A 72,089-nucleotide genomic window follows, 5' to 3' on the forward strand; every position below is an offset into this window, starting at 1 on the left:
CTTCCTTTTAATTTTTTTTCTTGGTCTGTTTGGCTTTTTTGTTTGTTTATATTGTAGACAGGACACTTGTATAGGCCTCATATAGGCAAATTATTTCACTAGAACTTGCATATATATATTTAATATATACATATATGTATATATTTAATGCAGAATGATAAATACAAAGTGACACAGACTTTATTCCCTTCAAAAGCTCATGTTGAAAGCAATGCAATGCATTAAAGAAGAGGGGAAAATACCCACCTTTGTTAATGCAGCACATGGACACATGACTGCAAAGAGGAATAACTTGGTTACACATTACGTAATGGTTTCTGTTGCAAAATATAACTTCTCTGTGATTTACTCTTTCTTGCAAGGCTTCAGGAGCCACTGGTGATACACTAGCAGTTGTTTATTGCTGTTATTCATTGATTTATATTTTGGTGGTTTGGAACCTTTATAATATCTGTGAGTGATGACTTTTATCTCGTGCACATACATCAAGGTCTCTGAAGCTCTTGCTAACTGTTCACCATTTGTGCCTCCAGCTGCATGCTGTGCACATTACATCAGCCTGCTGAGCTGAGCAGAGATGTTCACCATCCCCTGTTTCTTAGCACTCTTGTAGACCAGGGGGTGGAACTTAAGGATGTTTTGGAAGAAGGAAAAGTTACCTGCATGAAGCTCGTCCCAGCAAAAAAATGAAGGGAAATTACCTCCACGAAAGATATTTGTATTAATTCAAATGTACCAAATAAATGTCAATGTTTCACGTGGGAGCAAATGCAACAATCAAATATCCGAGCTAAAAAAAGAATGAGGAAAGCATCTAAAAATATTGATGTTTAAATGCCTATTCATATAAGTTAGGGGATGTGTCCATATAATTTTTACTTAATGCCTGTGGTGGGTTTATTTTAGCTGGCTGCCTTATGCCCATCCAGCTGTTCTATTTTCCCTTACCCCCTTCCTCCAACTCTACTGAGGGGGAAAAGGATGGAAAAGCTTGTGGGTCAAGACAAAGACAGGGAGATTCCCTACCACTTACCATCATGGGGGAAAAGTCTTTACCCAGGGAAAACAATTTTAATTTATTGATATGTAAGATGGAATTAGATAGTGAGAAAGAAAGAAAAATATGAAAAGAACACTTTGCTCAAGCCCTCTCCTTATTCCCAGGACCACTTGGGAAGTATGTGATCATCATCATCATGGCTAGGCTTCGCAAACGAAGATCTGGGAAGGGCTCTACCCATGTTTCTTGCAAGCGGGTTGGTGGCTAAAAAGGCTAATACGAGAAAGGCAAGTCCGGTTGCAAAAGACACAGCAGAAAGACTCCTTAGATGGTATATTCTGCAAGGCACGATACTTTCTGCGTTGTCTTTTCTCCTCAAGGGTGATCCTGCGTGCTTTCTCAAAAGCATCAGCAGCGTTATAGATGGTGTGTCTCCAGGTCTCCCGATTGGAGGCCAGAGTAGACCAGTTATGGTGTTCAATATGCATATTGAACATATTGAAGTATGTGATAGCTTTCTATTAAAAAACTGACAGCAAGGCAAATAATATATTCCGCCTTGCATATGGTGATAAGTAAGGACTGATGACCTTTATTTCACTTGCCTTAAAATCAAATTCCCTAAAACTTCTCATGGAAAAGAGCTATTGATGAGGAGGCAGAAAAGAAACTGAGGTGAGACATACAAAATGCACAAAATCATGGCACTGTTTCATGGGTTCTTTTCCTGCCACAAGCTGACACTCCTGTTGGTTTGCAAAGGATATACCTGCATGACACAGCTGCTGGTGTGCCACATTAGTGTCTGAACTTGGCATTTTACCATGCACTAATCCCATCTGTGGTGCTGCACTTGAATGCAGCACTCCAGCGTGCAATGCTGATTAGCAGGTAAAAGGAATAGCGATGTGCCATGGCACATAACCACTTTCATGTTCTGCTCAAGATGGAAAAGGCTGCTTGGAAGCACTGATTTTAATTGGCTGCTTTAAAGGCAACTGGGGAGATTTGTTATGCTCCCCTGTATCTGCCTGATGTGGGTACATAGATTCAGTCATCTCTAGGATTTTGCATAAAAGTAGATGATCACATAGATAGATTTCTTAGCTGTTCTCCTCAAGCTGTTGCCTGTTATTACATCTCTTTAACTTAGTATTCTAGGTGCAAACCTGAGTCCTTCCTAATCAATTGATAAATACCTTACCTCTTCCACAGAGCTGGAATTGTAACAACCAGTTTCTGTAAGTGTTGATGGATGCAGTCTCACTCTCTCTAAATAAGAGATCAAGAAAAGGAGATTGGGTGGGGGAGAGAGGTGATGATGGGGGCTAGGAAAAAGATTATTAAAAGTTCTTGTTATAGAAGATTGTGAAAGGCTCAGGTTGAGATTTTCAGAAATCAATAATTTCACACTGATTATGCCTGTCTCTTTTCCCATTTGGTCTCTCTCTCCTTCTTATTTGTATCATGACAGTCACGCTAAAAAGTATTTCAGTAAAAACAAAACGAGTTAGTGACAAACAAATGCATGAGGTCTAAAACACCTAGCTAGCATACTGAAGAGTAAAATGATACCTTATAGAGAAATGCCAGTGGTTTTTGTATAGCTACTTTTAAATTATGAGAATGACTTCAATTTTAATTTTCTAAAATGACAGAAATTCAGTGCTGTCTGCCAAATCATTTCAAAATGAAAGTATTAACTAGAGATTTTGATGAACCACTCTTTCTTCACAGGTACTGAAATTACCCTATACCTTATTCTGTCTAGTGATGCAAATATTATCTGCATTACAGTTTCCTCACTGCATCTTGTTTTGGCTAAGCTTTGCATGTAACTCCATAAAGACTCACTGCTCAAAGGAATCTTTTCCCAGGGAGTTTTTGGTGTATAATCATCTACTGCTACTGGTTACTCACTGTTTGTGGCAAAGTTAGTGTTGAACAAAAAATGCTGAAAAATTCTGCTGTTCCTTCAATCTCATAGTTTTATGGTGATGTGTTAAGCCAAAAAGACAAGCTTTGTCAAATGATTTACTTTGAAGCCTAGAGTGTAATTTGCAAATGAGAAAAAATAAGTGCACAGGCAGTCTGAACATTCAAAAATCCATACACAATGGAGGGTGGAGAGTTTTTGTTTTCTTTTAGATGATCAATTTTGTCCCAGCTATAGTCATAGTATACTGTTTCATTCAGATTTGCAATGAGTGCCCTTACACTTTTCTCCTCGTTTGCATTTTTCTTATACTGCTAAAAGCTTTTCTGCCATTTTTTGTTTTGAACAAACTGCTTTCTCTATCTATAATTAGAAAATTTACATTCTAGATGTATACACTTCTGTTAACTGTAAACAAAACCTTTTCTTTAATATGTATATATGCATACATCAAATGTTCAAGTTTCTTTTTAGTGCCTAATCCTTTGAATACAAAGTCATAGATTTTCATGCAATTTGTCATTACTGATAGGTCAATTTAATCTTACCTTTTGTTTCAAAAATGATTGCAGCGTAAAAACTTGTTTTGTTGTCATGAATGGGTTACTGGATCACAGGTTATGAAATAGCAGGTTAGTTACTCTTCTTCAAATAGCATTAGGAGATCTTTGTCATCTTGATATTATGTTATATCACTGTGTGCAGAACCAGATGGGAAGGGAAATGAGAAAACTCCCTTGGTACAAATGCCATCTGATGAGAAGAAATAAAACCACCTGTTATGTGATGTAAAGGAAGAGAGTTAAGGCTTCTTACGATAGATGAAGTTTTTTTATTTCTTTCTGGTTCATGTATACCTATGGTTTCTTTCTTACATTCTGTTGGAATTATTAATTGCATTTCCGAGGCCACAGCCCAAAATGCACAGTCTATCCAGTAGTGAAATCTCACCTTTTTTGAGTAATTAACAGCTCTTGCTCCTCTTTTATGCTCTCCTTCCTTTCCTATATATACTCATTATCATGGTTTGTCAATTATCTTCCAAACTGTATTAAAAAAAGATAACTCTCTAACATTAGCAATTGCTCAGAAGTTGCTAATAGCTCTCCTGAGAGCACTTGTCTCACCCCATATCTCTTACCTTATCAAAAGGTCACACTAATTATAAGACCCTTGCTGGGAATAAATCAATGTGTCAATCAGAGACCCACAATTGTGCTGCAATTGGAGAGTAAAAATTCCAAAACAAGGTTATATTTAGGGCTTTTTTCCTAGTACTATATTTGTGAGAATAAAGAACAAAGAATAATAGGAGCATATTGTAGTTCAAGGTTTGTGTATATTTTTAAATTGACATTTTTATTTGTACCCTTATTATCAATTATTCATATACTTCTTAGAATTATAATACACTTTTCTTACTTGTAAGATATCTAAAATCATTGCTTTTCTGTTAAAAAAGAAACTTAAAAAGGAAACATTGAATTCCGGAGTTGTTCAATTTCTCTGAAAAACTTCTCTCTATTTCTGTCTTTAGTCATTCATCTGAATATTTTAATGCTGGATTGTAAAACAATCACAACTGTTATAAAAATATTTCCTATTTACTCTCTTTAGGTCTAGGTGGGTTCACAGTCTGCAAGATTGTTTAGGGTATTCCTAATATTTGTAGGGCTTTTTAGTTGTTTTGTGAAACAGATAGTTTCTAACTGAAATGGCAGTAAATTAGAAACTGCATGAATAAATAAGAAAGGAAAAATGTTTAGTTTATCCAGTGCCCCACTCATTTTTCCTACTGCTCTGATTTTATTATATTAAGCTGGTTTCCAGTGGTGATAAGCTGCATACAAACTCATTCACACACTGCTGTTAAATCCCAAGATTTAGATCAAATTCTCATATATTGCTATTATCACCTGCCTAATTCTTCAAGATCTTAATTGTGAGCTAACTATTCAAGCAAGTTAACAAAAAATTTAATTTGTGCCCATCAGCTTGAGGCTATAGAAGTGTGTAATAAACTTGATTTATAAACTTCTCATTTTGCTGGCTATTAAATAAAAAATAATTTATGTATGCGTATGTTAATAATGCAGAGGAAACAGTCTAATAACTTTCTAAATACAGTTGGATTGATTGTCATATCTATTTAACATGGTGTCTGAATCATTGTTTTAGATCCAGAAAATTTCAAGTCTAATTCTGGTCATGTTAAGAGAGAAAATTGGAGAGTTTCCAGCTTTAAATTATCCAGGTGGAGAGCTCAGTAAGAGGAAAAATGAGCAAAAGATATAGGAGAAGATCCTTAGGATACCAAGTCAAATGAAGAAAAAAGATTATGTCTGTATTTTTTTTCTGTTTTTTTTTTTAATTTTTTTTTTTTACAGAAACAGAATATTAGTTCCAGTGCAAGTCAGCTATTTCCATCTCTCTCTTATTGCTCAAACAAGAGAAAAATTTATGCTTATGAAGAAAATGAATATGTGAAACATGCTTAGTAATAGAGTACATCTCTAATTTAGGCTTAGAAAAATACATGCTCTTGATATTAGGTTACACTTACATGAATTAATGAGTTGATTAAAAAAGGAGATTCTTTTTTCTACCTGCTAAGGCTTTCATTGCTGCCATTATCTCCTGATGCAGAAAACAGAAGAACATTAATAGACTGCAAAAAGTTAAAACAGGCCATGTGATCTGCTGTGATAAGAGAATCTGTATGGAAATTGAGGACTAATTCATAAGGGCAGGGTGTTTCAGTCTTGGCTCCAAACCCTGTAGAAGATGCCCACATGGTCAGTTTGTTGCTGAAACGTGTGAAGAATACTGCATCACACCATTGGCCCCATGAGTTCAATAGCAGCTAACCTTGTTTTACTTGTCCAGTGTTTTGCTTTATTGAAGCTGTTGTGGCAGTGTCATGAAACAAAGGTGGGGCAGGGAGATGCACCACCACAGGGAGCTGGAAAAAAAAAACAAAAAATTAAAATCTTCCCCTTTTGTTTCCTGTAGAAAAATTGGTATTAACGGAACAGCAGACATAGTGTAGCTAGCCGTTACAGAGTGAAACATCCTTGCTAATCTTTCTGAGGTTGACTGGTTTATGACCTGAGGTAATAATGTATATGTATTTCCAAAAGTGCTTAGAGTGAACAAAAATCCTAAATTCCTCCGTGATATGCTATGTATATATTAAAAAAAATTCTCCCTTTATCTGCCAAGAAGAACTCAAGTTTCAGCATCTCTGTGTAAAAAACTGTTTCTAAATCTCATACCAGCCTCTGAATCAGCTAATTCTGTTTTATTCTTTGTATAAGGATAATAAGTGCTCAAGCACACTTATTAAGAATATATTTTTATGTCAAACCTATTGAGGATGAAGGTGCTAAGATGCTTCAGATTGACTTGTTGCAAATTTGCCTTTGGTTAGAAGCCTTTGGATTTTTTTAACCATTTTAGTTTAAAAGTACAAAATACTACATCTAGATGTGGCAAAATTGCTTATCACATAATAAAGATTAGGTGTTAGAAATAAAATGAAATTTTGCACAAAACCCAGTTTTTATCAAAACCCAAGTGGTTTGGTTATGTGATGTTATTTCTAAAACTTTTTACTCTGGAGGAAGTATCAAATTTTCCCTTGTACTGCTGACTATGGAGGGCATTCTTAATTTAATTTTGGAATTTGTGTGAGGTTCTGTTGTAATCAAAGGTAAATCTCTGGTACAAATTTTGTGTTCCAGAGACTGATTTAATAAAAATGATACCTGTAGACATACAAATAAAATCTAAATCTCAGTTTATGGATTGAGTGACAAACTAGTCCATTGAAAAGATTTGGAACAATGAGCAGAGAGTAGAGAAGAAAAGAATGAATCACTTGCAATACTAGACCTGATTTATATAATTATTTATTATTTGCTTATTTTTAAATATTGGGAGTAATTTGTGTCTGAAAATGTTTTAAAACTAGCATACCTAATAAACCCTCATCCAGTTCTGATCATAGATGAACACTGTTGATAGCTTCTTTTAATTTCCTTCATTTATTAATTTTTTAAAATTATTATTACATTTCTATAAATAGAGTAACTAGAATACAAAACCTGGACACTGAAATTCATAAATGATTGTACCATTAGTCTCATCATCCCTCCCTAAAAGTGTAAGCAAGAAAGCGTGACTGTAGCTGGTACTGCTAATTAGCACTATGCTATCACAATTTCCAAAATATATGTTCTAATACTTATAATTCAGACTAAAGGGCATATCCAGTACTGTAGGAAACAAGGAGTAATTCCCATGAATAATTTCTCATAGAACAAATGATTTCTAATAGCAGAGTTCACACTGAATGCACGTGTGCCTTGATTTCACTTAGGCAAGAGTACTGTGTTTGCTGTGATGTCTAAAGATGAAAGCTCTCATGAGTGTGTCCCTCTGCTGATGGCCACTAGATTAGTCAGGCATGATTTGCCCTTGTTGAATCCATGTTAGGTTTTGATATATTGCACTGAATCTAGAGGTACCTGTATTTAGAGTTTCCCCAAAAGGTCTTTTTTTTTCAGAAGTATTTGATAAAATCATGAGATTTCTGCATAAACTGCATAACTGTACTGTACATGGAAATTGGACGCATCCAGAATGCATTAAGGATATTACTCATAAGCAAAATGGATGTGAAGTGCTGCAAAGCATACCTTTGGAAGGTATAGGATATTTTTATGGCTTATGATTTATCACAGAAAGTGTTTCCCAGATGCACTTGATTGATTCAGCATGCATAGAGGATACATTAATGCATAAGATATTAATTCAGAGTGTCAGGCTTACTATTTCTGTTGGGCAACTCTTAGGTAGAAATATGGCTACTTTGTTCAGATCTGAAGAAAATTTAGTAATTTATTAATTTCTATGTAGTGATCATATGCAATGATGATAAGTCGACTATTAATAGAAAATCTTTTGAATGAACAACATAGTGTTCGTTCTGGGGCCACAAGGTGATTTTTTTTATTAAATCAGCATTTAAGAATTTGATCATGAACAAGAAGGTCAGATGTCCTTTGACATGCTGAAATATTATGCTAGATAAGGCATCAGAACTATTCTGATCTCATTTTCATTCTCTATTTCTTGAATTCCTATCATTGCAGTAAGGCACAAAAGGAAGGGATTGAAGTTAACTATGTTCCAATATGAAGACTGTAGTATTCAGTCTTGCAAAGTACAAAATATTCTGGTTTCTGTTCCCCAAGGGCCTCTAGAACCTCTTTGAATCTGAGTACAGTACACAAAAATCTTCTGCTTCTTAATACATTACTGATTCCAGACACCAAGCAAAAACCACTCTGCAGAGAGACAGACAATAATGCAAAGCTGCCGCTACATTTATTAAGAAAGTATTCACTTGCTAAAGCTCTAAACAAATTTTTCTGGTATGCAAATAGTTACAAATCTACTTGAAATGCTTTAGCAAAATGCTATTAACCCTTATTATAATCACACATCAATTGAAAATTGGGCTATATTGTAAGACTTTTATATTATTGCTCAATTACAAGTTCAACAGAAAGATAGCCACCCCCAACACATTTTTCAAGCAATCTTTTCCTTATCTACTTGTCATTGAGATGATCAAGGAAACATTAGTATACGTCTCAGTGTAATGATCATTCTGTGCTGTTTTAGAATTTTAAGGTACAATGATGGTAAGTCATTCCACACAAAATCTTATAGGTTATTAGAAACTTTTTGGTAATAGTATATTATTATCCTTGCTTTTTTTTCTGCAATTAAGGAACAAAGGACAACCTAAAAAAATCTTCTATTCATAATTTTTCCTTTTGTAGAGCTGATTGATTGACTGGTTTTATTCATTAACTGGAAAACTCATTTACATATGAACAGTACATTCCTTTCTTAGGAAATTATAATCATTATTAAAGAATACTTAATTAGCTATATTGATTTTTTTCTTTTGCAACAATTAATCATGAATCAACTGCAATATAGGAAAATAATACCTTAATATTTTGAAGGATGTATTAATTTTGCCCATCTTCCCTGGCAGGTAATACTCTTTCAAATGCAAATCTTTAAGCATTGCAGGTAGTTAAAAGTAAGATCTCTATGTAGATTGTTTAAAAATATTACAAGTTTTAGAAAAGGCTTCTGATTTGCATTAATGGTTTCCTTTCCTATTTCACTGCGATCTGCCATCTGGCTAAACGAGGCAGAGCCAAAAGGCACAGACCTCCCCACACTTCCTGCTTTTGGAAATTCATAAGATGCCACTTTTTCTCTTTTTCTGACAAAAGGCTGTATAAGGCTCATGGCAGTTTCTGCTGGTCACTGGGAAAAGTGTTCTAAATCTTATTTTTAGACATAGCAGCTTTGGACCTTAAGTTATAATTTTCTGTGTTGTTGATAACAACTTTTCAGTCACAGAATGCAGAAAGGAAATTTTTATCCTTAACAGTTTTTAGAAATTTTAAGTCTGCTTTTCATGCATATTTTTAAAGATAACTTTAAATAAATATATTTAGATCTTTCATCCAAATGAAGAAGCAAACAGAACTTTTCTCAGAATGCTTGCAGAACATATGAGCTCTTAATTTTTATGCCACACTGTTTTCTGAGGCAAAAGACAGGGGCTATTAAAGTAGTTTCATGTTCTGCTAACCTATTTCTAATGCAAGTAAAAAGAAAAAGAGGCTATCACAAAACAGAAGTGCCTATCAAAGCTTCATGAGAATATTTGACAGGCAATTTAACTGTCTAACGGTTGAGTATTTACTGCAGGCAGATAGAACATGTGTCTTTAAGATTTTTGGATTCCTCTTGTGTGGAGCTAGACACTATAATTAATCGTAACTGTGTTAACATATTGTAATATAATTGTATTGAATAAGATATAGGTGCAACTTAAAAACTTCCTCTATATCATATTTAAAAATATTTCAGTGTTCCTGAAATAAACTTAGCTTGATTCAATAGTCTTAACATAGGTATATTAATCGTATTTCATAAGATCAGAACTGAACTAACTTTACACATCTAAAAAGAAAGAATTGGGAGATTTTTTTTTTTAAATTAAGTTTTTTCAAAAAAGCTGGAAAATTATTTTTCATAGCCTTTCAGTATATCTCTGCATCTTTCATGTTCTGGCCAGGAGCCATTATGAAAATCTACTGTTACTATATTCTTGGCCCAACTCTGAAAGAACTAAATTTCTGTGAAAAATTATTTTCTTGCAAATTTGTAATTCTTGACTGTTAGACATCCATGTTTTGCAGGTTGAGAAAGTTTTATTACTAAATTATCAGACCTCTGAGAAGAAACCACTCTGGTAGTATTTTCTTGATGTATCCCATTTTAAAACCTTGATTTTTAAAATAAACAACTAAGACATTCATTTATTAGTGGTTAACCAAAGCAGATATTTTTGCTAACTTAATCTAAGAATACTTACAGATGCTCAGAATATTTTATACACTTCTTAAAATTATATTCATATATCATGACAGAAAAAATGATAGGTTTTATAGTTTAACATGTTATTTCTACTGTGTCTTATTTTTTTTTCCCCTGCAAAACAAAACTTTTAAAGATCTGCATTCCTCTTTGGGTCTAAGGGTAGACGTGGTGACTTACTTAAGGTGGCAATCCTGTCCATTAGGAGATTAGTTCCTTCAAATTTTCTTGAGAATATTTCTGAAATTCCTCCTTTCTTGGATGATGACCCTGATGAACTGATGACTCAGTTTTGGATCAATCGATGAATCCAGAGTTGTGGGTGAAATCAGCACAGAAGTGAGCAGCGATGGGAGGCTGTGTCTTTGCTACATAAGAAAGTAGAGAAATGGAAACTCTTACTGTTGGACACAGAATTAGGATTCTACATATAATGTTGTAGCTACATGAAGGAAAAATGTAACCTGAGTCTAGAAGCTACAAATGCAAATCATAGCTGCCTTCAGGACCTTATGGAAAGCAATATGTGTATTTACTACAGTGTGCATTTATAGAGGCTACCTTTAAAAACAAATGCACCTAGGACACAGCTGTTAGTGTTAAATTACACGTCAGTCTTGCAATGGCTTCCTACGCACACTTTTATATATATATATAAAAATACATAATATGTATATATACACTAATATATATACTAATATATATATTATATATATATTAGTGCAGTGGTATCAGCTTATCTACCTACAACCAAAAGAAATGCAGAAAAATAACTGATATTTTCCCCATTGCATTTTATACTTGCTATGGTGAAAAATATTCCATCTGTAAAGCAGGGGAAATACAGTAGTACTAACAAAGCAAACACTGACAAAAATGTTTTTTTTGTAAAATATATAAACACCATGTACCACAGCTCACAATTGATGGTTGATTACAGTTTATTTTTTATCATTAAATAAATCACAACTTCATACTGTATTTACAAATGTGTTTCGGGTAATATAATTTGTGACTGATGCAAAGTTATAAATTTAATAAACAAAGCAGGAATACACAACTGTGCTACATAAAAGTGACATATATAAAAAATAAAATATTTAAAATAAAGTTCATGTCAGGGTCAAAAGAATGTTTAATTCTCCTCATTCTGGAAATGATTTTTCATCCAAGATGGGTAATTCAAAAATAATTAAATCCCTTTTAGATTGCCTGCAGGCAACTTTATTATTTAACTGTATTGTTTTTGTAACTGCATGGATTCTAAGTCAGCATGATAGATCTGTAATTGTTTTCATTGCTTTATCTGCCATGTTTAGTTTTTTTCCCTCCCCTCTCTCTACAGCAGTCATTGTCTTAATTTTGTTTTTTTGCTCCTAGCATGCTGTTGGTACACAGCAAACACTAATTACAGTCATCAGCCACATTCTATAATTCTTGGGGCTTGATGTAAAACCTGCCAGAGCTGAGAGGTATCCTTCTCATGTAGCATGATATTTAGAGCTTCACAGTCAGAATTAGGATGCTGTGATTCATACCATTGTCCTAGGGTTGACCTACTGCATGAATTTGTGCAGATCTCTTTACCTTTCTGTATTGCAAACAGGCAAAATGTAGAACATGTACAATTTTGCTTATTCAGATGGCAAGCTGTCCAAGGCATGTGCCATCATTCAGACTAAGTTCATCATGCCTCGAGCTCAGCTTCATGCAAGTTGTTTGGTAACCACGTGCCTTAGCGGGATATTATTGTGGCACCATGGAAAAATAGCTTCAAGGAGTAGTGGCTATGCCTTAATCTACTAGTACTGAATCAGAGACACTTTGATGGCAAAGCCTTATGCACTCAGCAATCAGTAACATATACACTCATCCCAGCAGTGTTACATGCTCAGTTCTAAAAGATTCAGAATTGGTCAAAATGGTATTCCTACCTCATGAATTTAGTCAGGCTCCAATATCGTTCTATATAGGTGAACAAGAGAAATATTTTTACCGTATTAACATTTTAATGTTTTTTCTATATGCAGTTGTCACTTGTTTTGGTATTTTAAGGTAGTCATATTTGGGGTTGCATTTCTGTTATTTTAATAATGTTTTTAGCCAGAAATGCAAAATGTCAGGAATGTTTTATTAAACTATGTACCTTCATTTCAGGGAGATTTCTTTCCATACATGCTAGATTGATATCTCTTCCCTTGAAAAATCTCCTCTCTATGTTGTTGGGGTTTTTTGTTGTTGTGGTTTTCTTTGTTTTTTTCCAGCTATCCTTTTACTAAAAATCCGTGCCCAGATTTTATAAAGTCTGACTATGACTATGACTATGAGTACAAATCTGACAGTGTCATTCCTCAGCAAGAGATTAGAAAAGAATATGGAACACTTTCTACCTCCCATTTAAAGCCTATTTTTCCTATTTCTCACTGGTTTAAGAAAAAAAATATTCTCATTATAAAAGTCAAGAAGTTGGTATTATCAGGAAGTGGGTATCAGAAAGCAACCACTGTTATTAAATAACTTCACCCAGTGCAAATTGGTAACTTTGTTCCTCAAAAATGTATAGTTGTTATGATCATGGTGTAACACATCTTTAACTGAGGATGCCATCATGCCAACAGAAAAACTATTGTGTATGTGGAAATACACATTCAGCTTTATTATTGGTCTAGAATGATACTGCAAATTGCCTAGAGCTAACATATGGGAATACAGCTGTCTTTTAATGCTCTTGTTTAGGTAAAATCTTGCTCCAAGTACTATGTTGACTCAACACTTGAAATGGCAGTAAGCGGAAAGCAGCAATATTTTTGCATTTAACAGAGACATCATGTGATTTTTTGAAAAACTAAAGTGTATGTAGCATTTTGTCAGGATGTGTGGTGCTGCTGCAGAAATTCAAGGAAGCCTGTAGTGAGCTTTTTGTAATTTGGAAGCTTTAATTCCATTGTTAGCATCTCTCTCTGAATACCCTGACTGAAAGAGACTTCTCATCTTAGTACAGAAATCATAGGTAAAGAGAGTTTATTGTTTCTGTATTATGTAGGAAACTGGCTCTGGGAATACCAATTCAGAACTTTTTCTCCTCCAGGTCCCGGACAGTTTTTCAGAGAGCTGGAAGCTTCCAGTGGAAGTGGCCCCAGACACCATCTGCGATGCCTGGACCGAGTGCTTCCTGCTGCCAGCTCTGGTGCTGATGTAGTAGCCCTATATTTGAGCAACTGCAGTACTGGGGAACTTGACTTACAGAGTGAAAGGACACCCAGGCTTCTGGCAGAACTGCCAGGTGGCTTCACAGGAGGGGGCCACAAGATTTCAGCTCAGCAAGTCCGTTTCACTAGAGAAACAACTCTTCAGTTGCTGCAAACGCTTTGCTTTTAATGAAGGTTTGGCTTCTGTCAACAACCAGCATAGAGGCCCTGAGGTCACAGCTGGACAGTTTTATAGGCAACACTCATCTGAACGTGATCACAGCCTGTGATCTGAAATAGTGCAATTATGCTGCAATTTTAGGTAATGTTGAAATATTTATTCCAGAAATATCTGTTTCTCTTACCTTGTCTCAAAAAACTTCGAAACTGCCTACTTTAATGTAGGGCTAGAAAAACAGATAAAACTCATAGAAGTTATATGTTTTGCATGGAAAAAATTGAGAGTAGCCAATATGCTAGTTTGTTTGGAAATCCATGAGGCAAACTTCTCTACTAAGGCTTGGGGAAGTGTCCTATCAGCTTGGTCAGCTTGGTTAGGGAGTTCAGTTTAGTTCCCAGAGGTATCTGAAATGAGAGAGAGATGTTATTTTATTAAAAAAATATTGATTTTAAAGAATGTAACTCTTGCTATTATGTTGATTTTCAAGAATCCAAGTCTTGTTATTCAACAGGAACAAAATTTTTTCAGCATTCCTACATGTTCTTGACACCATATCTGTAGAAGGTGTGTAACATAATGCACACTGACAAAATATCACCAAAGCAACTAGAAGCTCTGTCTCCTGTGATTCTGAAACATGAAATTACATGGCATACAAAATGCATCACAAAAATACTCTAAGTATTGTAAGGAAATCAGAAGATAATAAACAACTTTGTCAGTAATCATAAAAAAATTTATTTTCTTTGAAATTTTCCAGCACTTCCTCTCAAAATCTTTTAGAAATTATTACATAATACATTTTTCTGTGGGTCAACTACTCTACTTCACTCCCTTCCACCTTGTTCTTGGTATGTTTTGCCCAACAAAGTTTTTCATAATTTGCACATAAACTTGGAGATTTTGTGTGTGAGAAAATTTTAGAATTAAATACATCAAAGGAGGGTTTGTTTTAATTTTATGGGGTTCTGAGTTTAGATGGCTTATTTATCAATTGTGAGATCAAATATATTGAGACTGCTTTGTTTCACTGTGGTAAAACAGCTTTAACAGTTAAATGCTTGTTCCTTTTAAAAATAAATAATGTGTTGCCATTGAAAAAGAGTGACACTTGAAAGAGAATTTCCAAGCAAAACAATTCAACTGGAAAATTAGTAGTTTTAATTTCAATGAAAGAGTGGAGAAATAATTCTCTTATGGATGACATGTTGTATAGGCTTCTTCTGATATTAACAGTGTCTAATGCTGCTACTTCTTACATTGCTATAGAAACATGGAATGGTTTGGCTTAGATGGGATCTTTGAAGACCGTTGAGTTCCAACTCCCCTGCCACGGCCAGGGATATCTTTCACTAGAATAGGTTGCTCAAAGCCCCATCCAACCTGGCTCAAACACTTAGAGGGATGGGACATCCACAGTTTCCCTGGGCAACCAGTCAGGACGTCTAGCCACCCTCAAAGAAAAGAATGTCTTCCTAATATCTACCCTAAACCTACTTCTTTAGGTTTAAAGCCATTCCCCTTTTCCTATCATTACATGCTACTACACTACATAGTAAAAAAGTCTACAGCCTTCTTTTAAGTCCAGTTCAGGTACAGGGAGGCTTCTATAAAGCCTCTCCAGGGTCTTCTCTTCTCCAGACCGAACAACCCCAACTCTCTCAACCTGTCTTCATAAGAGAGGTGCTCCAGCCTTCTCATCATCCTTGTGGCCCTCCTCTGGACTCGCTCCAGCAGGTTCATGTACTTATGTTGGAGGTTCCAGAGCTGGATGCAGCACTTCAGAGGGCAGAATAACCTCCCTCAACCTGCTGGCCACCCTCTTTTTAATGCAGCCCGGGATATGATTGCCTTTCTGAGCTACAAGTGCACATTGCTTCATCTTGTCCACTAACACCGTCAAGACCTTCTTCTCAAGGCTTTTCTCAATCCCTTCATGCCCTAGCCTGTATTTGTGCTCAGGATTGCCCTGACCCATGTGCAGGACCTTGCGCTTGGCCTTATTGAACCTCACGAGGTTTGCGTGGGCCCATATCTCAAGCCTGTCAAGGTCCCTCTGGATGACATCCCTTCCCTCTGCATGTTGACCACACCACAGAGCTTCGTGCTTTCAACGAACTTGTTGAGGGTGCCCTAGATCCCGCTGTCTTTGTGCTGACAAAGACGTTTAACAGCACTGAGGAACGCAATTTGTCATTGATCTCCCCTTGGACAGTGAGCTGAAGACCACAACCCGGAGTGCAAGCATCCAGTTAACTCCTTATCCACTGAGTAGTCCACCCATTACATCCCATTAAATCCCTCTCTAGTTTAGAGACAAGGATGTTATGTGGGATGGTGTCAAATGCTTTGTACTAGTCAAGGTAGATGACATCAGTTGCTCTTCCCTTATCCACCAATATCCTGCCATAGAAGTCCACTAAATTGTCAGGTACAATTTGCCTTTAGTGAAGCTATGGGGGCTGTCACCAATTACCTCCTTCTTTTCCATGTGTCGTAGTAGTTTCCAGGAGGATCTGCTTCATGCTCTTGCCAGGCCAAGGTCATATCATATAGCAATACAAGTCTTACCATATAGCATACAGCATATAGCTTATTGCATCATGGGAATGTTTGTCAATGAAATGGCGACATGAGCAATAGCAGAAAAAGAAAAATTAGGTCATTTTTAGAAAGCTTCGTACTTATTTTTAATAAGCTAACTTTTATGTTTTTCCATTCATATGATGGTTGGGTCACCAGGAAATATAGTCCTGTCATACATTTTTTTCCCTTAGTTTCATCTACCACACAGATATTTCACTTGTTAAAATAGAAACAATAACCACTCATCACTGCTTCCAAAATCTTTTTGTAAAGTGCTTAAGGGCGCTGCACAAAAACCGAGAATATTTGTTGTAATGCCAAGAAAAAGTGTATTGGTATGAGAAGGAAGCAAAATGGAGTGTTCTGGGGTATTTTTACTTTTAATACTGTATTTGAAAAACATTTATCCATACATGCTAAAATTAATCAAAACAGTGATTGAAGTTTGAGAAAACTTTCACACCTCTTTGAAATCCTTTTTTTGTCTTTCCTCATTTGACAGGCTATTACTAGTTGTTACATGGAAAGAGGAATATCTTGCAAAGTTGTTCTTTTTAGACTATCATGCAGAAATTATTTTCTACTTCTAGTCATTATCCCTTCTTCAGTTCTCAGAAATACTGTTTTCACAAACTAGAGTGCAACTAGTTTTATATACAGATTTGCTTGAGGAAAAATATGCACAATTATTACATGTCCAAACTACGCTTACTGAATTGAGTCCTTTGATTTGGAATGATTTCAAGAGAAATTCCTCCTTCTACGCATGTGTATAAGGAAGAATGTACGTATCTTTATACACACACACATATATATATACAAAAAAATGCAGCAAATACTTATGTACCCTATTTAATTCCAAGAACGAGCATGAATGGCTCATTCATATGTTTTCATAAATCATGGGTGCTTTGCTCTTTCAGAGGTTTTTGTTAGTTTGTTTTCTTGAGCAGGACTTTAGATAAAGCCTAAAACAATGTTTAGAGTCTTAGCAACCTCAGTGAATCACATGATTCAGGATTCTGAAGGTAATTGGGACTTAAACTGTATATCTGTACTATCATATAATACGGACTGATGTTATATATAGGTATAAACTATATACCTATGCTTCAGCTTTTAACCTGGTGAAGTACATTAAATAAGGATATTAATTCTCTGCGCTAGCCCTTCCTCACTTTCCATGAGTTTAAGGAGACTTCTTGATATACCTGAATTAGTGAAAGTGTTAAAAATTAAATGAAAATGAGAAAATGCAAAATATTTTCAGTTACATATTTTTCAGAGACAAGAGCAAATAGAAGCAAGTTTGCTCACACAAATCCAAAACATTATTTTACAAGAATGAATATATAAATGTACTATTTGCTTCAGAGAATATATGTAGGGAGGCACTTGAGTATTACGCCATATACCCAATAGAAGCTTATATAGGGAGAAAGAAGAAGCTTTCCAATAATGTGCTTGACAAAACGTACTGAAGGAATATAACATATGAGCTTCTTGAAGCCTGTAATTTACACAACTTCTAGCAAATTACATATGTACCTTAGATTAATCTAATGAAGTTTACAATTGAATGTTTTATAGAGTACAAAAGTGTTCAGCTTCAAAACTGTTTAATGTCAGAAATGTAACAAACCTATTTGTAGATTTTCATGATGGAATAATACAGTTGTGGCAGTTCAAGTCACATTAGAGATCCAAAATCCAATTTCCAGACTTCCCCCCACCCCTTCCCACAATTTATCCCAACACCGAAGAGAAAACTTTCAGGCAGAGGCTTCTATAGGGGAAGGGGGAAGTATATACATTTATTTACACAAATAAATACTATACAAGCCAAAAGCAACTATATATATATATATATATTACACTTCTATCAGTCCTTTTAAGCCCCTCCTTTTAACTTTAGTCCAGGAAAAGCCTTTTAGGCTGATATGTAATGCAGTCTCTCTCTCGTGGGAGTGTTCAGGGCCCCTGAACACTCCCTCGCCAACCTTCAGCTGTTTGCTCCAGTCTTTCCCCTCACGAAGTCCAAGAAGGTAGTTTTGAGTCCTTTCTCCTTCGTCCTGTGTCATTTCTGCTGTGTGATCTCTCTCTCTCAGTCTCATACCTCGGTTCGCTGCTGCTGTAGCTTATCATAGTAGGCGTTTGGAATCTTCATTCCTCCAAGTCAGTTTTCGGCTGCCCCCAGTCAAGACTCGGCAGGGCAGCTCCTAAGCCCTTTGGCCTGTCTCCAATTTCACCTGGGATTCTTCTCCCGAGCGCCGAGCTGTTTCGTTATCAGCCCATCCACTTGGCTCTGCTCCAATGCTGAGCCTCTTCTCCACTTTACAGTGGAGGGAAAGAAAAAGGCCCCCCTCCACAGCTTAACTGCAAAGGGGGGGAAGAGGGCTTGGCTGCAAGGCCTGCCTCTCTCCTCTTACCTCAGGTGCTGTGAGTCACATCCCTCACAAACACTCACTCCAAATGCTGCCTCTAAGTCTGGCCTAGGCAGAGTTAGGGGCTGCAGGGCTCTCCTTCCCCCCCTGGGGGGGGAAAGGAGCCCAGCCACCTCCTGGCCTTCTACACCCACACGCAGCAGACACCAACAGAAAATATGCCAACAGCTTCCAGTGGCTGTGTATATATAATTTTGAGCAGAAGCGAACAACATGAGTGGTGATTGACCCTCCGGGGAACACTGCCCTGGCACCCAATCACCTCTGAGCCCCTGACTCTCAGGGGGGGCAATCTCAAACCATGACACAAGTCTTTGTAAATGTTTAGCTTTTGAGAAGAGTTCCAAGTCATCTGTGTGAACATTCGACTACAAACATGGTGCCAAATGCTTTTCCATATTCTCTTGGAATTTCACCCTAGATAGGATGGTGTCTTGTGCTTTTTGTTGTTGTTATTGGATTTTTTTGTTTGGTTTGCTGTAGTCAAGGATAGTTTTCAATTAGATAGTGAGGTAGCTTACAGTAAAAAATAAGTTTCTGACCTCAGCTTTTGGGGAACATTAATGCTAACCAGACAATAATGTCACAGAGTTCTCATCTTTTTCTGTCTTTCTTAGGTAGGAAATGTAATTTCTTGTCTTATTTCTGCATCAGGTGAATTTGGGGGTGTTCATGTCAGGGATAGGTTTAAAACTTACAGCGACCTTTAGTGATTCTCATTGCTTTTCAAAATATTTCAGCTGAAAATATTAATGCAAAGGGGCATCCACTGTTCTTTGAAAGATGCGGCTGTATTAACTCATCTTGCTATGTCCCCTTTGTTTTAATTTTTAAGTTCAAAGACAAGAGTCCTTTCTTTTACTTAAAATTCCATGCAGTCGCTGTCAAAATAGGGTTGCACTGGGGGATATGACAAATTCATTTGTTTAATTGAAAAATATGAACACAATTAATTTTAGAGTCTAGCTGAAGAATTCTGTTGGTAAAGTTGATTAATGTCGTTGAGCATTGGGATAACTCCACAACTTTAATTGTTTTCTAATGTTGAGACTTATTTAGGATAGGCTTTCAAACAGCAACTCCTTGTTCATAGGTCTCCTGGACATGGTTCAATGTAAGACCCTGTTTGTATTGTGCAATATCCCTTCTTGCATCCTACTCTTACATTCTCCTGTACATAAAGAATAAGAAATTGAGTTTTACATATTGGATGCTTTTTGTGTGTGTTTTTATTCACAATATAGAGAACAGTTTCATTTCTACATAAAAATTGTTTTCTATTTGAAGTCATTCCAAACCTCTGCCCTGGTAAGGCTGTCTATTGTTTTATACAAATTATTTTCAGAGAATTTCTCTCTAACGCTGAAATTTGTTTGGTTATCCAATTATGCTATAGGTCATGCCTCCAAGAATAAGGGTTCTTTCTTGAAGAAATTTGTTATAATGAGCTCTGACTTTATTGGAGCTTAAAAGCAGTCAGGATCCCTCACACATTACGCTGTTCCTTTTGAGGCTATATTGTACAGCCGAACACTTTAGGGGACAGAACCCTTCAATGAGATAATAATGCTTTTGAGAACAAAAGTACAAAAAGTGTAAAAACACTGAAACATACATTTTCCATTTTCTCAGCGTAATGTTTTACAAGTTTTTTAACAAATCAGAATAATAAATACTCTGAAATCTATGATGGTTATTGATTTTAGTGAGGAGGAATCCAGGATTATAAAATTGAGAAGGAAGTTTAAAGATTTCTCTTCAGATTTTAGAAAATATTGTGAGGAGATAAATGCTTGTTATTGAGTCTGTCTTGACTGGAAGGAACAATTTTATCGTCATACTCGTTCCATCCATTCCACCTGCATCTGTCTTGGGGGAAAAAAACAACCCGGAACTGGACTTCTGCTGGTACTGGGGCTGGTGGAGACCTTCAGACTAAATGACACTGCACTTCCTTCCTTCTGCAGCAGCAACACCACTAGATCACACGAACTCCCTGGAGCTCTTTTCAAATGGCTGGCAAATCTGCATATTTGATTATTTGTTTACGCAATATGGATATCTAGAAATGGGATATTCTGAGTGATGGCTTCTGTTAAGAGTGTACAAAGTTTGTATTTCCTCTACTATACCTCTGTATTATATGAAATTTAACTGTCTTGAGTAAATGAGGCATAACCATGCATGAACATTTTCCTTTGCAAGGGACAGTAATGCTCTGCCCCAAACCTATGTTTTCCTAATGCTCGGTATTTTTTCTCCCATTAAAGTTTACCATCATTTCCATTTCATTGTGAAATGAAGTGAATTATAATTGTATTCACAATTCCACATGAGGATGAATATCTTCAAATATTAATCTAGAATAAAGAGGGGTTTGATATTTTATAGATTTTGGTGGGGTTTTTTCTCTTTTGAATTGTATTGTTTTTCATTAGAAATACTTCTGAAAACTTATAAAGGTGTGATTGTTTTACTGTGGATGGCTTACTTGTATTCTGAATTACAACTGCCTACCTGTGCTTCATATTATTTTGTTACCCTGGTACAGTGACACTGAAAGATATTCTTCCCGTCCCCTCTCCTCCCCCCCCACCTTCCTTGCCTTCCTCTCCTTCACAAAAGTATATTTTCTAAAATCAACTTCCCAAATATATTAGTTGCACTTTTATGATACAGCTTACCACTTTAAAACACTTCAGTTGCTCTGCAGTATCAAAAAGCATCCAATTAAACTAAGCTGGCATCAAGAAATATGTTGTGCTCCTGCAAAAGGAAACACTCACAACTTATGGAGAAATCTTAATGTCAATGATCACTTTGCTTACGTATTTATCCTAATTATAAAACATTTAATTTTTTTAAGTGAATCTTACATAATATTCAAAGTGTATATTTTACATATCAAATTGAAAGCTTCTCTTCAGTGTGGTTTTCAAACTATAATATGCAAAAACATCAAAAGAATCTACTTATGGAATCATAAAATATTTCAAGATACATATTTTGAATTTCCTTTTGTTTGCTTTAAATATTTAACCTTATATATATTGTCTTATTATCCTGCCTCAATGCAACTTCTAATGTTCTGTCTTTATTGTTTTCTTTGCTTCTGCTGCAGTTTGCAAGGAGACTAAAATTTAGGACATTAGTGTAGGAAGAGTTTACAGTGTTCGCTTAATGAAGCCGTGATAATTGACAGGGTAAATAAACTTGTAAATAGAATTATTGTAAAAATACGGACAAAATTCACTGGTTGAATGAACAGTATTTAAATTAAAAGATAGGAACTGTTTTTCACTTGCCTAACTGGAAAACTTTAATTTTAAATGTAAAATATAAACCACTATTTTCTAAATCATACTCTGTCTCACTAGAATTATGCTCTATTCATTAAAATCTGTATTAAGAGCACACCTTTCTTAATTTTGCTGTGTTTTACAAGTTTAAGATTACATTTTCTTAATTCCACAAAAAGCACTTATTCTGAAGTGCTTTCAAAAAGATCACAGTTGTCTGAACCATTTCTTCTATTAACATGAAAGCCTAGACAATTACATAACTCAAAGCAGTAGGACCTGAAAAAAATCAGTAACAAAACTCCTCTATAATACAAAAAGTTTGCAGTAGCTACTGGGGGTGAAGTTCATCCAGGTTTTTTTTTAGAACAAAGACATATTTAATTTAAAGAAGAACTTTCAGCCTAGTAACATCTGTTTGAAAATGTGCCTCTGGATCACAGAAAGAAATATTAGGGATGATCATATATTACAGAAGATGAGAAATTTAGGGGGTAAGTCAAAGAATTTGAAGATCTAGAATCTGTAATGTTTTACCTTCATCAGCCCTTCTGGGGGGAAGCCTTTGTGTCCAGTTTGTCGCTGTCTAGGTGGGTCTAACAGTGGATCCTTTCTGACCTCTTCAGTTGCAGAGTCCCAAAAGAGTATAGGATATAATACCTCCATAAAAATACTACAGATTTTTGTTTTATCAGCTTTGGATGTAGTGTTTGGTATTATAGCACTGGAAATTGTGTTTTGTCTATATATCTCTGGGTTATCTGAAGCATAGAGGTAAAAACAACACCCTAAGAAGTAATTTAACTCATTCAATTCCACCAACACTTCACAAAAGTAATAGAAAGTCACTCTTTGTGGTTTTTTGTTGTTGTTTCTTTCCAAAAATAGTTACTAGTCAAATTATTGTGGACCTTTACACATTTTTAGTTTCTAAATTACTTGAAATACATTATTTTGAATGGTGTAAATAATGGCTGTATCAAGTGAAAAGCTAGAAGAAATCTGTTTTGGATCTAATAGTATTGAGGAATTTTGCTTAAGGTACTGAATTATGGAATTGATGGTATATTTTTTAAATTCAAGGCAACAGAGAGATGGTTGGTAGTATCAAGTATGTGAAAGCCTGGCTAAAATTCAAGATAAGCCTGAACTTCCTTTTGTTGTTTGGGTTTTTTGGGTTTTTTTGGTTAGTGTTTTTTGGTTGTTTGGTTGTTGTTTTTGGGGGGGGTTTCTCTTCTTTAATTTTTCAGTTCCTTAAGAACATTGTTAAGAAAGAGGTAGAAGAGCTACAAAGGATCACAAGTTGGATGTGAAATCATAGCATCATGCTCAAATTTGCTTTATATGCAAAAGACAATATTTCTGTCTCTGAAAGAAATGCAGTAATCCGTTCACTTCACTCAGCAGTGGTCAGGCTAAGTGTAAACTAAATATGTGAGGGACTCTGTCAGGAGAAACAAGTGACAGAAAATGGCTCATATCACATCATTATACCACTTCCTACCTTTCAGAAAAGAATGGTTGGATCCAGAATCCCTACTGGACATTGTTCCTTTCGTGCCCTTCAAAATTGTTTTGGAAAATGGTAATTCGATGGGCCAAAATATGACAGCCATTTTAACAATTTAGCTGTGCAAGTCACTGAGTTTCACAGCCCGAAAATGGTCCATGGAAGTATTTATTTTGCATGCAAACATGCATGCTATTTACAGCCATGGGCATCTCAGGATAGGTATATAATTGAAGAGTCTCGTGCAGAACCAAAGATATAATTAGGTATCTATTAAAATGGCTTATAGGGAGAGATATGAATAAATTGCAGTTATTTATCCAAAGGAAGAGCCCTTCCATCTTCCTTCCTTCTTTCCTCCCATTGCATGTGTGTTTTTTGAAAAAGTACAAATATTGCACTGTTTCAATGAAAACAAGTGTAGGAGTTTCTATGGTGACTTTGACAAATAGGACAAGAGGTATTGAGACTAAATTCTAGCTGGGAATCTTTGGATGAAACATGCAGAAAGCATTATATTATTAAAGAACAGTGTTAAAATAGATTGCTGAAGGAGATTCTAGAAACACAAACCTCGGAATTCTTAGAATATTCTTGGAATAGTCATAGAAATATTCCTTTAAAAATGGAATTGGTATGGGTCTTGAGGATGAAGGATGGAGATTAAATGAGCTTTCTTGTGTTGGTTTCCTATGACTGTCTTGAAACAATTGCTGAATAGATTTTTGAAAAATCGTCATATCTTACATTTTTCTATAGTATAAAGAGAAATCAGTCTCCTCTATTTTTGGTGCTCTTTTATTTGTGATTGAAATTTATTTTTAATGCAGCCATATTTGATTTTGCATATACAGAAAAAAAATAATGCTTCTCTAGTCTATCTATCCAGTTACTTGTAAACTGACTGTTTATTCAGACATAATAATATAGCAACTCTTACTTATTTTCACATACCATAGGCTTTTTTTGTCTTGTTTTCATATATTGCAGTCTAGGGATATTTATCTGGGCTCTGTTTATTAGCTGTCTCCTGGTATACAGCTGCTCTTTATTTAATATTAAAGCAATTGCATTGAAGGCAAGCTGCTTGCTATTCCAAAATACTAAATTATGTGAGTAGGTTAGGTCTGATATCTTCCTGTTTGTTTTTATTCAAATCTGGGGGGGGGGGGGGGGGAAGAAATAGGTTGACTTCGTATCTTTCAGTATGCTTTTAATGAAACTAGTAAATTATAAAAATAAGTCCCAGTACTGATCTCTGTGGTATTCCACTCAACTGTTGTACTTTTCTCCACATGGATGTCAAAATCACAATCATAACAGAATTCAAACTCATTTCTTATGAAATGGTAAGCAGCTATGTTGAAAAAGAGCCAACTTAAAAGATTTTTCACAATATATTCACCTTCTTCACTGCAATGCTAGTCTAAAATTCTGCATCTGCTGACAAGCCATTCGTTTCAACAACAGGTAACACAGATTCTGTGAATTTCCACTTATCACATTCTGTGAGAATCAGACTGTAGTTTTAAACTGTGACCAAGAATATCAGATGTTTTTCATCTTAACAGTGGTAATTTTAATGGTACTATTTAAAAAAAAAATTATTATATATTTAAAATAATTAATATTTTCTCTCAAAACCTGCTGGATGAACCAGCAGTATATTCATGTGCATAGTATTGTGTTCTTTAATTTTCCTATGTCTAGAAATACAAATTTTGCTGTTTTTATGAATTATTTTTTATTGCTATATTTCAAAGTTTCTTTCCTATGGATAGAAATTCATACTCAGTGCAGACCATGGAAGACCCATACTCCATTAATTTAACTTTGTTTTCCGAGTCTTGTTATATACTTTATATATTTGTAAATATATATTTTTTATAAATGTATGTATATTTATGTCTACTAAATTTAGTGCATCTGATTCTCTATACTTCATTTTTATAAGTGAAAATATTGTATTTGCATTTATCAATAATAATTTGTAAAGTATTTTCTGAGCTTCAATCCCTTTTGAATTTTGATATATTACTAGTCTTGTCAATATTGAAACTTTCAGCTTCTGTTCACCAAAAATTACTTATAGATGAATTTTACTTTCTAGGATGCTTAATTCCCTTTTATCAAGTCAAGAAAAATTTCTTTGAGAAAATCAAGCTGAAATTATATCATAGTTCCTCTATTATCAGTTTCCATATTATCAGTTCTCCCATTTTTCATTATATTTAAAAGGAGATATTTGCCCCCTCTAGGTCTTGCTGTGACATAAACATTCTAGTGACATAAAGCTATAGTTAGTTATAGGCATATCAAAAGAAATAGGTTAAAACTCAAAAGTCATACTCATAAACATTAGTACGTATAGCTATCAGACATTCTAATAGCCATATTAATAAAGTGGAAAAAATGGAACACTCCAGCTGGTTTTATTTCCATCACACAGAAATCCTTTGTATTACATTTTATAATGACATTATTCATGGTAATAAGGTGATATTTTCATTTTCAGTTTATTTCCTTATTTATTTCACTTCAGTCATTTTCTAGTTCTCAGTCTGGCAGACTCCCAGTGTTTCGGTTCAGCTATTTTTTTCTCCCATTACTCATGAATCGTAATAATCAGATATTCTACTGAGATTTGTGTTTACGCACCTTTTAAATGTCAGCTTTCTAAGTTGAATATAATGCAGCAGAATACCATGTGATGACCCCACCTGAAAGCTCAGTATTGGTGGATCTTTGTGTTATCTTTCCTGCTAAACTCTCTGTATTGCTGGAGCTGGAATTTAAGGACATAGGTAAAATATGGATCTCTGTAATAGTTCACGACAACACCTTTGGAAAATATGGCAGTGCAGACAGGACTTTTGAAGGGAAAAAAACACGAGATATCACCTTTAAGCAATAAAATCTTTTCCATTTTAGAGAAGGAAATTTTGAAGCACTATTTACAGCTTGAGGAATTTTGTGTTTAATGTCAGGGTTTTCTACATAATTTTTTATGTGTGTTGATTGAAATACAATGAGCTGTATATGGTTAGATACAGCAGTAAGTTTTTTTGGCAATTTGAAGGTCAACAAGGTCATAAATAAGTATAATTTGTAACTTTGTAATTCACTTTAACTGATTTATCTGAATGTTAGATTTTTTACTGTTTATGTACGCAATATGCCAGGAAAAAAAAAATCAGCTGTGTAGGCAGAAAGCCAAAGAGCAGCCTTTAATAAAAATATGTGTTTCTGTGAGTAAACAGCAATGTAAAACAAAACTTGATGTATTATGTTTTAAAGACACAACATTTTTCATGCAATGAAAATATCAACAAAACATGAAAGAAAGTTGATAATTACCTGAGAAGTGGTATTTGACACCATGTTTTTCTGTGGCCTATTATTTTAGTTAAACAGCTCTGCAGAATCCCCTCTACTCATTCAAGTGGAATGTATGCTGGCAGTTGGCAACAGGAATGATAATTAACCCAGTGTGATTCTGCAAGTGGGTAGAAGGAAAACAAGCAAGTTAGACTTGTGAGCCAGAGTACAATACACTCTTTTTGAAAGTGGTTATAAATGTCAGAAAAAAAATATGGGGTCAGGAAGGGTAGTCTAACAATTCTTAGTATAATTTCATATGCAATTCAGAATGCAATAATGTTATCTTTTTAATTAGCACTCCTGATAATTCTACCTATATGCAAAAGGATTTCTGAAGCCCATAGAAAAAAAATAAGAACCATGAAGCACAGAAATGACCTCCTCCAAACATTGCCAGGTACGAACTATAAGTGTATTAAAATACATTAGAAACGTTCAGGAGCTGTTTTGAATTTTTTAATGTCCATGTAATCTCAATCCAGCCCCTGAGTGCACCTATCCTGCAGTCTCAGTGAAGTAGAACTTGGTTTGTAAGATCATAGAGGGAAACGGAGTGAGTAAATGTATGTGTAAGTAGGAAGGTGCTGATGATACAAGGGGATAGTGCAGTTTAAAACTGTGTCATATTTCATGAGCACTAGCTGGTAAAGTTAATGATCAACAGTAAAATGAAACCTGCTTACTTGAGTACAATCTGAATAACAAACTGTGTTTTATAGCTATAGAACTTTTTTTCTATTTTTAAAATTAAAAATATGCCTCTTAACCACCCCTTAATGGCATTTCCCAGAAGAGGTTAATTTCTCTCCTTACCAAAATTTAAAGTCCTGCCATGAACTGTGGAAGTTTGAATTTTGAGTTAAAGTGTGAACAAATTTTAATAATGATCCTATTATCTTTTATCCTAAATTACATAATATCACATGTGATTTTGAAATAAATAAAAGTGTTTGAAACCCATATCCATTAAATAACTTACTGCAATTATGGTAGTATTAATCCTGTGGAAAGGGCAGTCATTAGGAGAACAAAAAGTACCTTGGAAATCCAAGCTGTTCTCCAAATTATTATATAGTTGTATCAAAAAGGGAAAATTGCAAAAAGCAAAATGGGAATCAGTCTTGTTGTGCTTTGAAATGCAGTTTACTCTTACATTGGTAGGTGATACCAGGCATTAGTCCAAGGTTCACGACATCAGCTTGGATTTTAGAGCTACATGACAAAGGTCTTAATAGATATTTCTTAAGCTTTCAAATATTATTTAGTCTTTTTTTGATGAAGAAACTTATTCTCCAGTTTTCTGCAAAGAATTCATCTCAGGGTTTTTTGGTAGTGCCAAATTTATTTTCTTATTTTTAGTAGTGGTGTATTGAGCTATTAGTCACTGATACTGTTGCTGGGTATAAGTTGTAAAATATCTCTTCAGGACACCTGTATGCATGTCTTGATATATATATATATATATATATATATATAGGATAAAAACTTGATCTCACTGAAAATTGAGTTCAGCTTCGTAAAAACATAAAATACGCAAGAGATGAACAATCACAAGCTTTCTCCTCAAGTGGGAGAGCTTTTGAAAAAATGCTGAATGATGCCTTTCATTTTCTCCACATTCCCTGCCAGTCATTCCACAACCTCCCCCACCACACTTCAAATGACACCTTACGTATAAATAATGGGTTGTTGTTATGATATCTCCTAATACTGTCATCACAGATGCAAAACTGTGCCAGGATTTAAATATTCTCTCTTCCTGGAAGTGATTAACATAAGTCAGCTGATTTACTTCCATCTGTCAGGTGGCAAAAGATTAACCAGCAGTGCTAAAGCAAGTAATTTGTGGTGGTTCACTGTCATGAGAGACAAACAAGTCTCCTAATTGGAAATTGACAGCTCTGGCACTCATTTGAGCTAAGCTTTTGCTTACATTGCCTCTTGAGTCACTTTGCTCAATCTATAGCTAGTCATTAAAGTACCATGAAAGTTCTCTCTGCAGGTACATAAAGCCAGATCTTTGCCTGTGGCAGACTTAATTAAGGTAACAGTTGGATATTCAATCTTCACATAAAAAGAGGAAAATACAAGTGACATTAAAGCTTCTCAAAGCATCATGAAAGGAAAGCTTTGCATGAGCACAGAATGATCTTGTTATGGTAGTATTGTCATATAAATAACAAAAAAGAAAATTTAAACATTGGGAGAGGGAAAGATTCATTTATGTCAGACATCAACTCGAACAATGACTGAACTGTAACACATGTAAACTGATTGCACTATATGGGCAAATGGCTTCACTTCAAAACTAAACATCTGCAGGCCTGAACTCTTAGGATGTGATTGTAAATTTAAATGAACTAAATATTTTTGTAATGTAATTTCATTCTTGAAAATATTTATTTCTGGAGAATGTTCTCTGCACATAGAAGTGTAAAGAACAAAATTACAACTTGTGACAGATCCACAGTGTATGTATGATGTATATCCTACAATTTTTTACTGTAGTACATTCAGAAGACTGTGGATATGTAATCAGGACATATTCCTTGAAGTGGAAGAAGGAGACAGGTGTAGACAATTTCTATTTATATTGTACTCATAAGTTTTTCTTCAATCATTGATTATAGTTGCTTTCTGTTCTAATGGCTTTAAATAAATACTATTTGGGGCTTATAGAGGGTTGTCCACACTATGGGGTTTGGTCTTGCAATCATATCTCATAAACCTTTCCATTAAATGGTTGAGTTCTGTTTCTGAAGTTATGGGATAGTTGTTTATTTCTACTTGCTACAGGAAGGCTTTGCAATAATCCTATGTTTCCACTAAATTCAAGCCTCCTTTTCATTCTCAGACTAAATAGAAGACTGGAATAGAGAACAGAAAGCTTTGTACTTACACTTCATTTACATTTCTCCTTTTCAGTTGTACCTGAAATATTGTACTGAATTTTGGTAATCTTGATATCAGTATTTTCTTTTAAAAATTTCAGGAATCAGAAAGAGAAAAAAGAGTTTTTTTAATGAAGTTATAAAAAGACAAATTGCTTCACTTATTTAGCTACTTAAACCTGGCATCAATGGTGAAAAAGCAACTACTAAATTCTTGACAGCAGAGTGAATTGTCAGTTTAGGGATGATTCATGCTGATACAGTGTTGTGTACATGGATCAGTCTTAGATTCCTGTAAGGATTCATCTTTTAGAGTTGATGGTCTCGGTAGGCTAAAAAATAATGAGACCTTTAAAAAACCCCAAATATTTAAAAAGCAATAAATGTGGGTTCTTTGTGTTACAATTGCTGAGTTTCTGATGTAACTACAGTGAAGTTATTAAAGCTTCAGTAAAGATAAAGTTATCCTAATCTTTGTCAGTCTTAAGCATACGTTTTTCAAATTGTGTCATCAGCTTTTGTCCAGTCTTTACTTTGGTTTTACGTGTTGTAATCTTGTATTGCATCCCACTTGGTGCCATAAAAGGACCTTTTTTCATCCTTATTATGCTTACTTATTCAGGATTATCATGGCAGCTTTGCATGATAACAGTGAAAGAGCTGTGAAAAAAATATACATGTAGAAGTATGGGGTATGAGGTAATTGAGATGTGTGTAGGTTCTACAGGTAGACATCAGTAAAAGAAGTGGACAAGTGCTGTAAAAGATATTGTTTAAGTTAATGAAAAAAGAAAACAAAACAAAACAAAACCATTTAAGAAGAAGGAAGCAATGAAATACTGACAGAAAATTCTGTTTTCAGGTGTACATCTTGGAAAAAACAATAGTATGACTTCCTCAGGAAACAGAATCCCAGACTATAATAAGTTGGAGGGGACCTGCCAGGATCATTGAGTCCAGCTCTTAAATTAATGGCCCATAAAGAAATCAAACCCGCAACCTTGGTGTTAATTAGCACCATGCTCTAACCAACCAAGCTAATCTCCATTGGCTTAGAGAGACATATACAGAATAAAAGGAACAAAATCTCTCAGTTTTAGGTGACTCGAAGTGCACAATCTAATGTTTTACTTTCTCTTTTCTTATTTTTGGTTTAACCTATATTCAGAACTGCAAGGAAAGAAAATACAAAATCTATGCCCATTTAATACATTACAAACTGTTTTTTTCATGACATGCCTTTCAGGTAAGGTTTAATATTTGGCTAGTTCATATTTCAAATACTTCAAAGTTCCTTTTTATCTTTTCCAAAGACTTTACAAAAACATTTTTTCATGTTTATTAAAAAAATGTCACTGAGATATTGGCTTCCTGAGACATCAGAATGAGCTGGCAGATATGATAAGCAGCTTGCACCATCCTGGAAGAACCAAAGGCTGGGTGGGTTATCCCAAAGTGATGCTAGACATCTGTATTCAGGCAACTGAACTTCACACACACTTGTTTCCTTTTTTTGTTTAAAAAGAAAAACAATATTTTTGAAAACATAGCTCACCAGTCTAATGTAAATATATTCAGTTACTTTAGGGTGTCTAAAAAGACGTTTGGGTACTAATGTTCAGGCAACTGAATCCCAGCAATGTTACCTCAAAACAGAATGTCATCTTCAGGTGCTGAAAATGCTCTTAAATTAATTGGGGTGACTGGAGTTTTGGTGGTGTTTTTTTGTTGTTGTTATTTTAGAAATAAAAGCTCCTACAATTTTCCATGATGAGTAACATTAAAAGTGTACTCCTGCTTTTCAGGCTCTTGTCTCAAACTGCATAGTATCTCAAGCCACAAAAGGAGGAGCAAGTAAGGTAGTGCTGGGACTTGGTTGTTGGCTCTTACCTTGAGACATAAATGACATCTAATGTATTTTTATAGTAGATTTTATTACCAGTGGAAATTGCTTTTAATTTTCATGAGCAACAGGCCCTTCAGAACAATAAATCCACAAAATGGTTTAGCTTTGCAAGGACTATAAAGATTGTCATTACCAAAACAATTGTTGAAAAATCTTATGCATGACCTTCTTTATTAAAGCAAAATTTGTTCACTTCCTTTTGTTAATAACGATATAGTTCATTTTTATTAAAGCACAGCATATACCACATGAGTGTTGCTCTATGAACAGAGAGGCTTGGGAAAGGAAGACAAACTACTTCAGAAGAAATGTTCTTTTTTCTGTTCTGGTTTCAGGAGTGTCTAACATATTTGATATATTTTTAACTGAACCTTTTTCATTTTATTGGTGACAGCTTTAGAATATATTATGTAAGTAGAACTTTTGGGTCAAATTCCTTAAATATTTGCCAGATAGATTAAGTTCAAAAAATTTAATATTATGTGGAACAGTAGATGGTTGATGGCAACCATTGTTGAGATATTTATGATAGTTTAGAAGAACATCCAGAAATTTCCTCATATTTTTTAATCTATTTGTATGTTATGAATTATTTCAGGTTATATTTTTTACTTTTTGGTCTTTTAGGTATGTCCTGTATTCACGTATGAATATTTGGTAAAATAAATTGAGGAAAGAAAGGCCTTATTGCGTGTGTAATTGTTTCTTTAGATGCAGCTCACTGAAGAAGCCTACAATGAGAGTAGTACAAGTCTGACAGATCACTTCCTAATGTATGAGTGTTTTTCATTAAACAGAATAACATGAATATAACATGAGAAGTCTTGTTTCTCATTACGTTAGTTGGGACTGTTAAAGTTTCAACATTATGTCTAGCTTCATCCGTGTTAAATGAAGGTTAGAAACCATTCAACTGCCCAACTCCCTGCCTCATTTATTGTTTTTCCCCCCGATCTTTAAAGATTTCTAAATTATGGGGTCATTGATATTGCTACTCACAAATAGATGGGTTTTTTAGATGTCCAGGGTCAAAAGTTGTATGTATTTTGTATTTATAAATACAACAATCAAAATAAATCAATGATTGATTCAGGTAAGCAAAAGAACTGCGGGAAAAAAATCTTTCATTATTATGATATAATAATTCCTTTTGTGTTCATTATTACTGCTTTGTTTGTAATAAAGACTTGGTCAAAATGTTGCTTTATTGGTGTTCTTTCAGGAAAAAATACAAACTTCAAAAGTAAGTAAGTAGCAATTAATTATATTGATGAAGTTAAAAGAACTGAAAGTTCTATTTTACCATTCACTGAAAAATTAGGTACCTTTTGGTATTTTGACATTGTGGGGTTTTTTTAATCCAAATCATATGCTCTGAGCATGACAGCACTAAAAAAGGGACAAGAAAATGTGATGAAGATGATTTTGGTTTTGAGTAGTAGAAAAGAAAGAATAAACGGATGCTAATAGATGGAAGCAAGAAAAAACCCCTTTAAATAGCTTGGAACCTAGTGTTCTGTCACTCTTACACTACAACATTCTGTTTGACACTGAAATGATCATCAGACATCAAAAATGACTGCCCAACACTAGTCCATTTCCTGAATGTGTGGCCAGGCAATGCTTCTGAGTGGGTCCTTGGGAATATGTATCTGCAATTTACTTGTTCTTAAAGGATGATGATGATGTGATTTGTTTTGGGAGTGATCTTATTGTCTTTGTCAGGTGACGAAATTCTGTTTCAGTCTCACTGTGTATCTTTGCACTGTAAGGATTTCTCGAGATATGAGAAAGGGACATTTTCCATGCAACTTGCTAATACAGCTCCAAACAACAGTTCCTGGACAATCACAGGATGGTAAGATCCAGAAACTAGCTGCAGTTCCTCCATTCGTGCATTAAGAGCAACAGAAGTGAGTCAGTGAGAAAGTTTAAGTTTACTATTCAGGGAGAGTTCGTCACTGATTTGATTAATATATTGACATTGTGGAAACGTTAATGGGTATTAAAGGTTTTTTTTATTAATCTGTATGATATTTGGAGGTCTGGCAAACAGTAGAACTTTTCACTGGGGGACAACTGCTGGACCAATAAGTCATTTGATTGTGCTCTAGTTTATTTTCCTTTTCCTTTCTCCCTAAACCCTTTTAACCCTCTGACCATGAAGAGCAATTTGAATAAGCTTTTTTATTTTTTTAATAGTGTGAATCAGTGGCTGATCAGAGGCTTTTTGGAGCTTGCTTCTGGCCAGCGTCTTTTGCTGAGCTACTTGGGGAATACATGGCAAATATTTGTTTCTAATTACAGAAAGGATTCCTACCTGCACACCTTGACAGTCATTGCTCATATTTGTTACTGAGTTTCAGTGCTGCTTGTTTTCTAGCCAAATGTCAGGGTTTTTTCTCTGAATATTCTCCAGCTCTGCATTTTCTTCTTTGTCATTGTGCTTTTTCCACCACTTAAATTATTACCTCATGAAGGATAATGTGTATGCCTCAGTGTAGGTATGTATTTAAATGATTAAATGAAAATATAACAAGACTTTCATTCTTATTATTGTATTTCTTAGTGAATTGAATGAACTGGAAAACAATATCTTTGGAGACCTCTCTGTGTCCCCTATTTTCTGCTTCCCCTCTGGAAGGCATTAAGCATACAGACTGGTATCCTAATTCTATACAAATAGCTTAGATGTGATGCTGTATCCTTGGAAGGAAATTTATTTATTTATTAATTTATTTATTATCCCTTCTTTCCACCTATTTTAAAATACTGGATTTTCTTTATTATTACTTTTTTTCTTTTTGCTGTAGTTACTTTAGGATTTTGACCTATTGCAACAATCTCAGATGTCATGCAAAACAGTCAGCTGTGAATAATTACCCTGCTTTGATCTGCAGCTCCTGCTCTTCTTAATCTTCCATATGCTTCAGTAATAATGATATTGTACTTGTATGTCTTGCCATGTTACAATTGGTAATAGGAAATTATTCTCTCACCTATTATTACTGTGTTGTTAGGAGGAAAATATTTTCTGTTATCCATGAATATTGTCAAGTTTCATTCAAACCTGTAGCAGCTTGCATTAAATACTCATCAGTTTGCAGGAATGGACCCCCAAAATATTTGTTTTACGATAGGATGTGCTATATGCTGAGACAGAGATTTATTGGATAATTTTTCTGCAGATAAGTTCCAAGTGTTTTTCTAATGGTTGTCAAACATATGGAGGTTACCAGTTTGATAAACACAATGCAAATAATATCTAGTGGCTCTCTCCACTTTAATAAATATGCTTTTGTTGTATTCGCCACATTTCTAAAATATTTTTGTAATCCTTCATAAACAAGAATATTTTTTACATAGTACAAGGCAGTTTTTGTTAGATTACAAAAGAAACAAAGAAGAATTGCTGTGGGTTTATTTTTTATATTTTACATTGACATATAGGAATATTCAGTGTAATTTTTAACTGCTTTTCTTGTCTCTTGTCAGTTTAACTAGGACTTTTAATCTTATTTAAATTTCTGGTTTGTGCTGCCTCCATTTCTGATCTGTAATAAAATTAATAGATATGTCCCAATGTTGCTCTTGAGAAAGGAAAAACATCAGCATTTTGAACACTATAAGCCAATATTTTTCTCCATGGAAGAGATGATGATTGATGACATTGCCATACATGCTTAGAACAATTTCTCTGTTATGGAACAAAAATATTTCATCTCTGCTTAACTGTTTCATTTTCTAATTAGGATGCTACCATCAGTGTGTCCCTTGTGTGTTCTTTCTCTTTGAACTATTCAATCTAGGTCATACTTTCTGCACCTCTCTGCATGGCACAGTAAAAATTAGACAAGGTTAGAATTAACGATAGGCTAAAATACCTAGAAATAATTTTAATAATTATTGAGCTTAAAGCTATGAATAGCCTACAAGGATTTGCATTTGGATTCTGATTTCAGACTCGGTTCTACAGCACATTGACTCATTTGCAGCTCTTAGTACTTTATGGCAGTATTTCTATCCTGGCTTGCTAACACTACATTAGATAATGTTTACATATATGAATGATTGTGAGCTCTTGGAGTGTGTTTTTTTCCACTTATTCACAATCACAAGTAACAAAAAGAATAGAAAAGAAGAAAAACTTGTGTATCTATTATTTAAAAGGTCACACCTTTTAAACAAAACTCAAGTAGTCTTTCATTTAAGTTTCCCTTTGTTTCCCTATTATTAAAATGTTCATATTTATGTCAGATTGAGAGCCTTCATAAAATGTCAGCTTTGAGTGCCCACACTATATCCAGATATCAAATTCTGCTACAAGAAAATATTCCTTTTAAGGTTCTGACATCAAAGACAAAAAGGTGAGTTAACAAAGAAATCCAGTCATTGCATTGAACAATTGCTATATTTAGGACAGATTTCTACAGCAGCACTTATGTGCTAATTTCCAATGATTTCAATGAAGAGGTGGGGGGAGGAAGGCACTATGCACCAAGTCTTTTATAATAGCTGTCTCCATAGAAAGAATTGTGAGCTTTCCTATTTTAAACATCTAGAGCCAGTGCCCATCAGGAAAGGCAGAATGAAGGTGTTGCTTAGCTTGAAGAAGAGTCAGAGGGAGGACATTATAAAATACACTCAAAACTGATTAAGAAAAATAAAAATTGTGTGCACAGCTGATTGGAAAAGAGGTAATAGGGTTAAATTGCAGTGAGAAAGTTTTGAGTTAGGTGCAAGGAATATAAGAGTTTCCTTGCAGTAATGATTGTAAGGCATTGTCAAGTAAGGGTTTTAAGATTGAGCCATAATGCATCTGATCATCAGTATTATAATAAGTATAGTTGATGCTGCCTTAAAACAAGTTTGTGGTCTAGATTACTCTTGAAGTTTCTTGTAGATGTGGTAGTTTAGCTACTACTGAAATGTAAAAACAAAAACCACCATCACAAAGAACTTAGGTAACCTGGATGATAACAAATGTTGCTTCTTGTAACATTACAGAAAGATTTAAGGTGGAAGGAACTTCTGGAGATCATCTAGTGTAACCTTCATAGGTTACATAGGACCTTAGATTGGGTTATCCAGGGCCCTGTCAAACCAAGTCTTTGATATTTCCAGCAGGGGAGACTGCATCACACCTCTGGACTACTCATAGTAATGTTTAATTTTTTCATAATGAAGATTTTTTTCTTATATGCAAATAGAATTTCCTCTGAACCAACTTGCATTCATTGCCTCTTGTTCTGCCACTGTCTGTTCTTGTGGAAGAGGAATCTCTATGTTCTCTATAACTACCTTTCACATTTTGGAAGTAGAGTGATAAGGTGACTGCTCTTGACAAGTTCTGCATTTCTATTGAAGAGATATCAAAGTTTTGGTCTGTATCTGACTTTCCCCTGAGATCTCTTGCTAATTTGGCCATAATCTCAAAACAAAAACAAACAAACAAAGAAACCCTGAAAACCAAACCCACTTAGGAACATAAGGGGTATGCATATAAGTTCCTGTCTTCCACAAAGGCCTGGAGATTTGTCTGCAAAACTGGGAAATCTTTTTTCAAGTTTCTCAGAATGGTCAGTCTTAACTGAAGACTTCTCGACAGAATGCTTCTGACTCACTGTTTGTCCGTTTGGTTAAGCACTTCCTAGGATGCTACTGTTTTGAGAGAGAGGTATTATAGCCTACAGCTTTCACAGGAGCATAGCAGAGAGCAAGCTTCTAAGAGATTCAATTACTTTTAATAATTAAATAGCAGTTTTCAAATGTGGCATTTTTATATTAGAAGAATAGTGTTGTGCTTTGATACTCATTTTTATTATGTTCTATATTTACTTTTATGAATACAAGAAAACAAGAGAGCAGAGAAAGAAATCCTTAAAACTGATTTCTATTCACAGATCAAATGCAGTATAGTAGAACTACCCTGAAGTACTTTTAAGGTTTCTTACAGCATGATTAGTTCTAAACTGGTTTTACAAAAGTGAACTAATAATTTCAATTGAATAATTTGCATCTTATGCCATTATCAGAGAGACTTATGTAAAAAATTATTGGGGGCAGTATTCACTTATATCATGGGGTTTGTATAAATTTAAAACATAACAGGCAATATTTATCACATCACGTAAAACATCCAAAACTAGTTGTTTGTTCCTTATATTTTTTGCTGTAATATATCACTTATGTAGTTAAGAACTGAATATCTGTCATCTTGAATGTTACGTTATTTTGTTGGCATATAAACTGATTCTACAAAATGAATATGTTTAAGAATAATTCCTAGCCTTCCGTATTGATGACCCACGGAACATCAGTGACCTGAAATATGTTTTCATAAATGTATGTAATTGTTTTCAACTTCTTCTTTTTTTCTTCTTTAGAATGCTATTCTAAACCATAACTAAGCATGGGGAACTAACTAAAATCATTTTATAGTTGGAAAACCAAACTTCTCTCCATCTGGCTTTAACTCTAGGTGAACTGCCACAACCCTTGACATTTCAAATGCATTGAATATTTTATCATTCCATTCCTATGGATATGTTTTGTTGAGACATAGACCAAAGTAGCAGATCCAGAAATAGAAGAGTTTTGTTTTATTTTAAAGTTGACTTGCTGTGTCGCACCTCATTTGTCATGCCATTCTGTGTTTCATAAACAACCAAATACAATGATATGCTCTATAAAATATGAGTTGTGTCTCCAAGACTCTATCCAGGTTTTTTCCATTTCTAATGGCAAGACACATACATGTCCTTCTTTATATTCAGCTGTTGGATTTTTGCTCATCATTTCTGGAAAAAGGTAAATATTGAATGGCAATTAATATTTGTGACATACATTGTGTCTCTTGCAGAAATGTATAGTAACTTGTTAGTCTAAACTCTTGAATTTTTTGCTTTGTTTTTGGTTTATTTTTTTGCAGGTTTTTGACGATCTAATTTTAGGTACTTTTAAACCTACCATGATTTTCGGAAGATGGAGAGCTGCTATTTTTTTTAAAGGCCAGATACTTGTGTCACAAACACTTTACTCAAATTTGCCACTTTATTATAATCTGGGTCACTTATATATGATACATAACACTGGCAGGAAAGCCATCATTCAACACACTGGTCAATTGAAAAAATGTATCTTTGCAAACAAACAGATGATCTACAACACAAATCCTTCTGTTCATGCAGTCTGCTTTCAGTTGCATCAGAAATTAGCATAATATCATGGTTTGAGAAATGTTGTCAGCTGCTTAGTCTATGCTGACAGTATGCAGAACTGGAGTCTGTGAAGGAAAGATCTTATTGCTTTGAAAGAGAAAAAAGTGCTTTCTTAGGTACCAGAGCAGACAAAACAAGTAAACAGCCTGAATCTAATTCAAAGTTCATTGACGTCAATGAATTTCTTTCCTTTGACTTCTGTAACTTCTGAACAAAGTCCTAAGGGAACAAGGTGACAAATGTATTGGCATTAATGCTAATTTAACTTAAATACTATAGATTACATTATTGTCTGACATTCAAGCTATAATTACATAAATCTGCTCCATGTATTTGCTGTCAATTTTATAGATATTTCATTCGCTTAAAAAACAAACAAACACACTGTGTTCTGTTTGCTTTAGTATGCAAGAGATTTGAGTGCTTAAGAAGTTTATTTACATTCATTGCTGCCTGTAAAGATGTCATTTGTGTGCAAACTCAGTGAGACGCATCATAAAGCCTACTTCAGTTCTCAGATGATAAGAAAATATCATTCCTAAATCCATTTCATAGGCTAATTTAAAAAAAAAAAAAAAGCATGAGAAAGAAGGAAGGTGAAGATACTAGATTGAAGATTCTCGAAGGCAAAGTAATATATGGGCTTAGTAAAACCATAGGGAAGATAATTCCAATCAGACAGTTATAATGAGATAAACCAGATGGATAGGATCAAAACTAGTTTTAGCTTTAGGAAATTAAAAAGAAAAAAAGCAGAAAATTAGGAAGGTGTTAGTAGTATATAATTTAAAGCCCTTATCATGATAAAGAGAAACACTAGAAACAGTGGTAGCAACATTTAGAGGGTTAAGGAAAAGCAGTGCTGTCTGCACCTTTATTTCAACAGTCTATTTGACCCAAATGTTTTTTTGTTGTTGTTCAAAACTGCCTCTTTATTTAAAAGGCAGTTACAAGAAATCTAGAAAATACAGTTCTCAATCAACCCAGATTTCTGGGGGTTCAGTGTGTGTTTAGATTCAGCTGTTTCTTTTTCTAAGCTGTGATATGACAGTTTTGCTCTGTGATTAAAAAAACCTTTTTTTTAAGGAGCAGGTGGAAAGGGAGGGGGAGAGATACTCTATTCTTTTCCTCTGACAAACAGAAAATGCAGATAAATTATAAAAATAATTTTTGTAGTGTATGAGACTTTTCTGCTCATAAGAGGTATTTACTATGAATGAGATATTGTGATTCTCCTTATACATCTTGAGGTGAACAGGTTGAAGATCCTACCTAGCATCACTGAGTATACTTTATTCAAGACAAATTATAAATTTGTAAAAGGGTGTAGTGGTTTGATTTAGGACTTCCCTGGCAACCAGGTCGACACCAAGGAAATACCTATATTCCAGTATTCCATCCTATTCATTACATAAGCAGACATATAAATAAGAAGGGGAGAGGGGGTTGAACCCTTCTTCTCTTCTGGTAGATTTGGAGAAAACAGCCTTCCTGCTGCTCCTCCAGGTGTGGGGGTGTGGGCCTGTGGTTTGTCAAGAGTTCGAGTGGAATGATGTGGTAATTGTGGGCTGGGACATTTCTGCTTTCTCAAGGAAAAAATTGAGATTTTGTTTGCTAGTTCTTATTGACTGTGTATATCTGGTTTGGGGTTTTTTTTCTATTTTTTCTTTTTAGGGCTGTTAGGGGTTCTCTTTTTATATGTATATAGTATTGTAACTGTATATAAATGTAATATATGTAAATATATATATATATATACTGCTCTTGTTTTGTCATTTTGGTTTTTTTGGTGGCTTTTCCCTTCCAATTCCTTCCCCTGTGTTTGTGGGAAGAAGGGGGGGAAGAGCTTTTGCTGTGGTATTGGGGACTTGGCAGGGAGTCAGGTCCAAACTGCCACAAAGGGGAATCCTTGCACCTTGTTAGATTTTAGACCACTTTCCTTGGTTCAAAACCTAACTTTGAAGACATGTGATATGAAAGTTCAGAAAAATTCTTTTTGCTTCTAAAGTTCATGTCTGCTCTCTAGCATTTTTGATTATGGAGGTACAGCATAGCAGTCTGACTGAAGTTACAGCTTCAGAAATCCTTCAATCAAACAAGCAAATCTAAAGAGATGTAGATAGACCCAAGAGGTCCAATTTCTGCAAAACCATATCCCAGTATCAATACTTCACCTAACCCCATCATCCTTCCCTTGGGTATTAGGGCCATCTGAAGGTAGCAAGGTGCATGCCTTTAATCCTCCTCTTCTCAGCTATGTGCGGGATCTCAGGGACTTAAATTAAGCAGCCTGTGTGGAGAAGGCAGCTTTTCAATGTCTGAATGCCATGTGTAAGTGACTTAAAGATCTAAATTATCTCAAACATTGTCAAGGTCACAGAAGGAATTTGCCATAGAATAAGCCACCACAGTGGGAACTTGAGATAAGCACAGAAGACATAAATTGACAACAGGAAGGTGCTAATACGGAATGCTCAGTGGAGCTGAGGTTTGATTAGCATATCTTGGTTAATGCATCCAGACAAAAAATCCCACTGTGGTAGACTTTGGGAAAGGAAACACTAGTCATACACGTGCCACCTAAAGTTTTGAGAACATCTGCAACAACCCTGTGTACACCTGAAACTTGGACTATACACCCATGGTACCCCCAGCATGACTCCAGGACTCCCACCCCTGAGAAGACCAGGGTGAAGAAGGAGCAAGGGATGTCACTGGATCCATAGAGTTGTGACTATCTTCTGCTTGATCTCTCTTCCTCTCCTTCTCTTTCTCTTTCACTCTCCCTCTCTCCCTCCCCACCCCCACCTCCACCTGGCCCCTTTCCTATTTCTTTCTATCTCTCTACCTCACATTTACTGTTAAATAAAATTCATATTATTGATTTCATTTTATGGTTCCATTTTGTACCTTAAATCAGGCAGAGGCATCTCTCAATATCTGGATCTTAACACCATGGACAACTTAAACATTTACTCTGCCTTTCCTGAAGAGATGGCATAGAAGTCTTTGTGTCCAGATTTGATCTATGGGCCACCAGTTGTGCCTAACTGGAATTATGGACTTCCTAAAACCAGCATGGATTATGTAGAGAATATTTCTTTCTCCAATCTTTAAGAGAACATGCACGTTGAATTCTACAATCCTTTAACTGTAGAGTTTTGTTCTTTTCCAACTGTAATGTGATTGAGACTTTGTTTTCTTGTTTGGTATTTACAAGGAAGGTTTTTTGCTACTTTTTTTCTGGCTTTTGGAAATATATGCACCTTGAGAAACCTTTCATATACTTTGTGGGTTTAGAGTTGTTGGGTTTTGTGTCTTTTTACAGGCTGTTGCCTAGGCAAATCTCCAATTTCCCAGAAACTGACCTGATAGACCTTATAACAGAACACAGTCCTCTTAAATTTAGTGATAAAATGGTTTGGTAGCATTTTTATTTCATTTCTGGTCAAAAAGTTATGCTGTAGATCGGTACTAAAAATTTTGGCAATGGATCATTTTTTTTACTCTTCCATTTATAATTTCAAAAACTACAGTACAAACTTATCCTCTGCTCTTGTAGTTCAGAAGCCTTTGGGATTAACATTGTAAATTAAAAATCAAAATGGACTTTTCCTCCCCTTTTTCCCTGGTTTATAGAAGAGATTTGTATAAAAGCTGTATATGAAGGTGGATTTATAAAATGAACTTCATTAAACTTTGCTCCAAATTGCCTATGTGAAATATTAAAAAAAAAAAGGCGTATGAATAAAAGACACTAATTGAAATAATAATTCAGCTGTAGCTAAAGATTGACTCTAAATACAGGATTATTCTTTATATTTTAATGGTTACATTAAACTTCTGGGAAAAAAAGAAATATTAAGTTTGATAAGACATAATCATCTTATCAGTATGAGTTATGTTATAACACTGTATGTAAAATTAGCTGACCAAAATTCAGGACCTAAACATGGATATCATTACAAGTTAAATCTACAACTGCTTTGCTGAAAGAAGATCACCAATAGCTGCTCATATTAGTTGCTGTCTTCAGGTCTTGGATTAATCTGCACAGAAACAGAAGTGAGCCTTGAAGGTGTTAAACTGCAGTGATTACAACTTCATCTCAAGCTGCAGTTACAAAAAACTTGTGCCCTTTGGATAGGCAAACAGTGTTACATTGCTAAACAGGAGAAGCAAGCATCAGTGACCCTCCCCAGCACAAATGCATGCACATTTATTTGTTTCTACCCCAACAAGCATCTGCTACTCTAAGCTTAGGTCTGCAAGTTACTAACAGTAAAACTTTTGACAAATTGAACTTAGCTGCAAAATTGATGGGAGAAGTTAAGACCCTAGCTAGCTAGAATATTATTATAAGGCTTCTTTCACTCCTTTTAAAAATGTCCCTCATTCCTACTCTGTCACAGTAGACTAACCCATCTCATCAAAAATTTCTCTGATATTTACAAAAACCTGTGAAACAACTTGCACTGCTAGAAAAAGTAGCAAAAGCTTGTCTTGCTGGTCATTATTATTCTACTGTTTCTGTATATGTTGCTGTCATTTCATATGCTCACATTGTCTCTTGCCTTGTGCTTAAATTGTAAATTGTCTGGGACATAGATTTTCCTTTTAGTATTGGTACATACAGTATCTAATACAAAGGGGTCTATGAAACTTGTTAGCAGTAATGGAAATGTATCTCAAATGTGGGTATATGTAAAGAATCATTGAAATAGAGCATTTATGTATAGCATAACCTTCTCAAGTATTTTCAGAAGAACTAAATATAAGCTATTTATGTCATTAAACAGAAATTAGAGTTGTTACATATTTATCTCTAACTAGGAAAATCACTCTAATTGATTCAATTTTAGCTCAGAGCTCGAACATAATATATATGTGAAAATCACAGAACTTCTCTCATGTATATGCAAGCGAAGAAAAAGGGTACATTTAGACTAACTTCTTCAGTCTCAAAAGTTTTAAAAATATAAAGATACTGAGCTGAGAGTTGGAGCGCATAATAATCTCTCTAGACTTAGAAATATGTACCATACTTGGTGGAGAGAAAAAAAAAGGTATTATTTTTGTGTGAAAAGACAACTGATGTTAAACCAATTGTCAAATTTTTACTTAATTGTAGCACAGAAGATTCAATTTATTAAAAAGCCTGTCTCAACTCTTGTTTACATGTATATTGCAATTAAATTTTATAGACTTGAATAATGATTTACAGTAGTAAAATATGATAGTATTTTAGAGACTATTAGAGGTCCAATTGCTACAGCCATTTTGCATGAATATAATATGATTCTTCCATATGTAGTAAACAAGTCCACTAATTGAAGAAAAAATACTGCTTATGCTGTTCCAATTAATAAATCAAACTTACCTATTTAGTCGTATGCAAAGCCATCTAGCCATCTAGCCATCTGTCCTGTTGCTAAAAATACTATATGTTATACTTGCTAAAATGTGTCAATAACACAGAATCACAGAATTTTTAGTGTTGGAAGGGACCCCTGGAGATCACCCAGTCAAATCCCTCTGTTGTGGTAGGGTAACCTAGAGCAGGTGACACAGGAACATAGCCAGGGGAGTTTTGAATGTCTCCAGAGAGGAAGGTTCCACGTCCTCCCTGAGCAGTCTGTTCCAGTGCTCCTCAACCTCAACATAAAGTTGTTCTTCCTCGTGTTGAGATGAAACTACTTGTGTTTTAGTTTATGGCCATTGCTCCCAGTCCTATTGCTGAGCACCACTGAAAAGAGTCTGGCATTATCCTCTTGACATCTGCCTTTGAAATATTTATATGCATTGATGAGATCCCCTCTCAGTCTTCTTTTCTCGGCACTAAACAGGCCCAGCTCCTGCAGTCTCTCCTCATAAAAGATATGCTCCAGAATGCATGTATGCCATAAATATATAAGGTAAAGACCTGAGCTATTTCACGGAATGGTTGGGGTTGGAATGGTCCTCTGGAGATCATCTAGTTCAACACCCCAATAAAGCAAGTTCAGCAGGTTGCACAGGATCATGTCCAGGCAGGTTTTTTAACATGTCCAGAGAAGGATACTTGAAAACCTCCCTGGACAGCTTGTTCCAGTGCTCTGTCATCCACAAAGTAAAGAGGTTTTTTGTCAAAGTTAGATAGAACTTCCTGTCTTTCATTTTGTGCCTGTTTGTCCCTTTTCCTGTTGCTGGGCATCATTGAAAAGAGCCTGGCTCCATCCTCTTGCATCTGCCCTTAAGATATCTATATACTTTGATAAGATCATTTCTCATTTTTGTTACTTCTCCAGGCTAAACAACTATCTCAGCCTTTCTTCATAAAAGAAATGCTCCAGTCCCCTAATAATCTTTATCGCCCTTCACTGGACCTGCTCCAGGAGCTCCATGTCTCTTGTACTGAGAAGCCCAGATCAGGACACAGTACTCCAGATGTAGCCTCACTAGGGTGGAATACAGGGGTAGGATCATTTCCCTCAATGTGCTGGCAGTGCTCTTCCTAATTCATCCCAGGATATCATTGGCCTTCTTGGCCACAAGGACACACTGCTGACTCATAGACAGCTTGTTGTTCAGCAGGACCCCCAAGTCCATGGAGCTGCTTTCCAGCAGGCCAAAGTTAACTTTCCTGAAGTCCAGGATTAAGTCCATGTCTGAGTCTTGTGAAGGAGCAAATTACTTAAGAGCTAAGTATATTGGTATGAAATAAACAAGGCATCAATATATAAGCAGAATCAAAAAAAAAAGGAATAATTTTTGCGGAGTGCTTTACTGTAACACCTTACATCTACCACTTCTGGCAAAGGATAAAAGGAATATGGGGAAGAAAATATGAATATAAGAGCCTGGTGTTAAAGGCTGTATGTAAAGTAGTGGCAGTGGATGCAGGAAAAAAATACAAAACAACAAAACCAAACCTTGTTTTAGAAAAAAACAGCTGGCATTTTCACAGGTCTGATTGTAACTGCTTGTACCAAATCTCTGTGAGAAACACTTTTGGCAAAATCATACTGAAAACTTCACTACCAGTGTGAAATATCTGGAAAGGAATGGGAATATGCATTAGGGGAGAAAAAGTAGTTTCAGCAGAATTTTAGGGAGGTGGAATTGAAAGCCTTTGGAGACGATAACAATGTTTAAATGATATAGCCTTTATGATGTAAATTACCTGATGCAAATGCATATTTTGTCATCTGGGATTATTTTTAAGGTATAGAAATGTTATTTCAGCACAGGCTATCTGAGATGAACAAACTTCCTGCTATAGTTTAGATTTTTAGTCTGCAGTAGCTAACCTGATTGGGGACATACAAAAGAATATAAGGCAGACATTTTTTGAGATAAGTCTCAGAGCACGCTGTGATTGAAAATACCATTGCTGGAAAGCTCTATACACCTTTCTAAAATGACAAAGTCACACAGAACTAGTTTGCTTCAAAATATCCTTTTTCACTGGTTCCAGGTTTGCTCTTGCCTACTTCCTTTTCTGTCTATGACCTGGACACATTCTTTCAGCATGGAAACACCCTCAATTCTTAAAATCCATTCCAAAATGATTAACTAAGATAGTATTTTTCATAAATATGGTAAATGGTACAAAATATGGTACAAAATAGTACTCCCCTGCTGAAAGGACCACTAACCGTGTTCATACATTGAATGTGCTTATTTATCATTTTGTAAGGCATTTATTAACTTTTGTATATAGACAAACTTACTGTTGCTCTGTGATATATTTTTCTGGAGTATTTCTGCACTCTGAGAATGCTATTTGTATTTTCCTTCCTTTCCTCCAAGCTATGTACTCTTGGTTAGATGATCAGTGTTCTTTAATATAGAATTACTAGGAAAGTTCAGCATTTGAAGATTTCCTTAGGAAAGTTCAGTGTTTGAAGATATCCTTTTGTCCAAAATCAAGCCCAACTGATAAAATATTCTCAAAATATAAATGGTAATGAAAGATTCAATTAAGATATGTCAAAAGGTCAGCATGAGTAAGTTAATTTTTTACAAGGTTGCCGCACATTTTATTGATGAGAAAATATCTAATAATCCTATTTAATAAAATCGTTAACATAAACTATTTTATTCACAAGAATGTTTGACCTCAAAGAGAAGTCAAAATTCCATGGAGGTAAAAGATAAAAGAAATATTTCCTTTAGATCTTGAAACACTAAAAATATGCAGTGTTTCTACCAAAGAATTCATTCTCTACAGCACTGTCTGTTTTGATGAAAAGATGATAATTTTGATCATTTTTTAGTTATCCCTTGTTGTAGGTTTCTTCAGTAAACAAACGGTACAAACAGATGTTGCTAGCAGACACAGTGTTTTGCACAGCAGTTTATGAACTCTGCTTCCACATCTTCTGGGAACTTCTGGAAGCCTCAGGGTGTGTGCTAGTCCTTCTGGTGTGCACTGTTGCAGCTGCTGATGCTGCTACAGAGCTCCTAGAGGCTTTTGCTTCTGTTAGCAAAGTTGCAGTTTCTGATAGTGTCCATTAGATATTGCTGGTCAAAGAATATTTTAACCTTCTGTCTTCAGCTAACTACTGAAGAGGCAGTGATAGGCCCCATTCAGCCAGTGCTAGGGAGAAACCTGTGCTGTTTCCCAGCCTGGAGGCCAGCTCCCAGGAGTAACTAACAAATGCATTAGTTTGTGCAGCAGCCTGCATGGGGAGGGGACAAGAACCACTGGATTCGGCACACAAGTGCTGAATGGACCGCAGCAGAGTGCCATCCTCAGCATTTACTAGAGCAGCACATAGAAGGTCTGCGCCCAAAGCAGTCTTGCAGGGGTGGTGGGGGGGTGCAGCTGGCAGGTCCTGTGTGGACAGAGGGAGAGCCCATGAAGACAGAGAGGATGTCATAGAATCATAGAAATGTTTAGGTTAGAAAAGGCCTCTAAAATCACTGAGTCCAGCTGTTAACATAGCACTGCCTAGTCCATCATTAAAACAGGAGAGGGGGAAAATGTCCCAATGTGGGAAATAACCCAAAGTAGAGCTTAGATGCCCAGAGTGCTTTTATGGAATGGATGTTGGTCTGGTGAGCGTTTGTTTACTTGGTTCTAAATTTTAAGTACTTAAGTTACAGTGTACCTCTTTCAGTAGTTGTCTCTCATGATGGTGTCTTTCCATTTAAATGCTACACTTCATCATCCCTTCCATGATAAGGGGAGTGGATGATAGGGTTAGTCATAAGGCAGTAAAGAACAGATGCAGCAAGGAGCAACCAGATGCCCCATAGCTGAACCAGAAGCGCAGCTTCCTATCTCTGACAAGTCCTTTTGTGAAGGTAAAAAAGGAGGCAAAACATCCACACAAAAATGCAATGATAGTTTGTACATTCAGCACCCTGCAGATTTGGAGAGATTTTTTTCAGCTATCAGTGAAATTGTTCAAAACTGTATTTGTGATGATCAACAGGACAACTCAAAAATTCCATTTTGCAGCAGTAATGAGAAAAAACCACAAGCAAACATAGAAATAGGAAAGTTGCAAAAATATTTATGTTTTAAAACACCAAGCTGAAAGAATTTGATGACACTTTGAAGCATCTTGTAGCATGCCAGGATTTTTTAGGGGTAAAATGGGTATTAAAAAATACTGAGGAAGAGATTAAAGCATTTAGTAGTTAAAAAGACAATTTAAGTGAGAAAGAGAATGGTAGAAATTCTTTAGCTAAGCAACTTCTCTTTTACTTGAAGACTACAAAGAAATGTTCATGATTGCTAACTAGGTCAGGACTATTTTTTATACCATAATTAGATAGGCTACTAGAAAACAAAGGTTAGGGATTGGATACAAGTGCATAAAGAACTCCTTTCATTTGTTTGGCACTTAAAATAATTTAAGACTTGTTTTGAATTTGGCTAACTGCTTAATCTGTTGCTTTACTTTATTCTTACCAGACTTCGATACATCCACTGTTGTACTGAGTTTCTTCTGTTGTGTCCTGTTTTTCCCCAGTGCTGTACCAATGTTACTTTACCACCAGCATCAACTGGCATGAGCCATGATGTAAAGCTAGCTCAGACCAGATGGACACACTGGAGATGAATGACAAAGAGCAAGACTGCACAGAACGTCTGTATTTTTATTTTTTATAGCAGCCTTGTCAACCTTTTTTTTTAATAACAACCTTTTTATTTTTGATAGCAACCTTTGAAGCTTTTTTATTTCTTTAATTACTCACAAATTTTTATTTTTAACATTTAAGCCAAATTTTCATGAGAGTTACAATGTGAATTTTCTGTGCTATGTTTAATGTTCTGGAATATAAGGTCCTCTTTGTGGAAAGAGGCCAGTTTTGACACAGTATTGAGGGATTTTTAATATAAACAAAAAATATGTATTTTGCACCAATCATCTTTACTGGGAGGTTAAATTGAGTGCTGTGTCTTGTGAATACTAAAGTAGAGAAAAAGTTAACATCTTTTCCCGTAAGGTAATTATATGATAATTTTAAATGTTTCTGAATTCTTAGGTTCAAGAAATTAATGCACCTAACACCTTAAGACAAATTTAATATGAACTTTCAGTGATATGAAATTATATCACCACTCACATCAGCTCACGGAAATAAATTGCTACTACATTTTTCAATATTATTAAAGCATCAGAATAAAAAACCAGCAGAAGCTCTGTGCATTTCTTACTCCATCACATGTTCTGCAATCCACTCTTAGATAGTAATGATTTACACTGGCTTTGTAGAAGCAGAAAAAAAATTACAGAGAGGTAGAGTAACAGAGATATTGGCAAAGCACATTTGTGTGTATGTGTAATATTTGATATAAATTATTCATGTTGAGGATTATCTTTGTTTTCAGAGTGATTTCAAATGCATATTATAATTACCTTTTGTATTTGATTAAAGCCAGCAATTGAATGGTACACTATAGAAAAATAATGTAATTATAGGACAATCCATTAAATTTCACCAATTTTACTGACTGTGCCAAAGCTATATTTTTCAGAATAGAAGAAGAACACAACATATTACCGGCTGAAGATAAAACTATAAAAATACAGAATCTGAAGTAAGTCTCCTGACAATAATGCCAAAAAGGAAAAATGGATCCTCTCCAAGAAATGTTACAGAAGTTAGTAAGCTGTATATCAGATGTTAGTTAACATACTCAGTCCTCATTGCCAAAAGAAAAAATAATAAGTAAAGGAGAACAGCATTTCTCTTTATTTAGTAAACAAACAAAAGGAACAAACAAGCTATTCAACATATGCATAAAGCATTGTGAGGAGACATCTGGATTGTATTTGGATATGTAATTGAATAAAGATTTCAAATATAAGCAAAGATTCCTTTTATTGTTCATTAGATTGAAGGATATATGACCATATTATTCTCTAAAACAACTTAAATGAAACTTCCATTCTCTTTTTTTCTATAAGGACATTATATTTTAATTAAATTCTCTGCCATTTGAAGTAATAAGAATATGGTGAACAAATACCATAGTCTGAGTATTTTATTACAGTCCTTTGATTTTGAGTGGTTGCATTACTTGTTTCTCATTTGAAAAGTATTGTATGCTACCTGGCTTACTGAATATGAAGTCTCCTTTTTTGAAAAAAAATATTGATTATATGACATATAAATGACCGAGGTGGGGGTCTCAATACATTACTTTTGTTTGGCCACAAGACAGTGTGAAATACATTGTGTTGTGAGCAGGATTTAACTTAAAATGTCAATGTTTCTACCTTAGGTCATTAATCTCAAGTGAGAGGTGATAATCCATTAGGTGGTATTCCAAATGCCACAAAAATTAGGCAGTTTAAGCAAATACATTTGACTTTGAACCTGGGATAGGTCAAAAAAGATGTTTCTGGTCAGTTTCTGTGTTTTAGTGGGAGTGTTCTTTAGATGCAGCAGCACTGATAATTACAAATGCAGTGCATGTAGGCCAAGGACAATAATTTGCCATAGGAGTGTATTTCACATAATCTTTCCTGTCTTGCTCTTGATAAAAAAGAGTATTTTATTCATTGGTGTGCACAACTTCTAGATTAGGAGATATTGTTTTTTCCTCCTATCAGAGAGAAAGAAGAAATGTCGGTTTGGAAATTCAATCTGCTTTATCTCAGTTCTTTCAAGAAGTGGCATGATTTCACAAAAAAGATTCCCTCAAATTTTTGGGGCCTCTTGAAAGTCCAACACACCAATTGCATTGAAGTATCATATACTTTAAATTTTGATTTGTGTTCTGAAGCTGCCTGCAAGAAGGTCCCAAATGTAGAAACTGTCTAATGCATTGCCCAGTGATAAGTACAGAGGTGCAGTGCCACTGGAAGCTGTACAAAAGGACAGTGAGGTTGATGATTAGTTAAGATTTTTAAGTAAGCTTCTAAATAGTTTCAATATTTTTATTACCTAGACGTTTAGCTGACATGAATCCAATGGATCTGGCCATTCCATAAACGGGAATTAACTGAGTTCCATCCACATCTCTGCCAGCTACCTCCTGTGCTGCTCTGCTAGAGACCACTTAGCTGTGTCCCTTGTCTTTGTTTACCTTTTTATACTATAGACTTTGTTTGTCTATAGGATCTTGATCTTCAAAGGGCTTCTTATATACTACTGTAAAGAGCATAGTGGTTGACTGAGTATTAAAATGTTAATCTGCCTTGCAGAGATGTCCTAGCAATTCACCGACCCAATTCCAAGCATACTGTTGCCTGCCTCACACTGAAGTGAGAGGAAAAATATATTTTGCCTGGAGTATTATTTTCATGGCTAAGTATAAATTTAGAAGGCTGGCACAAAATTCTCCTGCTTGATCATGGCAACTAACATTACACATGATTTGGTAAGTTACTCAGCTTTTGCCTTGTAACATTCATAGGAGGTGAATATCATAGTTAATTTTAAGAAGATACTCAAACTCTAAATTTCCGGTGCTATTTTTTGCCAATAAGCAAAGACAGAAAAGTAAAAATAAAATAACAGTACTGTAAGTTGTTTATTAACAGCTTTATATGGAAAACGTCTTTATTGCAAAATGCTTGAGGAAAACTATAAATTATCAGGAAATAAAATAGTCAGTGCTCTCATTTACAACCACTGCTATTGCATGAATTTTCTTGTTTAGGGGAGGGAAAAAACCTAAGTTTACTCAGTTTTCTCTAAAATATTGCCAGGTTTTATTTACCCATTAAATGCAGTATGGAGAAGGGAGTGAAGAAACAATTGCATACAACCATTTTAATCATAAGAATATCCTCTTTTCAGCTACCAACCTGAACATACCAAAAGTGTCTTTTCTGTTCTAAAACTCCAATTTCAATTTATAAACTTGCTCCAACAATCACACAATATGGATTGAAATCTTTTGGTGAACACATCAGTTATATTTGTGAAACTTCATGAACAAAGTGTTAAGAGAGTTTGGTTAACTTTCTCTAGAAACTCGCAATAAATGTTCTTCCCAGGATGCTCTCATTCTCTCACCCCTGAATGAATGGTGTGCAAGTTTGGAGCTGGCTTCCTGCCAAGTCTCCGAAACTCGACAACAGGGTCTCCTTCCCAGAGAGGGAAGGAAAAAAAAAACGAAAAAAAAACAGGCAGCCAAAGTTCTAGCAAAAATATATATATTTTACATATAAAACAGAGATATACAATGAGAATTATATATATGAATCTATGACCCCAAATAGCTTCCCAAAGGGAAGAGGGGGAAGGGAGAAGGGAAAAAGGATAAAATAGGGTGAAAAGGGACAAAAAATAAAACAGATCCACACAATCTAAAAACCCGGTAACCAGAATTGGCAAGAGCTCACCACTTCCCTTGAAAAGAAAGCAGGACGTCTGGACGCGGCCCAGCACTTCCCCCTCACACGTGGCCGACAACAGCAGTTACTGTAGGCCTCAGCTTCAGATAAGCCAGACCCAGACAGGGACCACCGTTCTCCAACCTCGCCGGAAGAGAAGAGCGCGAGCTCTCTTATCAATGCCTTATTTATACCCTAGGTTACGTAAAGGAATAGCATGGAATACTTCCTTGGTCACTTTCCTAGTTCCTTCCTGGTTACTAGCTGGTCTCCAGGAAGGCCTAGACTGAAACCATCACAAATGGTCTTTCAATTTCCTACAGCAAGGAAACTTTTGGAGCATGACTACTATATTAATTATTATCTATGTATTTTTAATTATATGTACATTTTTTATAGATGCATTTTCATATTTGAAGTTGTGACTTAGTGATCTCTTAAAAAATACTAATTCAAGTTATGCACACTTTTTGTAAAATTAAGTTATGACAATATATAAAAGTTATTGGTGCCTAGTTGGGAGGTAAAAGTATTAGCACTTTGCAGATTACAAGATAAAGAATATAAATCCCTTCATAAGAAATAGAGGATCCAAAAGAGAAGGAATTAATAAAATATCTAAATTTGAAATGGCACATTTTTGTATATGCCCTGTCAAGAAACATCACCCATCCCTCCTGATTCTGAAACTTGTGAACTTAGACAGCTAGCTGATGCCCTAGATCTTGCTATTAGGACATTAGGGAGTGTGAAGGAGTCCCTAAAGAATGTGTGTTTCACCAAGATTGCTTTTCTTATTATTATTGTACTGCATAATCAATGAATCAGACTGCAGGTGGAAGGAAAAGTAATCATTTTATGCTATATGGTGGGGGTTGTTTTCTTTTTTTTTCCTGCAAAACAAACATCAATGAAATTTCAAATATTTTCACTTTTTTCTCCTTATTATCAGGAGTGGAACTAATGTGCATCTTCAGCTGATGTAGTGTTGCGTAACTCTGAGCAGGAATAAGAAGGAAATTAATTTGAGAGTGATGATGAATAGTTGATACTATGCAGCCCTTATACTCAAAATATGTTTTAAACAGAGTAGGATAAATACTAATTTGTAAACATCTGTCCCATTAAAGTTAAAAAAGTTAAGATGAAGGCACTTGGTTGGTCCATTTTATGCATATTCCACAAACAATGCATATTACATGTTTACAATGCAGCAAACACTCAATGCCATGTTTGTCCTTTATTTTTAGTTGGAAACACACAAAATATGGAGTAGAAGGTAGTTTGATGCCTAATTTTCTTTAAATAACTGCCAGGGAATTATTCGTAATCTTATATATAGTAGTCATGAAGAGTTGTTTTTTTGTCTTATGTTGGTTGACGTTTGGAGTGCAGCTTAAAGCATTTGTGCTCAGACAGGCTCCCAGCTGAATATTTGATATCTGTGCTAGCTAACGCAGCCAACAATTCAAAGTGATGACTTTTAGATTGCTTTATTTGGGGAGCAAAAGAAGGAGGAATGTGTTTTGTTTAATTGCATGTTTTGAATTCATAAGACATAACATGTTCTTTAGTGAGGAATGTCAAATAGAAGTAGTTGTTTGTTTAATTATGCTCCAAGGCCCCACATTTGTTCTCTTGGATGGCTTTATAGAAAGCTTCTACCTTCTGGCTCCTGAAGTTCCTGGTATTCAAAGAGAATATGAGCACTGTTACACACTTTGCTACCTCAGAGGTGGTTGCTCTAAAGCTAGCTCTCTGCTGTGTGACTGGCATTCATGGTTTACTCAAAAATCATAGTACAGACTTTAAAAAAATTAAGTTTAATCTTAATTTATTTATTTAATGTGGCATTTTTTGATTAGGTTGGTTTTTTACAGTTTGGTTACCAGACCCAAAAATCTTTCATAAATGCATTCACTGCATGGGGTTCTGTTTGGTAGCGCGGAGGGATGAACTGGAGGTGCTCCACAAGCCTTACAGAGCAATCACAATTCATCTTGGAGAATGGGATGAGATATTCTGTGTGATGACTATGTCTGATCAAAGGAAGAGGCATGGGAATGACAAAGGAAGCATAAAGGATGCCAGAAACCTCTTTGAGTTATATATCAGTGTTTAGCTTGCATTTGGTGGTGAGAAAGGCAGTGTGTGTGTCCTTTTACCAGATCTGTCCAGGACAATTATGCCAGTTGTTTGCAGTAAACTAGAAAAAGAAATATACACATAGGGGTCCTATACCTAATATGCAGATTTATGACTTTGCTTGATCCACCAGTAAAAAAAGGACTTCATTTAACACTGATACATGTTCTCTTCTGTCCTTGGATGGAGTAAAATCTCACAAAACCCTCCAGACAATTGTATTAACAGAATCACAGAATCATAGAATGGTTTCGGTTCGGAGAGGCCTTAAAGTCCCTCTAGTTCCAACACACCTGCCATGGGTAGGGACACATTCCACTAGACCAAGTTGCTCAAAGCTTCATGCAACCTCTCGAACACTTCCAAGCATGGGACATTTACAACTTCTCTGGGCAACCTGTTCCAGTGTCTCACCATCCTCACATTGAAGAATTTCTATCTAATATCTAATCTATGTTTAATCTCTTTCAGTTTAAAACCATTTCCCCTTGTCCCATGTAGTGACATGCTGTTGCAAATAACCCCTCTCCATCTTTCTTGTAGGCTCCCTTCAGGCACTGTAAGGCTGCAGTTAGGTCACCCCAAAGCCTTCTCTTTTCCACACTGAACAGTCCCAATTCTCTTAGCCTTTCCTTACAGGAGAGGTGCTCCATCCCTCTAATCACCTTGGTAGCCTTCCTCTGGACTCACTCCAACAGGTCCATGTCCTTCTTATGTTGGAGGCCTCAGAGCTGGTTGCAACGCTCCAGGTGGGGTCTCACCAGAGTGGAGTAGAGAGGCAGAATCGACCTGCTGGCCACACTACTTTTGATGCAGCCCAGGATATGACTGGCTTTTTGGGCTGTGAGAGCACATTGCCAGCTCATGTGCAGCCTCACATCCACCAGCACCCCTGAGTCCTTCTCAGCAGGGCTGCTCTCAATCTGTTCTTCCCCCAGGGATTATTCCAACCAAGGTGCAGCACCTTGAACCTGGTCTTGTTAATCCTCTACTGAGGATTAATATTAATCCCACGACCCCACTTCTCAAACTTGTCCAGCTCCCTCTGAATGGCATCCTGTCCTTCAGGTATGTCAACCACACCACTCAGCCTGGTGTCCTCAGGAAACTTGCTGAGGGTGCACTCAATCCCACTGTCTGTGTCACTGGTGAAGCCATGAAATATTTTTGGTCCCAATACTGCTGAGGAACACCACTTGTCACTGACGTCCGTCGGGACTCTGAGTTGTTGACTACTACTGTCTGGATGCAACTGTCAAACCAATTTCTTACCCACCTGACTATCAGTATTGATAACTTCCTAAATGTGGTGTTTTGGGGTTTGTTTGTTTCTGGTTTTGTTCTTGTACTGGAGCCAGTAGTTTGCTTCGAAGACAGAATGTCTGTATGGGGCCACCATATCTGAGCTGCATAATATAGGTGCATAATATAGGTGGGTAATATAGGTACATTTGCTTTTTTCATTAATTGTGATTTTAAAGGTTTTTTAAAATGTTAAATTTAATTCCTTTGATTTTGGGAGGGGGGTGTGTTTTTGTTTTAAGGGGAGTGTAATATTTTCCGAACACAGGATTTTCTATGCTTGATTAGGTTTGCTTGTATTGCTTGGGAAGTATGATTTATAACAATTAGTGGTAAGGTAGACAGCTCTCATTATCAAGATTTTGCATTGAGCTCCTAGTATGCTTTGGTGCAGGTAAAAGACATTGAGCAATTTTAAATTATAATGCTTAGAAACATTTTGATTCAAAGTTGCCAGTTATCTGTAGGAATAAATTATATTGTCTATACTGAAAATTTTGCTGTATTTAACATTGCTGTAATCATCCCTGTGAGACAAGTATAACCTTCTAAACTATAAGTTTTCTCCTTTTCTCTGAACATTTTGCCAGAAACGTTATCTCACCTTCCTCTTCTTCAAGGTGTTTATGTTCTAGAAGTCTTCAGTGCACTCTTTCAAAATCTGTGGGTAAAAGACATCATGCAGCCCATAAAAGCCCATTTCTGGTCACAGGAAATCTTTTGGGGAATTTAGAGTGTGGTAACTAAAAGACCATGAGTGCACCACTCAGTGATGTAACACAGACTTAATTGGCGTGGGACTAGTGGGTGAGAGTGATTTCTGTTCTGCAACACCTGCAAACCGCCCAGTCCCACCTCTCAAGGGTCAATGCTCCAGCCTGTTTAGATGAGCTTCAGAGACCTGGAGAAACTGGACCCTCTCTCCAACTGCTCAGTGTTTCCAAATCCTAGTTGGTGGCCCATGTGCTTCTATCTCGGGCTCAGCCCCAGCTTTTTGATGGAGGTCCATGAAGGGAGTGAGTTCCTCCTGTACATCTGAGGGGCTCCTTTTTTCACTGTTTCTTCCTTTCTATATTAGATTGTTGGCACAAACCACCAATACAATTTCCTTTCTCCATATCTAAGGAAATAGAGAGACTGCCCATATTTCTTTGATTTCTCCGTGTCTAGATCTGTCACTAGAATTTTTATCAGCTTTTTATCCCTTTTCTCAATCTTGTTAGAAGGGTTTGAAGTTGAAAACACTTTTATAGAAAATTTGTTTGCTTCCTTGTTTTCTGTTGCATATGGAGTTAATTCAGTTAGAACTGGACAGGTGTAATTTAGGTTTTACTTGAGCAATACTTTTGTGTGGGTTTCAACCTGTGACAAGAATAATGAATGATGATGCCACTTACTTTCCAATGAAGTTTTTGTTGTTCTGTGAAATTTGGGCAAATGTTACTGTAGCATATCAGTTCTTTACTTTCTGATGTCTTCTTCTACTTTATATTTGTGTCTGAGTAAAAAAAAAATTAAGTGTACAATTGCTAGAATATGTAGTAAAAGGTACTAGTGATACCAGTGAAACAATCACAAACTCAGTATTGTTTTCTCTGCTTTTGCCTTGCCCAGTCATCTTGGTCCATTCTTTGATCCAGTTTTCAACTGAATGACCTGGAAAGACAGTCAAGAAGGACATGGAATGAACTAAGGAGCTTAATGAAATCATGAAGGAAGACTGATGAGTTGCTATCTCTGTAAAATGGCAAAGGATTTTGGCTAGGATTTGTCACAGCAAGATAAACTTAGATTTCTGACCTCAAATTATCAGGCTTCTTGAATCCCATCTCATACGTCTCATACAGAGTGAGTGAGGATTGCTGATGTGTACCTAGTATGTTTGGTGTTGCTTGCCTAGAGATAACCCCGTATGTATTAAGGAAGGCTAAAATGCTCAGGACCGTGGTTTGAATCCTTGCAATGAGTATAAATGACCTTTGTGTTGTTAAAGGGCATGAAAAAGGAAGGTGGGTTATTCTTTAAGTGCTTACTCAGATCATGCCACATTTGGCTCACTTACTTGGACTATCACAAAGTATATTGTATTTCAAGAGTACCTTCAGTTTCTTACGGAGGTATTTGGGTATATCTCAGCCTGGTGAGGTTGCCCTCAGCAGCATCCCTCTCCTTAGGGGGAAAGGAGCACTATTGCTGGTCTGTGCTGGGTGGAGGTGACCAGTGTTTGATCACACACTTCTTGCTGCTACTCCTGCTTTTTCAGTGGAGTAAGAGAAGCTGGTGGAGGAGAGGGGAACCAGAATGAGAAGCTGTGAAATACGTGACTGCCTTTGATTACTTCCTGCTCTCTGCTCTCCTTAGTGCCTCTGTTTGGAAACCTGAACAGGGAAATTTTTCTGGTTTTGGAAATAAAAGGTCTGTTTCATATGGTCTTTTGCTAACCTCAGCTGGGCTTCTGTCATGTACATAAAGCCAGCATAAACTTGAGAGTTGATAGTATGAAATGATTAGTGTAATTAACTACAACTTCTAAAGTGTTCTAAATACACATCACAAGTAATCTCTTTGCTATTCTTCTTTGTTAATAACAGATATACCCCTCATTACCTAGATTGCATACAAAGTTAAAACTGCTTTCAAATTTCTACTGGCCAAGCCAGTTTTACATTCTCTGTCATTGTGGCTTCTTCTGAAACCCACAGGGTTAAGCTACATGCTTTACTGACAATAGCACAGTGAAATGCACATAACTTTTTTTCAACCATTAGTTGTCATTTAGTCAACAACTAAATGCTAAATGAAGCTTTTCATGACAAATGTATTTCCAGTTCATTATGTCACTAAAAGGCATAGTATTCATAACTTAGTCTATTAAAAATCTACACCATTCAGCTTTGTGTGAAAGAAATTTTAACTGGTACATTTCAGAGTATCAGAGCTTACAGAAAGATATGGATATGAGTTGACAGATGTGTCCATGAATGCTTAGCAATTTGTGTTAACTGTCTAAATCTTACTGTTTAATGACTTAAGGCCTTATTCTGGTGGAATATGCTCATCATGTGTACATAATTTGAACACAGATTTAGTAGAACACCACTGTATAGGTTACATAAATACTGTCTCAATAGAATTTATTCCTACTATCTGAAAATTCCATTAGAATCTGAGGGCTCAAGTTTAGTGGAGCAAAGGGAGATTTTAATGTCTATGTAGAACTTTTCTAATGGCTAAAGTTGTAATTGTTTATCTGTATTCTATCTAGAAATACTGCAAAACATGTCCTATGAGCCTGACTACTCAGTCTTTCCATCTTTTATTTGGAAATATCACTGAAATTAGTCAATGTTTTGTGCTACAGTGTCTAGTGACGTTTTTCAGAGGCTATTTTGGATCAAAGATATTTCCTCATTTCAAAGAAGCTAACCTCATCAGCAGAAAGTCAGTAAAGATTGATCTATATTGTCTGGATTCCCAAATGTTTTGGAAGACTTTGGCTCAGTTCATGCCAATGGCATCTCCTGGAGATAATGAAAGAAGCATGAAGATGATGCATACATCACTACCACAATGTTATGAGAAATTTCTAATTTATATATATTTGTTCAAATGATAATGACTATAGTATGGGGTGATTTTTTTTCCTGGAACTCAGTTACCTCCCAAAACTGATCACAAATTTAGTTTGTTAAGAAGGTGGCAGAAATATATTTTGTGGGTCTGGTCATGGAAAAATAAAAAGAAAATGCAGAGCCCTTATTTAAGTGTGAGTTATCTAAACAAGGCACCAATGAAATTTTTTTAGTACGAGTGACTCAAGTCTTATCTTTGGTATCTGATATCCTGGCACTGCTCTGTGGACATCTGATCCTCAGTTGCATATTCCCAAAATAACAACTTGAAATATCTTCATGGAGCTGAAAAAACCCATCAGGTATGGCTCGATACAGAGCATCTCAGTGATGCTGTTTTAGTACAGCTGTATGCAGCTCAGCGAGCAAGTGATATGAAAGGGTTCAGATTTGTGGCTTTTTATTAATATTCTGTCAGGAATTTTCTTTCACACCTTAAATTCTGCTGGCACAGTACAGTCCTAACCAGATGTATCAGATCAAAGAATACATCTCAAAAGCATAATTTTTCTCTGTTAATGGATTCACACACATGGACATATCTTCTGCAGTTCTGAAAGACCCGAATCATGGACTTGTCACTCCAGAAACAAATTAATGGTTTTTGCTGGCTGCAGAGTGCCTCCTCTTGTAGAATTGGAGCAAGCTAAAAGTAAATGAATAGTGGATAGAGGCTCTTACATTGAAAACTAAGCATAAAAAGCTAATGAGAAGGGTGTAAGTTAGTCTCTGTCACTCATTCTTTTATCCTGATGGTAGATCAGAGATTGCAAAATGTCAACATTTTTGTATACAGGCATGCAGGGCAGGGAACTTATTTTTCATGGGGTTTTTTTTAGGTTATTTAATCATCACAGTCAACTTCAGAATTAGAAAGAAGAAGAAGGTAACGGCTGAAAACTAAATAACTATTCCTAAAATTTTTAAGCACATTGTTTGAATCATCTGCTCTAGACATTTAAACTGAGACACATTAAACTGGTTAATGTGCAGAATGATAACTAAACATCTGACCACCTGGTTGATTGGCATTTAGAAAGAAATTATACAGTTGAGAAATAGAAACCAATTACAGACCTTAAGAAAGAATACAAAAGTCACATATCTTGTAAATATGAAACTGAGGAACTTAATAAAAATCATTTTTGCCAGCTGTTTCCAGATTTGCTAAATTAAAGTAAATGGGTTTTAAAAGCCATTTAGCAGATGGAAGGAAAATGTTCACATTTCCTAAAGTGTTAATGAAATTTAGTTATAGCAAAATTGGAAGAAACAAAAAATAAAAACACAGATTTCAGAGGTTATGTGAAAGCAACAGCTGTCACGGTAAGGTACTGAAAAGTAAAAAAAAAAAAAAACAAGCAAAAAACAACCCAAAACACCCCACCAAAACCCAAAAAAACCCAGGTTACCTTTCCTCTTTTCTTAATAAAAGACTGGCAAAAGAAAAAAAAAAAGGGAAAAATGTTGATTTTTCTTTTTCAGATCCTGCTAATGAGTGCCATTTTTTATTAGTCACAGAACAACTAGCTCATAAATACAGTACTACTGAGACTGGTAATGATTCAAATGATAGTCATAAATCCATTGAAATTGATACTTAGGGCATTGACAAAGAAGGCCAACAACCTGAAACATTTAAAGCGTTCATTTCAAAAGTTTTAGCGCAAAGAACTCTATTTCCCTACAGGGATCATCATGCAGTTCTTAGAAGTTTTATGTACATACCTGTAAGATTCAGACAATGAGGCAAAGAGAAAGGCATTTCTGAAGCATAGTAGCAGAATTTAAGTGGTAGTGAAGCTGCTTATTAAAGGGCTAAAGATTATTCCCGTCATTACCCACAGAAACAAATATCCTAAAGATAAAATTGTTTTGTTGTGCTAGGCAGGAGCAAAGTGGAATAATGAAAGACTTTTGTATTGACACGGGAGCACAGTAACCAGTTTCCACTTTGTGTTGCCTATCAAAAAAAAAAGTAGCTGTAGCATTAAATTCATCAGAAATGAAGCCCATACATCCTACAGGATAATAAGAACAGTTTAAAATAGTTGTATTTAAACATTTTTTAAATAAATGAAGAAGTATAGACCTTTGATAATTTTATCACTTTGTCTTATTTGCTTTTTTTGATCAACGGTTGTGCAACACATGGCAATGAATTTCTTCTCTCCGTTTACTGGTCACCTGCTATATGGGTCCTTTACCTTCCTGTCTGATTTTTTGCTTCAAAACCACCAACCTTCAGATTATGCTTGTCCTTTTGACTTCCTGTGCACATGCTTCTTGTGATATCACCAAATCTACCCAGCTAAGAGCAATTACTGTCTCCCAAGAACACTCTTATTATCTTACCTATATTTGTACTGAAAAGTGCAAGAATGAAATACAAATAAACAGGTATAAAAAGGTTGTTTGAAAGCATTGGTGAAATATAAAAAATTGTAGATGTCTAACTTCAATACACAGACATGTAGTAAGCCTCCTTTGCAATTTCCTTTCATTGCATCTCCTGTTAAATACTGACTGTAAATTCTCTGAGTTGGGATATTGCTCTGATATAATTTGGAAGGTGCCATACATATGTTTGAGTCATGCGTAAAACTTGATAATTTCTAAAAAAAAAAAGGCATAGTGGTCTTTCATTATTTTTTTATTAAACTACTTTTTCAGATATAAAAAGTTTTTCACAGAAAAATATTAATTGTAAAAAAAATTATAATTTGAATCTTCAATATGTATTGTTTGAGAACTCTGGTTTCTGATTTCTTTTGTTAGTATGTTAACATCTGACACACAGCTCAAGGAAAGCTTAATGTTATTTGAGAGATATGCATTGAGAATTTTCAAGAAAACATGTTCCGTGATGGCAGACAATCTTGATTTTGAAGAAATTGTCTTTAGGATAGTTTCTTAGATAAGAAAAAGCATATAGTTATTATCATTAGCATACTGGACAGTGTATTAATTTGAAATGTAATCCTAATTTCTAGAAACTTGAACTCAGCCATCTGTCCCTTCAAAGATGTGCTATAAACACCAGTTTGTGAGCTCTTAGTGTCAATTTCTCTTTTCTGCTGAAGAAGCTTTGTAAGGTGCTAGTTACATCACATAGGGACAAGCAGAGTAGCTTTTGAAAGCATATACGCTTCTACCAGATGGATATTAAAACTTTTAGTCCGGATCCATTTCTAGAGTACTGTGATCTGTTATTATCACTGCGAACAAACTTGTATCACTAAGGGGCTCGTTGAACTTGTATCATTCTTTTTGTGTTCGTTTTGAATTTTGAGATGCCATGAGGCTTATTATTTAACTTTTTTATATTTATTTTAATTCACTAATGCTAAGAAAAAGTAGCAATGGCTTAATATATAGACATAAAATGATGCTTCATTTCTCTGAATATTATATGATTTTCCCATAAGTTTATGGAGTTTGGAGAATTTTCCATATAGGATTGCCAAGTGCAATATCCCTGTACCCGAAGAGGTCCTGAAGCATTAACACAAAGTGTTATTTTTCTTGTGTATATATTGGTAGACTCACTACTGAAAGACTCAACCATTTTAGGAAAACTTGCAATCTCTGCTGAGCCTGATATCCACACAAGTTTTGAAAAAGAAGATATTTTAAGGCAGGAGTTGGAACAACTTTAACCAAATCACAGATTCATGCTACCTAGGGAGAGTTTACCATTATTATCAATTCAGATTTGAATTAAATAGTCTGTGCTTCTATTCCTATTGACCTTTTATTTCTGCCTTACTGTCAAAGTATCCATAATTGTAAGATAATAAAGGCTGTAATATCTTGTCCAGTCTTCTTATTGTTTTACAATTATATTTTGAATATTTTTCTTTCTGCATACTTGCAGAAATTGTTGGATTTTCTTCAGCCTTAAGATAGGGTTATGTAAAAATTTTGGTGGTAACAACCCTTTAACACCCCCATCCCACATCTTTCTCCCCCCCCGAGCTTTCTTAAATAATATTTTTTTGAAACACATTATGTATTCATGTTTTCTCTTCAGCTATGCTAGAATTAGATTAGAAAAAGTGTTAATCTAGTTATGGTGCAAATTAATAATAAAGTTAAGGAGCTCCTGAGTCTTGCACTACACATTGGTGCTGTGAAGGTATAATGCAAACATTAGCTTACAAGAACATTTCTTTGGTAATGAAGGCTTCAGAGTATTTTATTCATTCCAAACTAGATCCAGGGAAGTTAATGAAATCAATTCACTCTGATGCATTTAGAACCATATAATGACAGGTATGTACTGTGAACATAATGTATGAGACTCTGGGGCAAGATTACCGCATTTATGACTCTCATGAAGCAATTTCATGTCAAGTGCTTGTCAGTCAGCCAGGAAAAAGCTTCAGAGCTGGACACCACCTGTGGGAAAGAGTTGAGCAATATGTTGATTACAGCATTTTGCAGCTATTTATGTACTTCAATTTAATCAAACCCAAAAATTATTATGTAAAGATTGAGGTCTCTGTGGGTCATGGCAGAGTGAAACAAACTCACTTATAAATGTGCATAAGGTACTTTGTAATAAAATCTGTTATATATTCCCATATCAAGAAATGATGAATAAAGTATGTATGGATATGTGGTGGGTAGGATGGGAAGTATTGTACCTAATGCTGCAGCACTTCGTAGTACAATATCTGGCCTCAGTTTGAATGGAGCTTGGAGTAAGTAGTTGTATAGCCACTACGGTATTATTTTAGCAGTGCCTGTGTTTCTCTCAAAAAGCCAAAAAAACAAAAAAGTCCTGAAAGGCTATTCATTCTGGCAAAACACATAGGTCAGCTGTATATCATAACTTCCATTACTCACATAGTCCTTATGGTCACCCATATTTAAAGCGTTTTTAGGAAAGGGACCACAAAGCTGTACTTACTGTGCCTTTTAAGTTGAATGATCTCAAAAATGGAATCAATGGAGGCATATACAGAAGACTGGTACTGCCTCTGTTGATGCATAATGCAGTACCTTAAAAATCTTGTGCTTGGGTGTATACATGTGCATTGATTTGTACAATTCTTCTAGAAAATTCTACAAATTTTCCCCCACTCTATTACAGGGACCCAACACACTTCCACTGATGGCAGTGAATGTATTTTAGGTAAAGCCTCCTAGCAGAAGATCAAAATAAATTAAAACCAGCTGCCAACTCCCTCAAAGGAAATAAAAAAAAAAATAAATAAAAGCAGTTAAAAGGGAAAGGCAAAGGCAAAAGGGAAGGAGAAGAAAGCATATGAAGTAATGAAACAGGCTGAATTGAATACAGTACCAAAGCTGAGGTTAAGAACAGTGATGTGGATGAGGAATGAAATATTTCCAAGATAGGTCTAGTCTAAACAAGCATGTCTTTTAAAATTAAAGGAAATGCTGGAAAAAAATATTCATGTGACTTTGTAGGAGGAAATATGCTCCTTCTGTTCCAGAGAAAATCCAATTTATGCTGTGGCTTTCTTTTGTGATGTTCAGAAGTGTGTCACTAGAAGGTCTGCAGTTGATCAGGAATCATTTGGTCATTACAAAGTAGTCTTTGACTCTCTGTTCATGTAGATGCTGTCTTTGAAATAGGGGAGATGTCTTTGCTCCTTCTTATGTGTTCCATTTGTAGAATTTGCCTTTTGCCTGAGTTTTAGAAGATTCTTTGACTCACCTGGTGTTTAACATTGTCATCTTAATCACTGTGCATGGATATTCTTTGCTCATGTTAAAAATTTACTGCATACACCTAAAGAAAAGAAAATTAATAAAATATTCTAATCAATTGTAAGTTCCAGAAAGCTTATGCACAACCTCAATCAAAGTTTACATTCTTATAACACCAATTATAAATAGATCCTGATGACTATCTTATTTTCCAGAATATTTTTGAATGTGATGTTTAAATTATTGTAAAAACTACCTTCATGTAGTTTTTCAATAGGCTCAATCTGTAGGTTAAGCTAGTGTTGAATTGGCAAGTAGGTGTATCTTAAATCTTTTCCTTTCTTTTTTCAAAGAGCTATGGAGATGTCATTTCTGTTATGTGTATTTTATATTAATTTTATTTCTTCTTCAGATTGGATGTCTGTACAGAATAGATTATCTTGGATTTAACTTGTTTCATGCAAAAGAGGACCCAAGAAGAGCCAGCATAACTAAATTGGGGTTTTTTTGTGCTTTTATAGTTGAATGGTACTAAGAGTTACTCTATATTCAAAAAAAAAAAAAGAATGGTAAAAGGTGAAAACTCTAGCTGAACTTTGGAAACAAAAGAGAATGATGCATAGATTTTTCTACATTTATTGGGATTCTTTAGTGCTTATAGTTTATTCCATTCACACTGTTCCCATCTGCAGCACCAGCTTGCTTTTCTTCCCTTAGGACTTCAGGGTGTTTTAATAATAGGCCTTCAAGACCCCCATAGCAACAAGAAGTCTGATAAAATAAAGAGAAAAAGGAGCTGAAGTGATCCCTAGAGAAGGAAAACATATTTTCCACTTTTCATTTCCATTTCACAACAGAATGATGGGCTGAACTAATAAAAGCCCATTGGCATTTCAACAAACCCGAACAGAGTTTGCCTGTTGGGTAGTAATTATATGTTCCAAGTATTCACATGCATAATTAAGTACCGTTCTGTTTCTTTAAATAAACATAATCACACAGAAGCCAAAATAGTCAAATAGTATCCTCATTACTTAGAATAGAGAATAATAAGAAAAGTTTTCCAATAAAATTTTATTTCCCTGCCTGTTCTCATTGGTAAGCTCAGTTGACTTACAGAAATTAATTCAGTTGACATCAGTAATCCTCAGATATTATTAATTTCTCTGAAATGCATTGTTATCATTTGTCCAGAGCTGAAAACCACATCAGTCCCTACTAGCAGCCCGTATTCTAACCCCAACCAAATCTTCTGAGTTTGGTTCTAGTCTGTTTAAGTTTTACTTACCAGTTAGTACACACATGTCAAACTGAGAGATGTCCAGTTTTGGACCCACAAGAAATGCCCTGCTTAACCATCTACCAGCTGTTCCAAGGATTTTCAAACTCTTTCCCTTTCCTAAGCGAGGTTCCTTTGCCAAACAACCTTGTGTTGCTCTTTTAGGTTGCCTGCACAGTACATTTTCCATGACAGCAAGTGGTATGCACAGAGGATTCTTTGTGCCTCTACCTGAACTGATCCTAACAGTAAACTACACTGCAACAGCCTCCATAGGGCAGTGTCACACAAAACAGGGAGAGAAAGCAGGAATAGCTCTGTAAAAAGTCCTGGCACACAAGAGAAAGTTTTTGAATTCCACAAAATTAGCCAATAAATGTTTAATATTGTGCTATTAATAGTCATTTCACGAGGGAGATAAAAAGGTCACTGTATGACCCAGTGAGAATAAGTGGAGACACAATGCTTTGTAGGCTTGTGCAGGCTTGTGCCTACAAGTACAACGAGAAGACTAAGGATGTCTCAGGCACTGTTATTCATTAGCTGTGTTGGAACAGCATCTCTGACTCCTGATTGTACAAGTTCAATGCCATGTCATTTGCCATTCACATATTTGAATATCCCCCTTTTGTCCTCCTTACAGACTTATTACCTCAGATAGCTATCAATGCAGGTAGAAAAAACTGGATAGGGTGAAAAACAGGTGAAAAACAGAATAGGGGGAAGGATGAAAAGATTTTTTTCCCCACATCGGTAATTCTGTATTCTAATTATTGCCTATTTTTTTTGTTTGTTTGTTTTGTGTGTGTGTGTGCATGTGTGTGCACCATGGCAAAGGTGAATTTACCAGTGCATACAGGAAGCACTTTCTAGTGCAGCACTAGAAAAACACTCTTGGGTTTGGAAAGTGTCCACTTAGAACACAATCACTTGAAAGCTGTAGCTTAGATGCTGAATGCGTGATGATACAGTTGCCAATACATACATATTTATGGCCTTAGATACATATGCACAGGGCTAACTTTATTTATCAAAGCTCCAGAAAAGGACAATACCTTAACTGTGACATGGTGTTACCATGACCTATGAAGAACTCTGCCTTGGTGGATACGCAGGAGAGAGAGAGATCATATCTCTTTTAAAAGTTTCATGCAGAAGGATTTTCTGTTCCTGAACTTCTTTGGTGGTATGAATTCACACACGCTAATGAGATAGGACTGGCTTAGAGTTTAAAGGACCACTCAGATGAACCCAAGGCAGCATAAGAAAATCTTGTTAGGGATATAGAAGAAAAGATAATTTGATGTCAGTGTTCCTGACTGAATCCATAGAGCTGTATGCCAACTTTAGGTTTGTGAAGAAATCCTATAATTAAAAAATAATCAAAAGGAGCACTGGACCATATTTTTGGTTAAGGAATTATCATCAAAAGAACTTTTTAACACACTATAATTGTTACTCAGTATACCTTGCGAAGCTTTTAATATGACTATATTTCAACAAAGGTGTTATTTGTGAGCTGTTTCATAGTGATATTGTGATTTCAGAATGATTTCAAAGTTTTAGTTAAATCACCTGGGATTGGTCACCAAGACAATATAGTACCATGTCTTCTCTTGGCTACATCCCTTAAACAAGAAAAAGTAGAATTAAAAATTCGAGATATTTAATTATAAAATGTGCTGTGTGTCTGTGCAAATCTGTTGTTATTATCCCCAAGGGCTTTGGTTTCTGCTCTAAAAATAATTTCGGACAGCAGAATTCTTGTAAATAATTTTTTGTTAATAGAAAGAACATTTAAAAATGCTTTTGAAAATAAAAGGTATTTATTTTTTTCTTAATTGGATTTGAACAAGAGGTTAAATACACTGTTCATGTTTCTCATGTAATTCACTTCTAGTGGCCTTTAAATCCACAGCATCTCTGATAATTTACAATTAATGTTAACCTAAATGAGAAAACATAATAAATAGACTTCTCCCTTTGCTTTCTTCAAAGCCTGTGTCTTTATTATAACCCTTTTGATCAGAGAGTGTTAGTAGATACTCTTTCAGCAGATCACAATTTGATTCAGATTTACCATTTGGTTGTGTTTTTCTTTCACAGTTGAAAAAACTATATAGATAACATGAAAAAGGGAGAAAGAAAGTTGGTTGCTGTTTTTGAAGGATTGGTAGTCTTTTCTCTGTGTGTGTGATTAGGGATTGTGGGAAATTAAACTTGTACATTTAAGAAAACCCAACCGAATAAACGTGTCTATTGACATTGCATATCACATTAAACATTACTTACCCAAGAGGCTAAAAAATCCTACAAGTACCTCAGCTCCCTGTTTTTCATCAATTTTAGTGCTAGACATTTTTTGCTGTGCCTTCTTGTAGCTTCAATGTTTTCATTCATAATTTTTTTTTTTAAAGTATCAGGGGCAATTCCATCCAAGAACTCTGCCTAGAACACTTTCAAGTTCATGAACAAAATAGTGACATTAAGACAAGTACCTTATTATTAGCATAAAGGAATATCATTTGGTACATTCAACATTGCATCCTACATGTGGCTCATTGTCTTTAAGACATTGTCTCAAGAGAATATTCTCAGAAAAAAAGAAAGCAGGAAGGGATGAAGAGCTCTTCAGATGACTGAGAGAATCTCTGTTGCATGCATGAACTTTAAGAATCAGTAATATTAAGTTCATTATTATAAGTTATTGGAATCACATGTTTGAAAGGGGACATAAAACTGAAATTCAAGAAAGGTGCCTCCATGAAAGGAGATTGTTAATATTAGACCTTGGACAAATTCCAAGCCAGTTAACCACATTTTAACTCTCTAGAGATTGTAGGAAATTTTATTAGATACATTATATCAATTCTTTGAACTCATCTGTTATGCTCTGTTCCTGTAGAACTTCAACACAGTTATTTGTAGAACTTTGAAAATCAAAAGATTAAGAAGCAACATTTTTCTGAAGTGGTGAAACTGATTATTATGAATACTTATGTTCCACTTATAAATTAGTGGACAAAGTTGATGCTTCAATATTAAGCCTTGCCAAAACTAATAAATTTGATGTTGATTCCATGTGAAATCTTTAAGAATTTCAACTACTCTAACTGAACAAGACCAGACACTAAACAGCAACTGAACATCTTGCCACTTCTGTTAAGGATAACAAAAAGTCCTTCTACAGATACATCAATAGCAAAAGGAGAGACAAGGAAAACCTCCATTCTTTACTGGGCATGAGCGGGAACATAGTTATCAAAGGTGAGGAAAAGGCTGAGGTATTTAATACCTTCTTTATCTCGGTTTTCAACAGTAAGACAGGTTGTCCTGAGGACAGCTGGTTTCTGGAGCTTGTAGACAGAGATAAGAAGCTGAATAGCCCCCCTGTAACCCAGGAGGAAACAGTGACCTACTGAGCCACTTGGATCCCCACAAGTCTATGGGACCAAATGAGATCCACTCAAGGGTGATGAGGGAGCTGGCGGAAGAGCTCCCCAAGCCGCTCTTCATCATCTACCAACAGTCCTGGCTCACTGGGGAGGTCCCAGATGACTGGAAGTTGGTGAATGTCACGCCCATCCACAAAAAGGGCCGGAAGGAGGACCCAGGAAACTACAGGCCTGTCAGCCTGACCTGAGTGCCTGGCAAAGTTATGGAGCAGATCATCCTCAGTGCAATCACGCAGCACCTACAGGATGGACAAGGGATCAGACCCAGCCAGCATGGGTTTAGGAAGGGCAGGTCCTGTCTGACCAAACTGATCTCCTTTTATGATCAGATGACCCTCCTGGTGGATGGGGGGAAGGCTGTGGATGTAGTCTATCTGGACTTCAGCAAAGCCTTTGACATCGTCTCCCACAGCATACTCCTGAAAGAGCTGGCAGCCCATGGCTTGGACAGGGGCACTCTGTGCTGGGTTAGGAACTGGCTGGAGGGCCGGGCCCAGAGAGTGGTGGTGAATGGTGCTGCATCCAGTTGGTGGCCGGTCACTAGTGGTGTCCCCCAGGGATCAGTGTTGGGCCCAGTTCTGTTTAATATCTTTATTGATGATTTAGATGAGGGGATTGAGTCCACCATCAGCAAATTTGCAAATGACACTAAGCTGGGGGGGAGTGTTGACCAGCTGGAAGGCAGGAGGGCTCTTCAGAGGAACCTGGACAAGCTGGAGACATGGGCTAATTCCAGCGGGATGAGGTTCAACAAGGCCAAGTGCCAGGTCCTACACTTTGGCCACAACAACCCCATGCAGCGTTACAGGCTGGGCACAGAGTGGCTGGAGAGCAGCCGGGCAGAAAGGAACCTGGGAGTTTGGATTGACAGGAAGCTGAACATGAGCCAGCAGTGTGTCCAGGTGGCCAAGAAGGCCAAGGACATCCTGGCCTGGATCAGGAACAGTGTGGCCAACAGGACCAGGGAAGTGATTCTTCCCCTGGACTCAGTGCTGGTGAGGCCACACCTAGAGTGCTGTGTCCAGTTCTGGGCCCCTCAGTTCAGGAAGGATATTGAGGTGCTGGAGCAAGTCCAGAGAAGAGCAACCAGGCTGGTGAAGGGACTGGAGCACAAGTCCTATGAGGAGAGGCTGAGGGAGCTGAGGCTGTTCAGCCTGGAGAAGAGGAGGCTCAGGGGAGACCTCATCACTCTCTCCAACTACCTGAAAGGTGGTTGTAGCCAGGTGGGTGTTGGTCTCTTCTCCGAGGCAACCAGCAGTAGGACAAGAGGGCACAGTCTTAAGCTCTGCCAGGGAAGGTTTAGGTTAGATATTAGGAAGAAATTCTTTACAGAGAGAGTAATCAGACATTGGAATGGGCTGCCCAGGGAGGTGGTGGATTCACCGTCCCTGGAGGTTTTTAAGATGAGACTGGATGTGGCATTTAGTGCCATGGTCTAGTAACCATGGTGGTAGTGGATCAAGGGTTGGACTTGATGATCTCAGAGGTCCTTTCCAACCTGGCTGATTCTATGATTCTATGATTCTATGATAGGTAAAACCAACAGCCATTACAAGACAACTAATAGCATTATTATGATTCATTCCCTCACTAATAACTGACATATATATATATATATTCATGTATCTTCGGTTTTTCAATTTTTATTCCAAAGAAGAAATACAAATTATTCATGCTAATTGCAATTTTATTTTGCAGTTCTAGAAGATGTCAAGGGAAATTGAATAAAATTACCTAACCTATAGTGTCACTAATATTATTATTAAGAAAAGGCATGGACCTATTGGGGTGG

The 72,089-nt window shown here is 35.8% G+C and overlaps 1 long non-coding RNA gene across 1 annotated transcript; it reads right to left on the bottom strand.

Annotated features, from left to right (window-relative positions):
- Window positions 1–18,165: 18,165 nt before the first annotated feature.
- LOC113966915 lies at window positions 18,166–37,956 on the bottom strand. The gene is made up of 4 exons (XR_003534010.1): window positions 37,945–37,956; window positions 26,042–26,046; window positions 19,120–19,123; window positions 18,166–18,367 (listed from the first exon to the last, which is right to left on the bottom strand). It is a non-coding gene; the product is annotated as an uncharacterized LOC113966915 (long non-coding RNA).
- Between the last annotated feature and the right edge of the window lie 34,133 nt (window positions 37,957–72,089).

This window comes from Neopelma chrysocephalum, unplaced genomic scaffold (assembly GCF_003984885.1).
Source record: "Neopelma chrysocephalum unplaced genomic scaffold, ASM398488v2 Primary Assembly neopelma1_22b, whole genome shotgun sequence".
Classification (NCBI taxonomy): domain Eukaryota; kingdom Metazoa; phylum Chordata; class Aves; order Passeriformes; family Pipridae; genus Neopelma; species Neopelma chrysocephalum.